The sequence below is a fragment of the Lacerta agilis genome, chromosome 8 (genome assembly GCF_009819535.1).
Source record: "Lacerta agilis isolate rLacAgi1 chromosome 8, rLacAgi1.pri, whole genome shotgun sequence".
NCBI classification, from domain to species: domain Eukaryota; kingdom Metazoa; phylum Chordata; class Lepidosauria; order Squamata; family Lacertidae; genus Lacerta; species Lacerta agilis.
This window is the reverse complement of record NC_046319.1, coordinates 5,591,487-5,661,988: the sequence shown is the minus strand read 5'-3', so window position 1 is coordinate 5,661,988 and position 70,502 is coordinate 5,591,487. Positions and strand designations below refer to the sequence as shown.

At 49.0% G+C, this 70,502-nt stretch overlaps 3 protein-coding genes across 4 annotated transcripts in view; 1 reads left to right on the top strand and 2 right to left on the bottom strand.

Annotated features, from left to right (window-relative positions):
* LOC117052329 (pulmonary surfactant-associated protein C-like) overlaps positions 1 to 2,216 on the top strand; it is a 7,428-nt gene extending 5,212 nt beyond the window's left edge. For both annotated transcript variants that reach the window (XM_033159180.1, XM_033159179.1), the window contains exons 4-5: positions 1,335 to 1,436; positions 2,065 to 2,216. In XM_033159180.1, the coding sequence (XP_033015071.1) occupies positions 1,335 to 1,436; positions 2,065 to 2,172 (210 nt within the window). In that variant the 3' untranslated portion in view covers positions 2,173 to 2,216. The remainder of the gene's footprint in view (positions 1 to 1,334; positions 1,437 to 2,064) is intronic.
* A 7,546-nt stretch (positions 2,217 to 9,762) lies between these two features.
* LOC117052331 (keratin, type II cytoskeletal 1-like) lies at positions 9,763 to 10,304 on the bottom strand. Its single transcript, XM_033159181.1, has one exon. The coding sequence runs from the start codon at positions 10,277 to 10,279 to the stop codon at positions 9,788 to 9,790; it is 492 nt and encodes a 163-aa protein (XP_033015072.1). The 5' UTR covers positions 10,280 to 10,304; the 3' UTR covers positions 9,763 to 9,787.
* Positions 10,305 to 24,453: 14,149 nt separating this feature from the next.
* RASSF2 (Ras association domain family member 2) lies at positions 24,454 to 66,716 on the bottom strand. Its single transcript, XM_033159178.1, has 11 exons — positions 66,608 to 66,716; positions 49,760 to 49,851; positions 48,195 to 48,270; positions 47,146 to 47,297; positions 44,471 to 44,559; positions 33,516 to 33,676; positions 31,472 to 31,573; positions 29,912 to 29,963; positions 28,497 to 28,618; positions 25,149 to 25,246; positions 24,454 to 24,582 (listed from the first exon to the last, which is right to left on the bottom strand). The coding sequence occupies exons 2-11, from the start codon at positions 49,816 to 49,818 to the stop codon at positions 24,513 to 24,515; spliced, it is 981 nt and encodes a 326-aa protein (XP_033015069.1). The 5' UTR covers positions 49,819 to 49,851; positions 66,608 to 66,716; the 3' UTR covers positions 24,454 to 24,512.
* Positions 66,717 to 70,502: the final 3,786 nt, after the last annotated feature.

Here is a 70,502-nt window from a genome sequence, read left to right as displayed (position 1 = left end):
TAACCAACACCTCAGTTTTTACCAAAAAAAGAGCACACCCATTTCCATGCCATCTGTAACCAAACCTGAAAACTGGTATAATAACCTAACACAGGCACCCCCAACCTTCGGCCCTCCAGATGTTTGGGACTACAATTCCCATCATCCCTGACCGCTGGTCCTGTTAGCTAGGGATCATGGGAGTTGTAGACCAAAACATCTGGAGGGCCTGACCTAAGAAGAGGCTGCTGGATCAGGCCAATGGCCCATCTAGTCCAGCATCCACTCCGCCCCCCAATACCGCTTTATATTTTTAATAAAAATCTCAAAGCTGTTTACAGCCTATTAAATCAATCAGTCAATAAAACAATAAAACAATAGCCGAGCGATGTTCCTCCGGCCTCACGAGGAGCCTCTTCAATAGGGCTGGGTGAGTGTGGGCCACAGTGTGTCACAGTGACCAACCGGATGCCCCAAAAGGAAACCCACAAGCAGGATTCAATCACAAGAGCGCTTTCCCCTCCGGTATTCAGAAGCATTGCTGCCTCGGACTGTGGAAGGTTGAGCATAGCCATCCTGGCTAGGAGCCATCGATAGCCCTCTCCTCCTCCATGAATTTGTCTCACCCTCTTTTATAGCCATCCAAGTTGGTGGCCATCCCTGCCTCCTGTGGAAGGGAGTTCCCACAGTTTAACTTTGTGCTAAGGAGGACTTTCTTTTATCTGTCCTGAAACTCCCATCATCCAGTTTCATTGGACGCCCGCAAATTCTAGTGCCATGAGACAGGGAGAAAAACTTTTCTCGTCCACTTCCTTAAAAAAAAAAAAAAATATTTATTAAAATTTTACAAAAAACATACATAAACAACAACAACAAACAATAAAAACCAACTATAACAAATAACAATTAAAAACAAATAAACTACAACTTATTATTTCTAACAAATTTTTCTCACATCTTGGTGGGACTTCCTCCTATCTCCTCCTTCTGTGTCCCTTGTAAATACCTTTCTCGTAACCTCCTAATTTTAACTCCTTATAATCTTTTTTCTATCAATTACAAAATCCTTGATACTTATCTCTTAATTCATAATACCCTTACCTAATTACTTAAATCTATCTCTTATCTTATCTTATCTTATCTTATCTTATCTTATCTTATCTTATCTTATCTTATCTTATCTTATCATCTTATAAAACATACATCTAACTTCTACTCTACAACCTATCTTGTTCTCATTTCTCGTCCACTTCCCCCCTGCCTTGGCATCTGACTGTGTACACACTGCAGAATATCCAAGGTATTACGCTGGGTAATGCAAGATAACCAAAAGCACCTGCTCTGTTTGCTCCCAGTTGCTGATTGGCTACAAACCCTGGCCCGGACAAGCCTGCTATGTCACCAGGATGGACAAAGGGAATATCCAAGGACTGGACACGATCCTCAAGGAATTCCAGGTGAGGGCAGGATACCCTGCTGAAGGCGGAAGTGGTTTGAAGAAGAGCAGCGGCTGCTCCACGAGGGCAACGGGGTCCCTGCCCCACAAAACTCAGCCGGCCCTCACTTGCCTCCCCCCTGCCTAATATACAACCGGGCAAGGGGGTAGACCTGCCTGTCCATTTCCTTTGTCTCATAGAACTCAGCAGGGAAGAGGAGGGGGATGTGGACAGAAGTGGGAGGACTCCGCTTTACCAGTCGTTGGCTCTAGCGCCACCTGCTGCTGGCCTCCCTGCCTTCCGCCCCATTAGTTCCAAGGAGCAGTAGCCACTGCTGGGTTAGGAGCTCTGGGACCTGCTCATCTGAAAGCCTTTGTGGGTTGCGGGTGGCAAATGGGCAGATGATGAGCAGGCAGTGGTGGAGTCACCTCTTCTTCCATGGGACTCTTCTTACGAAGGACGGCAAAGCGGTTGCAATAGTTCGTGTACTGGTGACTTCAAGACTGGACTACTGCAGTACGCTCTAGGTGGGGCTTACCTCAACTTTCTAAGCATCTGGGTGGGCTTGTCTAAACAGGATTTTTTTTAGCAAGCACCAAAAAGGGTACATTTATTCATGAAATACAAAATAACCTCTCCTGTCTTCTAGACTGCTCTGAGGGAGAAGGAGGCATTCCTGACAACTCTGGTTGATCGCTCCATCTTGGGCACAACATTTAACATCCTCTGCAGTCAAGTTCCAGTCTTTCAGACTTAGTGAGGTGAGTGATGAAGAAAGGTGTGGATTCAAGATTTGAGATGTTCAGAAACTGAGGAGTTATAACTTCTAGGGACGCGGGTGGTGCTGTGGTCTAAACCACTGAGCCTAGGGCTGGCTGATCAGAAGGTCGGCGGTTCGAATCCCTGCGACAGGGTGATCTCCTGTTGCTCGGTCCCTGCTCCTGCCCACCTAGCAGTTCGAAAGCACGTCAAAGTGCAAGTAGATAAATAGGTACCACTCCAGTGGGAAGGTAAACGGCATTTCCATGCGCTGCTCTGGTTCACTAAAAGCGGCTTAGTCATGCTGGCCACATGACCTGGAAGCTGTCTGCGGATGAGCGAGATGAGCACCGCAACCCCAGAGTCATCTTACCTTTTAACTTCATGCCCTAACAGCTTCCACCTAGACACACTAGTGCTGCGCTGCAAATTTCCCATTTTTAACCATTTCTCTGTTAACAAGAAAGGAAACTGATCCAAGGGGAGAGAGAAAGTCAGTGAAAATCTCGAGTGAGGGGTGCAGGGTTTGGGGTCAAGCTTCCCTCGTTTCTGTGTCAGCTCAGAAACTGAGAGTGTCCCTTCGGTCGTCCTACAAATGATCCCACCCATGGCCTGTGCTTTATCCACCTCCTTGGCTGCCCTCTTGTGGGCCTCTGTTTTGGATCAGTTAATGTAGGCACCAGGGGAGGCTGAAGCCGGGGGGGAAACTCTCATACTCCCTGAGACCTGCGGTTATAGGATAGTATGCAAATTAATAATAATAATAATAATAATAATAATAATAATAATACTCGGCCCAGTATACCTGAAGGAGCGTCTCCACCCCCATTGTCCCACCCGGACACTGAGGTCCAGCGCCAGGGGCCTTCTGGAGGTTCCCTCCCTGCGAGAAGCCAAGTTACAGGGAACCAGGCAGAGGGCCTTCTCGGTAGTGGCACCTGCCCTGTGGAATGCCCTCCCACCAGATGTCAAAGGAAAAAACAACTACCAGACTTTTAGAAGACACCTGAAGGCAGCCCTGTTTAGGGAAGCTTTTAATGTTTAATAGACTATTGTATTTTAATATTCTGTTGGAAGCCGCCCAGAGTGGCTGGGGAAACCCAGCCAGATGGGCTGGGTATAAATACCGTATTTTCCGGCGTATAAGACGACCCCCAACTTTTCCAGTTAAAATATAGAGTTTGAGATATACTCCAGATTCTCCACCCGGCATATAAAACAATCCCCGACTTTTGAGAAGATTTTCCTGGATTAAAAAGTAGTTTTATATGTAATATACAGTAATAAATTATTATTTACTCCAACTGTGGCAACCTAAGAATCATAGAATTGTAGAGTTGGGTTGCTCCAGCCACTCTGTGCTGCTTTCAGCATATACAAAAACATGGTAAGACATTTAACATAAAAACATCCCTATACAACTGTTACCTTGGTACTCGAATGGCTTGACTCCCGAACACTGCAAGCCCGGAAGTTAGTGTTTTGATTTGTGAACGTTTTTTCGGAAGCCGAACATCCGACACAGCTTTTGCTTGAGTGCAGGAAGTTCCTGCAGCCAATTGGAAGCTGAGCCTTGGTTTTTGAACGTTTTCAGGAGTTGATCGGACTCCTGGAACGGATTAAGTTCGAGAACCAAGGTACCACTGTACAGGCTTGCCTTCAGATGTCTTCTAAAGGTAGTATAATTACTTCTCTCCTTGACATCTGGCGGGAGGGCGTTCCACAGGGCAGGTGCCACTACCGAGAAGGCCCTCTGCCTGGTTCCCTGTAACTTCACTTCTCACAGTGAGGAAACCTCCAGAAGGCCCTCTGAGCTGGACCTCTGTTTCTGGGCTGGATGATGCGGATGGAGACGCTCCTTCCAGTATACTGGGCTGAGTATTATTATTATTATTATTATTATTATTATTATTATTATTATTATAAAATTGTATACTACCCTATAGGCCATTTAGGGCTTTAAAGGTCAGCACCAACACTGACCTTTGTACTCTGATTGTACTCTGAAACATACGTAGAAAATGGAAGCCTCTTTCACAGGGGCTGAAAACTTCCTAGAAATTGGAGGACAGATTTTGGCACAGCACAGAAAACATACACCCCACCGCCTCCATATGCTCACAAGTCTATGAGCCCAGCTAAGCACAAGTACATGTATCAGTTGGGACTTGCCTGTTGCTGGAAACCATAAGAGGACAGAGGGCTCTTGTGTTCGAATCCTGCTTGCGGGCTTCCCATAACGGGCATCTGGTTGGCAGCTGTGAGAACAGGAGGCTATGCTAGATGGGCCATTGGCATGACTCAGCAGGACTGTTTTACTTTCTTATCCCTTGCAGGTGTATGCTGAAAGCGCTTCAACTCTCCCGAGAGAATTGCAAGAATGCTGCTTCCCCTGGGCTCCCCTTGCACAGAGCTCATCCTCAGGTGGCTTTCTGGGTTTTTGCTTCAGGAGGGATCACACAGCTAATTCTGTAAGAGATTTGACCTATGGCGGTTTTGGACATTATTGAGGGGCACAAAGGCAGGAAAGTGGCTTCCTGGGTTTCTGCTGGAGGTGGGGGGAAGAAATCTGGTTCACTCTGCATTTGAATAGGAAACCGGCTCAGTTCACACAGAAACAAAAGCAACCTTTGAAATCTGCACTTCTCTGAAGTTGGCAAGGAAATTATCCAGCCAAGATGTGCGCACAAAAAATGTATCTGTGGCTTAGGAGAAAAAGCGCATTAAAAATGCGCATGTTGGTGCAAATAACATACAAGAATGCATTATATTAGGAGAAATTGCTTGCAATGATGCGTGTGTTGAACAAAATTGCATTTAAATTGTGAGGATATGGGGAAATGCCCATTAAAACGGTGATGAGATTTCATGAGGCCCCTTTTAATTTTTTTTTTTTTAAGACTGCAAACTTAAATGGGGAGAACTGAACTTCAGATTAAATATGGGAAACCAATACTGACAGATTCATCTGTCCTGAGTTCATGCCTATTATTAACACCTCAAGCTGGGACCACAAAGGCAGTCCTGAGCAGGGGAGGGGGCTGAGTCCCCTAGATTGCAGGCTCACTGGTGCAGTTATAAATTTCAGTGGCTATGCCAACATGCCCAGGTGCCTGCTCTCTCTCTCTTTCAGGGCCCAGGGCTCCCCTCCCTCCTCTTCCTCTTATCTGCACAGCAGAAAGCTCAACTTGCTCTCCTGGCATAATGAGCATCCAGGAGAGCATAGGGGAGGGATGTCTCTGCATGTGGGGTAGGAGAGAGAGAGAGAGAGAGAGAGAGAGAGAGAGAGAGAGAGAGAGAGATTGAGAGAGAGAGAGAAGAATTCAGAAAGAAGCTGGCGATTCCCCCCAAGCTCCTCATCTCCCCCCGGGTTATTATCACGTCTGGTTGGACACAAGCAAAAATGGGAAAGCACTTAAATAAATGATAAGTGCCCAATTTACACTAACCCAAAGTGGCAGCTGTGCAATTTCAGGAAGCGGTGAATAATGGATTGTTATGGGTTCTTGCCTCCTTGCAGGCAACAGATCTGAGAAGAGGCAAGATCCAGGAGAAAGAGTTAGCTGTCGCCTGGAAGAGGAGGGCAATTGATGGTGCCATCCTCCTTCTCATGCCTTGGTTGTCCCAGGTCTTCAATCATGGGGAGGTTCGGCCGAGCGCATTTCCCTTTGAACTAGCCTCACTCAAATCCTGGTGCCCTCGAGGTGCCTTGGGACACCCCCCCCCCAGCATCACATGGCCATGGTCCCTGGGGCTGGTGGGAGTTGTAGTCCGAAACATTTGGAGGGCACCAGGTTGGGGAAGGCAGCTCCAGAGGAAAAGGAAAGACGTGGCTAGAAGCAACCCCAATGCTGGCCCTTCAAAGGAGGCACCCGGGATGCTGTTTTCAGCAGAGCTTACCTTAAAGAGCTCAGTGGGCGGCACACACAGGAGCAAACCCCTAAGACGTCTTTCAGGTCTTCCAGTTTGAAGTTGCCACACAGACCCATCGACCAAAGAAGCTGGCATGGTGCAGTGATTTCAGTGTCCGGCGACTGGGATCACCTGGGAGACCGGGGTTCGAATCCCCACTCAACCACTTTGGGGGGCCAGTCACTGCCTCTCTCAGACTAACCTACCCCACAGGGTTGTTGTGGGGACTAAATGAGCGAGGGGAGAGGCGAGGCGCGTAACACCACCTTGAGGGCCTTGGGATGGAAAAGGTGAGATATCAATGTAATAAATAATAGAAAACCAGGACTTCCCAGAATATCCCATTCTGAACTGTACATTCAGTTTGTGTGGGACATGAGCTGGGCACCCTTCTCTTGCTCAGTGCTCAGCTTATGAGAGGAAAGGGTCAGTGGGTCCTCAGTTAAGCCCACAGGCTCCACCCTCCCACCCCTGCTTCTCCCACCAGAGACCTACCTAAGATGTGGGGTGGAAGCCCTCTATGGGCTGTGCTGCCCTTGTGGGACAGGATGAACCTAAACCGCCTTCAGTGACCTTTGCTTAGAATCATAGAATCATAGAGTTGGAAGAGACCACAAGGGCCATCCAGTCCAACCCCCTGCCAAGCAGGAAACACCATCAAAGCATTCCTGACAGATGGCTGCCAAGCCTCCGCTTAAAGACCTCCAAAGAAGGAGACTCCACCACACTCCTTGGCAGCAAATTCCACTGCCGAACAGCTCTCACTGTCAGGAAGTTCTTCCTAATGTTTAGGTGGAATCTTCTTTCTTGTAGTTTGAATCCATTGCCCCGTGTCCGCTTCTCTGGAGCAGCAGAAAACAACCTTTCTCCCTCCTCTATATGCCATCCTTTGATATATTTGAACATGGCTATCATATCACCCCTTAACCTTCTCTTCTCCAGGCTAAACATATCCAGCTCCCTAAGCCTTTCCTCATAAGGCATCGTTTCCAGGCCTTTGACCATTTTGGTTGCCCTCTTCTGGACACGTTCCAGCTTGTCAGTATCCTTCTTGAACTGTGGTGCTCAGAACTGGACACAGTATTCCAGGTGAGGTCTGACCAGAGCAGAATATAGTGGTACTATTACCTCCCTTGATCTAGACGCTATACTCCTATTGATGCAGCCCAGAATTGCATTGGCTTTTTTAGCTGCTGCATCACACTGTTGACTCATGTCCAGTTTGTGGTCTACCAAGACTCCTAGATCCTTTTCACATGTACTGCTCTCAAGCCAGGTGTCTTGCTCGGCCTCATTAATTGGCTGCCCGTTAGCCCTGGCCAGGAAATGCTCTGCAGGGTTTCACAAGGCGAATCATTCCTGCTGCCTTACCTGGAGAGGCTGGGGATTGAACCCTGGGGCTTTCTGCTCTGCCCCTGAGCTACACAGCCCCTCTTATGTCCTTACAAACAGAAGTTCCTTTTCTGTCCAAATTTGCTTGGGGACTTGCTTTGCTCCACCTGCAGAGGGCGCCCTTGTGCATGCGACTCGCTTGCAAAAAAAAAAAAAAAACCAACCTCCACCGCAGATTCTCCTCACCGCTTTTGTAACGTTGCTATTTACATGGAAAGTTCGTGACTTTGCTGCTTTGTTTGGATTGAGAGTTACTTTCAATAAAGAGCATTTACATCTGCTGTCCTGCACAAAGTTGCTTTATTACAATGCGAAGTGGGCAGAGATTAGGGTTGCATTGTCCCAATACACCAGCACCTATAAATAAAAATTAGGTTGTTTCTGTGACTGATCCTGCTGAGGCTGGCAAGGGAAGCAAACAGAAAAAGGGACGTATTTATTTGGAGCAAAAGGAGCCGTTTGATTATTAAATCCAACCATTTATTTCCTTAAAAACAGCAAAAATAAAATGAATTACAGGGGCGCAGATATTTGCAAATATGTAATAATTCTTCTATTAAAATTATGCGGCCACAGGAAACCCAGAAGAGAAATATCCCACCAGGCCCCCAGTCAAACCTTATCTGCACACCTCAGCGGGTTGCAACATAAGCTGCTCCTACCCTTAATAAAAGCACCACCCAGCACCTGAAAGAATAACCCATCAATATCTTCAGCAATGGTGCTGAGCACCTGGTTGGTGCAGACAAGGGGGGCTGAAGTCGGTCATCACCCCCCCCCACATTCCTTGTGAGCAGCATTTAATGCCAAGCAGCAGTTTTCCAAAGCCCAGAAAAAGGGCGGGACTTCTGTTCATGCCTGAGTCCAGCATAGACTCTCTTTTCAAAACTTTGCAGGGGGTTGGGCTGGATGATCCTTCGGGTCCCTTCCAGCTCCACCGTTCTGTGATTATATGAAATTAAACACCACCCTCGATAGCATACGAAGAACATGGGCCGTTATTTTCTGTTTAGAACAGGCAAGGTGTAATCCCCTCCCTGGCGGGTAGGTACTAAGCATGCTCAGCGGATGCCGAATTTTCACTGTTGGTTGGAGGACAGGCAGAAAACCAGGGGAGGATATGTAATGGAATATCCTGGAAAAGGTCATGGCTGGCTGGAGCCTCGAACAGGAACACAACACACTGCAACATTTTGTCCTGGGCTCCGCTCATTTCACACCTTTCCTAACCCAGGGGCAGCCACCCTGTGCCCTGCCCTGATCTTGTTGGTACTACAACCTAGAACAGGCATAGGCCCTCCAGATGTTTTGGGACTACAACTCCCATCATCCCTAGCTAACAAGGGCCAGTGGTAAGGGATGGTGGGAATTGTAGTCCCAAAACATCTGCTTGGGCCAAGTTTGGCCATGCCTGGTTTAGAACATTTGAAAGGAGCAGGGAGGGACCTCTGGCCTGGGGTGACACCACTGTCCCTGCTCCTTAACCTCCTTGGGCGATTTGGCCTGTGCCCTTGAAGCTTGGCCAGGCCTCTTGATCGCCTGCAGAGAGAGATGGGCTTTGGAAAGTCCTCTAATTGTAAGGGCTGCCTTATCCAAGCCTGGTTTAAAGAAGGGAGGGAGAGGAGGTGGAGGCGAGAGGGCCTTGAAGTGGCCCATCCACCATCAGTACTCAACTGAGTGGTCATCCACCAGGCCACTAGAGTGAGGTGTTCTGCAGAGCTTTGCTGCCCGTCCCTCTCTTCCCCTAGAAGCCGGGGAGACCAGCAGCAGAGCTGGGTGGCCCCTTTTGGGGTTCTCCTCAAGGTGCCTGCTTCACCCGGCCTCATGGGAGTGTGGGGTTGGCGCAAGGAAAGGGAGTGTGAGAGGCTTCTCTTGGGCACCCTCCCCTTTGATGCAAGGGATTCTCCACCCGTATTAAAGCTTCTACCTTCCCCAGGGGTGGTCCCTCCCTTCACGCTGCCTGAGGCCAAAGAGAAAGGTCTGCTCTGCTGCCGAAGTCTCCCTGCCCTGCCAAAGCTATGGGCTATGTGGCAGTGCCAGCAAAGCAGGGACAGCATCACCAGGTTCCGGTTAGAACTTGTAAGGTTTTGGCGAGATTTCTCCACTTCTCCACTGGCAGTGGGGCACTGCCTCTTGGGGTTCCGCTGCCTCAGCCCACCTCATGGGCAGGCTGGTCCTGACCTTTGCCGCCGCTGAATCTCGTGCCAGCCTCTTTCTCACTACAAGCTACAACAAATGCCATCCTTCACAGCACAGCACACAATGCTCTCCTTGGGCATGCTCCTCTCTGGGGGCGACAGGGCTCTGCCTCAGCCCTGGAGCAGGAGGCAGGTGACCCCCCACACCACCGGGGAGAAGGTCAGGAGGGTCCCTGCCCGGCGGTCCTTGGGCGCTTGGCTGTAGAGCCCGCCTTCCATCATGGGATCCGACCAGTTGGGGTTCTGGAATCCGGGCTGCGACATATGCTTGCCGGCTGAGGAAGTGCCGTGCCCTCCGCGGGAGAAGCGAGACCTCCCGAGGGAGCTCAGGCCGTATCCCACCGCTGCCCCCACTGCTGCAGCCCCTGCCATCTTCGCGCCGCGGCTGCCGCTGGAGCTTTGCCCGCTGCTGCTGCTGCTGCTGCTGCTGCTGCTGCTGCTCTTTGGCAGAGAGTGGAACCCGCCGCGCGATGACCCTCCGCTTTTGCTGCCCCCGCTGCCGCCGCCTCCTCTCCCTCCTCCCCTGCGGCAAAAGGCAGGCTCGCTGACGAGAGCAACCAGGAGCACCACGGCCCAGTACCAGGCAGCCCAGCTCTTCCTCATGGTGTTGGACCTGAAAGAGAAAGAGAAGGTGGAGGATCCTAGAATTGTAGAGTCGGAAGGGACTTCCAAGGGTCACCCAGTCCAGTAGCAAGGCGGGAATCGCAGCTCTCTGGGTCCCCCTGCAGGCCCTGCAGGATGTTGGGCCTGAAGTCCAGCCCTCGCTGCGCCGCTGCGCTCCATGGGCTGAGGATCCATTTCCCACATTTTTGCATTGCAGCTGGCTATTGGGGCTGCACTGGTCAGCTGGCAACCGGAGCAGGCAGGTGGCTGTGCTGGCTGGGGCTGATAGGGGATATGGGCCAAAGCACCAGGGGAGGGAAGGCAGACCCGGATTGAGGCTTTAGCTGAAAGCCTTAAGTTAGCTAGAGCAGGCATAGGCAAACTCCGGCCCTCCAGATGTTTGGGACTACAATTCCCATCATCCCTGGCCACTGGTCCTGTCAGCTAGGGATGATGGGAATTGTAGTCCCAAACATCTGGAGGGCCGGAGCAGGGCCGTCTTAAGCATATCCGGCGCCGTGGTGCAAAGATCCCTCTGGCGAACACCCCCCCTTTCCCAGAGTTTTCGACCTTTTTTTAAGGGATGGAGGAGGCGGGCAGTGGCTGGAGGCAGTGGCTGGAGGGCGGCTCCTCTGGTGGGGAAGAGGCGGAGGCTGGACGTGGCACCTCCCGGCTCAGCTGGCCGCTTTGTGCTGTGGTGGCCATGGCAGGCAGCACACCTGCAGACTCGGCGTTCCCTGGACTCTCGTCTGGTGCCCTCCAGAACTTGGTGCCCCGGCACCCCACGCCACTAGCCTCTATGGGTAAGACGGGCCTGGGTTGGAGTTTGACTATGCCTGAGCTAGAGGAAACCAAGGGAAGGCTTTTGTAGGCTCTGTAGCTGTCCCAGAGCACAGCAGGCTAATGCAACAATCCTGGCCTTTTCCCTACAGCTTGAATGACTCCCCACAGAAGAGTCTTGGATTCTAACCCTGCCTGCTCCTGAGAGAGTTGCAGCCATTCTGGGATGCCGCAGCCAGGCCTAATGACAGGGCAGAACCTTCTGGGAACAGCAGCACAACAAAGAGGGTGAAATTGCTGAGCCATTATTAGCCCTCCAGGGCTTGCCACTCACGTGACTCATTTGCACAAAAGCCTGAGTCCCAGGAAAGAAAACAATGTTCCAAACACATACAAACCCTTCAGCTGCTGTCACCCACAAGCCAACTTGCCTGAGGCTCCTGGCTCAGCAGTTCTCTGCTGTTGCCCCCAACCCCACCCCACCCCCCAAAAAAACTTTTGCAAGAACTCCAATGGGAAGAAGTTGAAATGACTCACCTGAGTGGCCACTTGGGGGCAATAAACTATGGAACTCCCACTTGCAGGAAGCAGTGGTGGTCACCAGCCTAAAGAAGAAGAAGAGGAGGAGGAGTTTGGATTTGATACCCCGCTTTTCACTACCCGAAGGAGTCTCAAAGCGGCTAACATTCCCCTTCCCCTTCCTCCCCCACAACAAACACTCTGTGAGGTGAGTGGGGCTGAGAGACTTCAGAGAAGTGTGACTAGCCCAAGGTCACCCAGCAGCTGCATGTGGAGGAGCGGAGACGCGAACCCGGTTCCCCAGATTAAGAGTCTACCACTCTTAACCACTACACCACACTGGCTCTCCAGTGTAAAGATAAAGGGACCCCTGACCGTTAGGTCCACTCGTGGATGACTCTGGGGTTGCGGTGCTCATCTTGCGTTACTGGCCGAGGGAGCCAGCGTGTACAGCTTCCGGGTCATGTGGCCAGCATGACTAAGCCGCTTTCTGGCAAACCAGAGCAGCGCACGGAAACGCCGTTTACCTTCCCACCGGAGCGGTACCTATTTATCTACTGGTACTCTGACGTGCTTTCAAACTGCTAGGTGGGCAGGAGCAGGGACCGAGCAACGGGAGCTCACCCCATTGCAGGGATTCGAACCGCCGACCTTCAGTGGTTTAGACCTAGATGGCTTCAAATGAGGATGGTAGACAAATTCATGGATGACGTGCTCTGCCTCTACAGCTGGAGGCAGCATACCAATTGCTGGAAGGCAGCCACAGGAGTGGAGAGTCGCCCTTGTGCTCGAGTCCTGCTTGCAGGTTTGCCTGAGGCATCGGACTAGATGGCCTGATCCTCAGCACAAATTCCAGCTTGTCAATAAACTTCATAAACTCTACTCAAGGTCTGACCAAGGCAGGATGGAGTGGTTCCCTTGATCTAGAATTGCGATAGCTTTTTCTGCTGCTTCATCGCATTGTTGACTCATGTCCTGTTGTCAAGCCAGCTGCCTCCCCACCTCCAAATCTCTGCATCTGGTTATCCATGCCAAAGTGTCCCTATGGAAATTTATTTGAGCCCAGTTTGGGCCAGTAATGTTCCATTAAAGGGCACCCTGGCTGTGCAGGGCCTTGATAGCTTAAATCAGGGGCCCTTTCCCTTAGTGGTGAGAGGGAGCCCCCTAATTTACAGCATAAAGGTTTCCCCCTTGTATAGGTCAGGCCTCTGACTCACGACCTATGCCATGTCATTTGTGCTGAACGTACTGCTGTCCTCTGGGGTTTTGTTTCCAGTGAGAAAAACGTTTTGCAACAAGGGAAATATGAGAGAGCCGATTCCCAATGAGCTTTTGACTTTACGCTCCTTGAGGATTAATAATCCATAAAGCATGTGAAATAATGTTTGTGTGCATGCATCACACTTCTTAAGTGCAAATGTGGAGCAGAATCGGAGCAATTATTGTGAGATTAGACTCAAATTCATTTCCCCGTCCTAACCAGACATGATGCTCATTCAATACCATGTTGCAGCGAATCAAAGCGGATAAGCCTATCGTTGTAGGTTTGGACTGGGCGACGGTCAGTCTGCATGATGCCCCAACTCCCTTCCAATTCTTGGGGTCCAGTTTTTTTTTGGGGGGGGGGAGAGGTAGAAGGTATGAGAGCAAAGTTGACACACCATGGTTGTGGCGGACTAGTCAAGCATCATGATTATCCTAACCAAAGCAGTTGCTCTGTGCCATAGAGCAAGTGGATGGGCCTTACACACAGAGGGGGGGGGGGGAGAGAAGCGAGAGAGACTTGAAAGCATTGGTTTGTGTCCTTCTCTCTGGAGCAGGAAAAGACAAGCTTGCTTCATTTCCCATGTGACAGCCCTTGGTGATCTCTTCTCCAGGCTAAACATACCCAACTCCCTCAACTGTTCCTCATAAGGCTTGCCTTCCAGACCCTTGTTCATTTTGGCTGCCCTCCTCTGCACACATTGCAACTTGTCAATATCCTTCTTAAATTGAGGTGCCCAGAACTGGACACGGGACTCGAGGTGTGGTCTGACCAAGGCAGAATAGAGGAGAAGTATAACTTTCCTCAACGTGGACACTTGACTTCTGTTGATGCCACCTCAAATGGCATCAGATTTTTATTTTTTTATTTTTTGCTGCTGCATCACACTTTTGACTCGTGTGGTCTATTAAGACCCCTAGATCCTTTTTGCATGTAGTACTGGCAAGCTGGATGTCCCAAGTCTTATATTTGTGCAGCTGGTTATCTCTGCCCAAGTGCAGAACCTTACATTTGTCCATATGGAAGCAAGATCTGTCAGGATGCTAATGCTGTGAACCCCTCCATTTTATGCTCAGGTTGTTGTTGTTGTTGTTGTTCAGTCGTTCAGTCGTGTCCGACTCTTCGTGACCCCATGGACCAGAGCACGCCAGGCACGCCTATCCTTCACTGCCTCTCGCAGTTTGGCCAAACTCATGTTAGTAGCTTTGAGAACACTGTCCAACCATCTCATCCTCTGTCGTCCCCTTCTCCTTGTGCCCCCCATCTTTCCCAACATCAGGGTCTTTTCTAGGGAGTCTTCTCTTCTCATGAGGTGGCCAAAGTACTGGAGCCTCAACTTCAGGATCTGTCCTTCTAGTGAGCACTCAGGGCTGATTTCTTTGAGAATGGATAGGTTTGATCTTCTTGCAGTCCATGGGACTCTCAAGAGTCTCCTCCAGCACCATAATTCAAAAGCATCAATTCTTCGGCGATCAGCCTTCTTTATGGTCCAGCTCTCACTTCCGTACATTACTACTGGGAAAACCATAGCTTTAACTATACGGACCTTTGTCGGCAAGGTGATGTCTTTGCTTTTTAAGATGCTATCTAGGTTTGTCATTGCTTTTCTCCCAAGAAGAAGCAGGCGTCTTCTAATTTCGTAACTGCTGTCACCATCTGCAGTGATCATGAAACCCAAGAAAGTGAAATCTCTCACTGCCTCCATTTCTTCCCCTACTATTTGCCAGGAGGTGATGGGACCAGTGGCCATGATCTTAGTTTTTTTGATGTTGAGCTTCAGACCATATTTTGCGCTCTCCTCTTTCACTCTCATTAAAAGGTTCTTTAATTCCTCCTCACTTTCTGCCATCAAGGTTGTATCATCAGCATATCTGAGGTTGTTGATATTTTTTCTGGCAATCTTAATTCCGGTTTGGGATTCATCCAGCCCAGCCCAGGTTGTATATATGTTTAAATACAACTATATATCCTAAAGACACCACAGTCTCTGCTGATCTCCATTCCAATGAAACCAAACCTAGAACCCTTGGAATCTCTCAGCACTCCAAGTTTGGGTTGGTGTGCAACAATATAATAGCAAGTGCAAGGGAACCTATTTGGTCCACCGAACAGGAAAGGATACTGCCTTCCCTCCCTAGCTGGGATCTTAATGGAAATCTGTTGCGTGTGCCCCCCCCCCTCGCCACCCCATGCTGCAATTAATGATAGGAAAAAAGTGGTAGGTTGGAATAAGCACAAACACTCAGGAAGCAATTGTTTGCATTGCAGCTGAAGTGTTTTTTGTTGTTGTTGTTCAGTCGTTCAGTCGTGTCCAACTCTTCCTGACCCCATGGACCAGAGCACGCCAGGCACCCCTATCCTTCACTGCCTCTCGTTTTTTGACCAAGCTCATGCTAGTCGCTTCGAGAACACTGTCCAACCATCTCGTCCTCTGTCGTCCCCTTCTCCTTGTGCCCTCCATCTTTCCCAACATCAGGGTCTTTTCCAGGGAGTCTTCTCTTCTCATGAGGTGGCCAAAGTACTGGAGCCTCAACTTCAGGATCTGTCCTTCTAGTGAGCACTCAGGGCTGATTTCCTTGAGAATGGATAGGTTTGATTTTCTTGCAATCCATGGGACTCTCAAGAGTCTCCTCCAGCACCATAATTCAAAAGCATCAATTCTTCGGCGATCAGCCTTCTTGATGGTCCAGCTCTCTGAAGTGTTAAAACCCCCCAAAGGCAGGCAGAAAACTCACAATCTAAACCGGCTGGTAAGAAAGTCCATTGCACTTACCTTCTCCTAGGAGCAACCACCAGCGGCGGATGAGGACCCTCAGGGGGAAAGGCTCTCTGCTTGTGAAAGGCTGCTGACAGCGTGAATCCTCTGTGAGCTGGCAAGAGAGTTGTTGTCAGAGCACATCAGGGCTCCCCAGAATGGAACAAAAGCTTCCTGCCTCATCGCCACCTGACTGGTCAATGGAGCAAGCTAGGCTCTTTAGATTTGACAGTCATCCTGCACAACTCGTGACCCACCCCTGGTAACCTGTTGGGGAAGTCAGAGTCTCTCTCTCTCTCTGCCACAGGCCAGTGCAACCTGCAAACGGGATCATCTCAAGTTGTACAGGGCTGGTTCACACCCAGTGGATCTCATCAGGAGATGAGGGTTGTGATGGAAAAGTTTGTTTTTGCTGGGCAGCTTAACAGGGTCACCAGGCGTTTTCCCTTTTCCCTGCCAGCAAACTGGCTAACGAACGGCAGCTTCTGATTGGCCTGGGTTCCAGGAGGGGGGGGGGCTGAAAAGGAGAGGATTTTGAGCAGGCTTCCTCCAGATGTTTTGAGACTACAATTCCCATCATCCCTGACCACTGGTCCTGCTAGCTAGGGGATCATGGGAGTTGTAGGCCAAAAACATCTGGAGGGCCGAGGATGAGGAAGCCTGATTTTGAGAGACAGTTTTTTAGGTTGGGATAGAGTTTGGGAGAATAGGTTGGGAGATAGGGAGTGAGAGGAGAGAGAGATGGTTCTGGGTAGAAACATCCACTGAGAAATATATCAAAAGCTAGAGAAAGGAGTCTCTGAGCTTAGTGTGAAGGACAGTGTGTGGTGTCCTGTAAGAGTAATAGGCCAGGAATTAACTGGGAGGCTGAGGCTGAGACAGGAGAAATAGAAGCTGGAAAGATTAGGTCTCATTACGGTCAGGAGGGGAGAGGCTCTTCTACAAAAAGAGAAGACTCCCAAACCAGTTAAGAGGGGTGTGGTGATCCCTTGGGTCTGTTACTTGGAGTACCTCCGGAGTAGGGTTGTCTAAGGGGTGTGTAACTGACAGGAAGTTCCACCTTGTTTAAGAACCAAAGTATTAAGCGGCAACAGCTGTGCAGCAACTGAGAAAGAGCTGAAGTGAAATAACATCATAATCTGAAATATCTTGTGCATTACCCACTTTGTGTCATAAACTTCCTTTGTTTATTAAAATATTTCTTGTTTATTTGATCAAATCCTGCCCGGGACTCCAAATTATTAATTTTCCCCTCACATGTCCCCCAGAAGATAATCTGGGGTAGTTTGTAGGAATTCGTGGAATTGGTATTCTATGAGGTGGGTGCACTATATTTAAGTGATGGGAAAAGTGCCATCGCAAGGGTCCTCAGGACTCTGTCACCTGCTACCGTAAGATGTGCACAAAGGATAGTGAGTGAACATCTTTATTCAGAACAAACTCAAGCTGGCATCATGACAGCTCACCCCTTCAAGGCAATGACTCCACTTTTGCCTGCTACCAGTCACCAGGTACGTAGATCTAGGTAGCTCCCTGGCAATCCCAAATGCCCCAGAGTAAGGGGTTGTGCCAGGGATGCAGCTGGCGCTGTGGTCTAAACCACTGAGCCTAGGGCTTGCCGATTGGAAGGTCGGCAGTTCGAATCCCCGCGACGGGGTGAGCTCCCGTTGCTCGGTCCCTGCTCCTGCCAATCTAGCAGTTGGAAAGCACGTCAAAGTGCAAGTAGATAAATAGGTACCGCTCCAGTGGGAAGGTAAACGGCGTTTCCGTGCGCTGCTCTGGTTCGCCAGAAGCTGCTTAGTCATGCTGGCCACGTGACCCGGAAGCCGTCTGCGGACAAACGCCGGCTCCCTCAGCCTATAGAGCGAGATGAGCACCGCAACCCCAGAGTTGTCCGCAACTGGACTTAACGGTCAGGGGTACCTTTACCTAATAGGTTGTGAGCCCATGGGAGAGCCCAACTTTGCACACAAAGTATTGGGCAAAGACTCCTGCTAACAAGGTAGCTTCCTGTTTCTTAACTGGAACTGGTAACAGCTGTGTGTCAGTGTCCTTACTTGACAGTGCAGTTGGCAGCTTCTCAGGTCATAGTCAGACGACCTGTTTACTGAGCAGGCATCTTGATTTGTTCGTGGGGAGACTACAGGGCATTACTCCACATTTTCTGTGCATTTTCCCAAATCGGGAAAAAGTCAGATCATTTGGGGAAGTGTATTTGTCGTTACACAAGAACTCCAAATCAGCATTAATTGGGACACCTGAATCTCATAGAATCATAGGAGCTGCAGGGGACCCAACCCACAAGGGCCATCTGGTCCAAACCTCTGCAATGCAGGCGTGTGTGATTTGCCAATGTGAGGTTGAATCCGTCCCCCTAATAGTGACAGTCTAGAAGTGCACTGAAACCACCAATATTATTTGCAAGCAGCTTAAAACTTAAAAGCACTAGTGTGACCTCAGCTGATCATTTCTTGCAGAAGCCTGGGCAGAGAGGCAGATCTTAAACAAGGGAAAGTTTATTGAGAAGGACAATGTAGAGTTTCAGGGAGTCGGTCCCTATCCTGCCTACTAAATTAATTCAACTTCTTCCCCACCTAACCCCAGAGCTGTGGGGTCTCAGATCCAAACTGCGCCCTGAATTGTGCCCTCATTTCATTCTTCCCAATTTCCTCCCACAGCAAATGAATAAAACCAGAGGACCACTGTTGCATTTCTATTGACAAAGTGCTTTAATTAAAACAAAATAATCTAGTTGCATGTGCTTCATACTATATAAAGTGGTATTCACAAGGTGGTTTTATGAAATCCATGGTCCAAACCTCTCCCTCCCCCCCCACAGCACAAGCCTTTGAGAAATCCATGGATAAAATAAAGGTTGTTGTGTTTTTGCTTTAAATCCAGCTAAACATAAATTCTGAAGATAGTGCTGCTGCAGATGGAAGATCTGGGACACCAGGTATGATTGCATGTGGATGACAGATCAAGATATTGCTAGCTCTGCTCAGCAGAAACGGCTGCTTTCTCACTAGGGTTGTGGGGAAAATAAAATAAAAATAAAAAAAATTATTTACACCCCGCCCTTCCTGGTTTAAAAACCGGGCTCAGGGTGGCTAACAGCAAATATAAAACATTGATTAAAATGCAACTTAAAAACAGCATAAATGCAATGTAAAATGCAGCATCAGTATCAATAAAATTCAAAAATTCAGGGGTCATTTTTTTTGGGAGGGGGGGGAACCCCCAGTCAGTAGACATCAATTGATCGCCAGGGCTAACTGGCCTAGTTGGTCCTACTAGGGCTAGCAAGGAGATCAGGGTTTCTTCATAGAAAACAAAATAAAAAATAAAAAAAATTCCTTCCAGTAGCACCTTAGAGACCAACTAAGTTTGTTCTTGGTATGAGCTTTCGTGTGTCCAGCAAGGGCTGGAAGCACCAAAAGGCATCTCATGCCCTCCTTGTGACAAAACCCTCCCCTGTTCTGGAGGCTGGGTGTGGTTGCACAGAGCAGTGGTTTTCAACCAGTGTGCCTTGGCGCCCTGGGGTGCCTTGAAAGATGGTCATGGGTGCCGCAGGCAACACTGGCCCCTGTCCCTCTTTCCTTCCCTCCCTCCTCGGATGTCCTCTCGCATCTCTGGCTCCCCAAGGGTTGCACAGCTGTTTGTTGCAGCAGCTCTGGCTACAAGCTCCCCAGGCGAATGGCGCCTCTGGGGCTGGTCAGGGGGTGCTTCCCAGGCTCCTGTGGGGCAGTGGGAGCAGGCACCTATCTTTGAGGCGGAGGAGGAAACTCAGAGAATATAGGCGGCGGCAGCAGTGGCTGCCTGGGGGACTCCCAAGGAGGGGGGGGAGGCTGAGGGAACATTCTACAAGAGGGGGTGTTCAAAAAAGGGTGAGATGCTGCCAGCTCGGCAGGCAAGGAATCATAGAATCCTAGAGTTGGAAGAGACCACCAGGGCCATCCAGTCCAACCCCCTGCCAAGCAGGAAACACCATCAAAGCATTCCTGACAGATGGCTGTCAAGCCTCCGCTTAAAGACCTCCAAAGAAGGAGACTCCACCACACTCCTTGGTAGCAAATTCCACTGCCGAACAGCTCTCACTGTCAGGAAGTTCTTCCTAATGTTTAGGTGGAATCTTCTTTCTTGTAGTTTGAATCCATTGCCCCGTGTCCACTTCTCTGGAGCAGCAGAAAACAACCTTTCACCCTCCTCTATATGACATCCTTTTATATACAGTGGTGCCCCGCTAGACGAAAATAATTCATTCTACGAATTTTTTCGTCTAGCGGTTTTTTCGTCTCGCGAAGCAGCAATGACAGCCGCGCTCCACTAAACAAACAAACAAAAAAAGACGAAATTTTTTCGTCTTGCGAAGCAGCCCCATAGACTTTCTCGTCTTGCGGGGCAGCTTCCGCTAGAGACGAATGCCATTCGTCTAGCGGGGCACCACTGTATTTGAACATGGCTATCATATCACCCCTTAACCTTCTCTTCTCCAGGCTAAACATACCCAGCTCCCTAAGCCGTTCCTCATAAGGCATCGTTTCCAGGCCTTTGACCATTTTGGTTGCCCTCCTCTGGACACGTTCCAGCTTGTCAGTATCCTTCTTGAACTGCGGTGCCCAGAACTGGACACAGTATTCCAGGTGAGGTCTGACCAGAGCAGAATACAGTGGTACTATTACTTCCCTTGAGGTAATAGTGACATAACTGGGCTCCTGAGCCCCACAGGGGTGCTGCAGAAAGAATGCAGTTGGCCAAGGGAGCCGTGGACCCAAAAAGATCGAAAACCTCTGGTATAGGTCATTGGACACAGTAGAGGAATCTGCCCAATAAGACCCCAGAAAAGAACCAGACATAGGCCTATCACAGGCCTGATTAGTACATAGAATCTTAGAATTGTAGAGCTGGAAGGGACTCAAAGGGGTCATCTAGTCCAACCCCCTGCAAAGCAGGAGCCATAGCTAAAGATTCCCTGACCGATGGCCGTCCAACCTCTGCTTAAAAAACCTCTACCATCTGCTGAGGGAGTTTGTCGCACTGTCGAACAGCTCCTACTGTCAGGAAGTTGTAAAGAACGCATGTAAAATAAACAGCAGTTCACCCACGTTTTAGCCAAAAACTTAGCATTTATATCTGCATGTCAAAGCGCTCCACATTCATAACCTCTGCAATCCTTACAACAGCTCTGAAAGATAGATCTGTATTATCACCCCTCCCCTCCATTCTACAAAAGGGGCGTTGAGGCAGAGAAAGGGGTTTGTGTATGGGCACCTAATGAATTCACAGTAGAGGTAAGACTTGAACTGGGGGCCTCTCAGTTCACAGCTTTCAGAGACTACGGTACACTGTCCTTCCCGTCAAGAGTACATTTCTATTACTGCTAAATCTCACACCGGTAACTCCAGTTGCAATCGGAGGTGTGTCGCACATCAACCAAAACAAGGGCACTTTGCTGGGCGGCCCTTGTTTACATTACGAAGTTTAATACGCCAGGGATATTCATGGATTTGGGACCTAGAGGGTCATTTAGTCCAACCCCCTGTGATGCAATTCCTTCAGGATCTCCATTAAAACACAAGGTGGTTGGCAATTCTATGCTGGTCCATCGCTCAGGTACGGCTTCCATAAGCCTGCGAAGGTGTGTCTACTCCAGGCACTAGGTCCTAGCTCAGACATGCACTTTTCACTACTGGTTAGTTGCAAAATCTTGTGTGGGCGGGACCCTCTGCAGATTTTGCATGACCTCAAGACAGTTCACACTTTCAGCTGGCACCATCAAGAGATGGCCACGCCTGTTTGTGTGTGTGAGAGAGAGACCCAACCCTCAGCCAGAGCACTGCAAGTCAGCTTTTGCAATCCTGAGGTGCACTTGCTTGGATCCCAAGAGTTCTTAAAATAACCCCCCCTTCCAAAAAAAAACAACAACACTCGCCCTATTTAAAAAGGTGCCCCACCCTCTAGTTTCCACCAGAGACTGAAACCGTGAACAAGAATGGAACGAAATGTATATTTGGACTAAAGAGTGTACAGCAGTCGTTCCCAAAGTGGGCGGTACCCCCCCCCCCCCGGTGAGGAACAGTGGGGTTACTAGTGGGGGGGTGCTAAGAGGCAAGGAGGTGTCTAGAAGTGTAAATGGCAGATAATAATAACAGTTTTATTATTTTTACCCCACTGAAGAGGGGATCACTGGATCAAGTTAATCAGTTCTGATGAATTAATTAAACTAAATACTTTTAACTGGATTATGGGTAAATGTGCAATTTTTACCGTTTTGAGTTAACTTTTTTAGCAGGTTGTGCAAACTGCTATTCTGGACAATCCTTTTTACAGGGTAGGGGTCATTGGGGTTGAGTTTATGGAACCAGGGGGGGAGGTGGCCCCCCAAAAGTGGGGGAACCACTGGTGTACAGGGCTGGACACAGAGCTACTTAAGAGTTGACCCAATGAAATACTGTACCATCGATTTCAGTGGGACTCCCCAAGTACAGTTAAACGCGGATCCAGCCCACAGGCTACAATCATCGTTGCAAATCTTGTTTTGTGCTGTTCAGCCCACAAAGACCCTTCAGAGCTTGTTTCCAAGCGCATCATAAGCAGGCTGTTTTCATGTGCTGGTTCATTTTAGAATCCTTTCCACACAAAAAAATTATTATTATTATTATTTATATAAATTATTGCTGTTATTTTCCTGTGCTTGTAATATTTGGCATATAGATAATAATAGAAGAATAGAAAAGGCTGGAGCTTAAAAAAAAAAAAAAAACACCCACAATCAATCTAGTGCAATTTTAGAAGTGAAAAGTTGTTGAAGGGTTAGCTAGAAAGAAAGAGGGCGATATATCCAAAGTGGGTTTACCCAGGAGGAAGTTGCACGAAATTTTGGTGGGGCAGTTAAACATGCTCAGGATTTCAGCCCCAACAAGCAACAAAAAACTAGAAAATATTCCTTTTTTGGGGGGTGGTGGTGTGCAGGGGCTAAGTAGGAAAACTTCTGAATTATCATTTCTTTTCTCAAAAAAGTTCCACTGATGCCACTAAGGGCAGGGCTACATATTACACATAAATGCACGTTAATACCTGCTGGCCACTTATGTTAGTGCAAAGCAGCTCAAGGAGGGAGGAGATCATTTTGGAATGCATTAGTTAAGGGGAGGGGAGGGGAAACAGGATGCTTAACCCTTTCCTGACCCACTTCAACTAAGACCTGCCTTCCGAGGGGTTCCAGGAGCATTTCTGCAAGTGTAAGAACGCACCTGGAACCCAACAGGAAGCAAACCAGCTCAGGGATGAAATCTAGAGGCAGAATGCAGTTGGCAGGGAGAGGGTTAAACACCCTTCCCCTTCTTTGCTTCAAACTGCTCCCCCCATAGCTGATTTTTGCCATACGCCTTATGCAAAGGAATTATTCCTCAGCAATTTTAAACACACATCAGAAGGAAGTGGGAAACGTCCAACGTTCCTTTACTGCCCAAGGAGGAGTGTGCTTCTCCTGCAAAACCTCCTGGGCATTTGGCCTCCATATCTGTAGAACTGGGAGAGGTTATTGAAAGTGGCACGTCTACAGTTGCAAGGGGTGGAGGCGAAGGAGAACAAATGCATTTAGAATGTAAGTAGGAGGGCCAAGATCTGCAGCAAGGCCCTACAGGACTCGCTCTTGGGTCTATTTATGGTTGGATGGGAGAGTAAGCCAGGCATTTTTTGAAGCATTTGCAAGGGCTGCTGTACTTGGCACCATTGCTATATAGAGCAAGGCCAACACAGGGTTAACAGCCACCCCCCTTTTTTAAAATGGTTTATCAAAGGGAATTTGCACTGTTGGCCTGCATAGCTGGGCCACAAGCCCATTCAAACAGCTCAGCCAGAGTCTCCAAAAAGTCTACAGTGCCCCCTTGTTTCCAGGGCATCCAAGGGACCCCGAGTCCAGCTGCCCCCCCCCACCTTGGCACCGTACAGGGAAGGTAGATGTGTGCTGAATTCCTCAGCCACAGGTAAACCCAACCCAGTTCTGGGCACTCCTTACCTGGGCCAAGATGAAAACCTGGCCTCCTCCCCCCCATCTCAATGGCCCCGTGGAACCAGGAAGAAGAGGGACTCCTGGAAGGGGCTTTAGCCAGGCCAAGCTGCCACGGGCGACTTTGCTGCCGCAGCAGCAGGGAGAAAGGTGAGCCCCAACACAGGGCAGCCTTGCCTTGGAAGGACAGCGGAGAAAGGAGCAGCCAAGACTGCGATCCAACAGGGTGCGGGCAGAGGAGGCTGCGCCTGAATCCTGTGGGTCTGTGAGAGCCCAGCTTAAAAAACATGGGGGAGATCAAGAGGGAGAGGACACAGAGGACAGAAACGGGTAGCTGGGTGGATGAGAATGGGCAGGTAGGACTCAGACTAGGCCCTCCCAAGGGGGGGGGGGAGAGAAAATATTAATATTTCACTAAATGACCCAAAAAGAAAAAAAGGGAGGAGACTTCCTCCTCCGGCCCTGACTTGCCACCGCAAAGCCAGAATTTGCTTGGAAGGTTAAAGCGGTGTTTTGGGTGGCATGCAAAGGGGATGCCCCCAACAGCAATAGAAAGCTTCGGTCAACAGAAAGGCTCTGTGAGAACCTCAGAATCGCCCGGCTGGAGAGGCAAGAAGGTGCACTGGGTCTAGGGTGGCCAAGAGGGCTTGTTTGTGCCCAGCAAGCAGTGCTCAAAAGGTCTCCTGCCGCTAAAGAGAGGCTCCGCTGAGTTCACCTCCAGGAAAGCTTGGAGGAAAGAAAAGACAGTTGGTCAAAGCGGGTCCTGTGTTCAAGTTCTGCTCCAGAAAGGAAGAGCTGCCTTTGCTCGCCGCAGCATGTTCTTCTCGCAAACAAATCTTCTCCAAGGCGTGGCTCTTCTGGGCCCCCCGGCAGTGGCAGCAAAGTCCGCCCGAGGGCAAAGGCTTCACATGGTGGCCGGCCCTTCGGAGATCTCTTCTAATCGTCGCTCAATCATTACACGCAGGACAGAATACCTGAAAAAATAAGCAGTGTCTTACAGCTTAAAAGGAAAAGGGTGTGCACCCCAGACCTTTGTGGTGAGGATAGAGCAGCTCGACACCAGCCTTCTCCACTGGGGAGTCAGCGCGGTGTAGCGGTTAAAGAGTGCTGGACTAGGACCTGGGAGACCAGGGTTCGAATCCCCCCCTTGGTCACTGCCTCTCAGCCTAACCTACCTCGCAGGAATGTTGCGAGGATAACATGAAGGAGGAGGGAGAAGTGCAGCCTTGAGCTCCTTGGAGAAAATGTGGGGTACAAATGTAATAATAAAGAAAACTGGCGTCCTTCAGATGTTTGGGCTACAACAGCGCAGCTGGGTGGAGATGCTGGGGCTGCTAGGAGCTGTAGTCCAACTTGGTTGGAGGGCACCAGGTTGGCCAAGGCTGCTCTGCATCTTAAGCATCAATTTCAAGCAATTCCCACAGAAACATCCCCAGACTGGGCCCTTAAATATATATATATATATATATATATTCAAAAAGAACTGTGCTTTGAGGACTGGAATCCCCAGTTGCTGCGTCCCAGGGAAGGAAGGGCTTACTTCTGTTTTAGTTTCTTGACTTCACGATCTTCTTCCTCTTTGAGTTTCTGAATGAAGCTTTTCAGGACAGGCATTTCAAACTTGATGTATTGAGCAACCTGCCCAGGCAAAAAGAAAACAGAAAGGTGATGGGACACGCCACCCCTGCGAGGCTTGCACAGAGAAGAGCTTGAGAAACACACATCTCCCGGCTTGAGGCTGGGACCGGCCCTGCTCAGCTACCCACGACGGTGTATGCAAAGACCTCAGCACCCTCTTCTAGCGCAAAGGGAAACAGGATTGCTGTGGGTGAAGCCCGGAAACTTTCTATTTGCGTGCATTTCTTAAGGACAAACAGAAGCATAGCTATCAACTTCTCCCTTTCCTTGTGAGGAATCCTATTCGGAATAAGGGAATTTCCCTTTAAAAAAGGGAAAAGTTGACAGCTATGAACAGCAGTCGACAGTTCTCCTGTTTAACACCAGGGCAGGAGGAGAATCAGGATCAGGACTGAGGTGTGTGAGGAGGGAAAGTTAACCCTTTCCCTCATTCCTATTAAAAGAATCACTTTCTAACCGCTTGCAACACACTTCCAAATATCCCACCAGGCATAGCTGTCAACCTTCCCTTTTTTTTGCGGGAAATATAATACTGATAGGGGAATTTCACACAAAAAAAGGAAGGTTGACAGCTATGCCACCAGGACCAAATGACACTTGGGGAGAAACTGAGGGTGGGAGAGATTTTGCCGAGACCCCAATAGAGGAAAGACAGTGGAAGCATGAAATCTCCTCTCCCCAGAACCTGCAGCCCCAACCCCGACTCCCTCCCCTATTCTCAGCTGTTATTCAAAACAGACAAGTTAAATGCAACATGTATGGCCCAGGTTTCGGCCCCCATGCCACCCAGTTAACAGAGAACAGCTGATCTGCTTGCAACGGGTTCAACATGACCACTGGGTGGAAGCAGAGAGGTGCGTCTGATCTCATCCAGGAGCTGCACCCAGGGCCATAATCGGCTAAAAATAAGTCCATAAATATGTCTATAAATAAAAATACTGATCATTGTATCATAAGAAAAGGTTTTTACCGTATTTTTTGCTCCATAGGGTGCACTGGACCATAGGGTGCACCTCGTTTTTAGAGGAGGAAACAAGAAAAAAAATATTTTTCTGGTTTTCCTCCTCTAAAAGCCCTGTTTTTTTTGAGGATCAGCTAAAAGTTTTGCTTTTATAGGGTTCAACTCACATTTCTGCAGCTTCTAAGGGAAAGGGAGCCTTTTCTACAGTTTCCAGACAGATAATCTAATCAGCCAGTCACATGTAGCTGGGGAAACAAACAACCTCCCTCTGCAGCACATTCAACAATGGAGGGCGGGGCTGAAAGGCAGGCGGGGCTGAAAGGCAGCCGGGGTCTCTTATCTCTCTCCCGATCTCTTACTGATCAGCTGCTGAGCGGGGTCCTTTCAACACCCCCTTTTCTCTTTGTAACATAAAAAGCATGATCCTCTTTTGGCCCCTGGGCAATTCAGCTCCAGGGACCACCATTCGCTCCATAAGACGCACAGATATTCCCCCTTACTTTTCAGGAGGGAAAAGTGCGTCTTATGGAGCGAAAAATACGGTAAATAGAGGGTGGATTGAATGGGAGGAGGGGGCGGGTTGGAGGATAGGTGGAAAGAAGAGTTAATTTGTCCATGGCTAGGGGGCGCGATCTGGACGTTTTTGCCAGGGGTGCAAGATCGCCTAGCTACGGCTCTGGCTGCACCCAACGCAAAGGGCAGACCCACCTTCCTTTTGCATCTCGCTCACAGAACAGACCTCTGCAAATGCTGCAGGGAAGGTCTGTTGGCTCAAAGGGCGTTTGACCACATTGGGGAGGGAGGAGGACACCCGAACAGCAGTCCTTCCTTCTCCCACACAAACACCGTCATCTTTCACTTCCTCCCTTTCCTGTGCCGGAATCTGGTTTGCAAAAGGTAAGTCACAGCAGAGGCTGAGGGCTCCAGGTGCAGACGCCAAGGGTTCATTGAGGGGGGGGGCGGCGGCAGCAGAGGGGAAGCGCAGCAGCACGGCTCTGGTTGGGTCCAGGCCCCAATGTAGTAGCGCCATTTTGTGGTGGCCTTGTGGGAAATTAAGAGATCCAGCTGCCCACATCTCTGGTGACAGGACTGGGTAAGCACGAGAAACTGCTCTGGGACGCTGACGCTGGGCTGGCACACAGCGAACCAAGAAAACCAGAGCCTGCTGGATCAGGCCAACAGACCCCCCCCCCCCCGAGTCCAGCATCCTGTTCTCACAAAGGCCAACCAGATGCCCCCTTGGGAAGCAGGACCTGAGCGCACCAGAACCCTGCCCACCTGTGGTTTCCAGCAACGGGCATATCCATGGCATGGTGCCTCTGAACGTGGCAGCAGACCATAGCCATCCTGGCTAGGAGTCATTGGTAGCCCTTTCCTCCATGAATTTGTCTACCCTTCTTTTAAAGCCATCTAGGATGGTGGCCATCACTGCCTCCTGGGGCATGGAAAAATCCCTTCTTTTATCTCTCCTGAACCAACAATCAGCTTGAATCATAGAATCATAGAGCTGATATATGATGTCTTAAGCACTGGGGGGGGGGTAGGGAAGGGACTCCTGTTTGCAGGATGAGCACCTCTCCTCTCATCTGCTGGGTAGGAAGATCATAATAGGCCTTCCCCTTCCCACATACTCATCAAAGACCCCCTCCTCTGTTACATATATACCACACGGATTCTTTTGCTACTTGCAGGACTCTCTGGCCAAAGGGCCTGTACATACAGTGGGGATGACTGTGAAACTATTCATAGAATCATAGAATCACAGAGTTGGAAGAGACCACAAGGGCCATCCAGTCCAACCCCCTGCCAAGCAGGAAACACCATCAAAGCATTCCTGACATATGGCTGCCAAGCCTCCGCTTAAAGACCTCCAAAGAAGGAGACTCCACCACACTCCTTGGCAGCAAATTCCACTGTCAAACAGATCTTACTGTCAGGAAGTTCTTCCTAATGTTTAGGTGGAATCTTCTTTCTTGTAGTTTGAATCCATTGCCCCGTGTCCGTTTCTCTGGAGCAGCAGAAAACAACCATTCTCCCTCCTCTATATGACATCCTTTTATACATTTGAACATGGCTATCCTATCACCCCTGAGTGGCAGCCTGGCAGTTCTAGCATTAGAGGCAGAAAAACCTGCCAACTTCTACCAGGTCACCTCTTCCTCGGCTTTTCCCCCAGCCCCAAACGCTGCCCCCTTTCCCCACAGGGAAGCTGCTCCACCAAACCCCTTGATCATTTCACCTGCCCTTCTCTGAACTGAAATGGGATTCCACTGCAAAGCAGCAACTCACATCGTAAGTGACTTCCTCCACCTGGTCCTTTTCCATCAAGAACACCTTGGAAACTTGTTCGCAGGGTCCCTGCAGAATCCGAGCGATCAGTGGGTAATCTGTCACCTTTAACTTCTGCTTTTCTGCGTGAAACAGGGAGTGTGGATAAGGCACTGAAGAGGACAACGCAGGGACCCCTAAATTCACCCTGTTGCCCCAGACACAGAGGGGGGGGGGAACAGCAGCAGCGGCAAGCTCAACCAAGCAAGAACTTTTTGAGAAGCATCCAAGCAGGAGGTGGGGGCCGTTTTATGACCCAAGGGCCACATTGATCCATAGTCCATTCCTCCTGGGGCCTTATGTCAAGAGTGGCTGTGGCCAAGTGTACAAATGGGTGGGCGGGAACTGTAGCTCTCAAGGCTACCTGTGAAAAGATTTTCCCACCAGCTACTTCACACCGTTTTCAATTATTTTTATCATCCATCTGCAGGAGCGTCGTTGGCCGTTCCCTGAGTTGGTGAGGCTCGTTTAACAACAACAAGAAACCGAACCTTTAGTGTCATTGGCCCAGTCCTGTGGAACGCCCTGCCACTAGAGATTCAGCAGGCACCTTCTGTGCCAACTTTTAAATGCCTGCTGAAAACATGTCTATTCCACCAGGCCTATGCAGGCAAGTAAGAATACATCATTCCACAATGGTTAATTGATGTCTGTTTTTAACTTTAAAAATTTTTCCCAGTGGTTTTCTTGTATGCTTTTAGGTTGCTTTTAGGGCACAAGGAGAAGGGGACGACAGAGGATGAGATGGTTGGACAGTGTTCTCGAAGTGACTGGCATGAGTTTGGCCAAACTGCGGGAGGCAGTGAAGGATAGGCATGCCTGGCGTGCTCTGGTCCATGGGGTCACGAAGAGTCGGACACGACTGAACGACTGAACAACAACAACAAGGTTGCTGCTGTTGTAAACCACTTTGGTATTTTATGATATAGCGGTATACAAATAAATAAAATATTTTTAAAAATCCATTTTAAAACATGTTTTAAATGCACAAATGGGGGGGGGATTTGAGGCAGGCGAAGTTAACAGCTGGGGTGGGCTTAACTCATCCCCCCCCCCACACTGTGGCATCATAATTAGGCAGGTGACCCATGGCTTAAATCCATAACTGCTTAGCTGCACCATAGCCCTATCGAAACCAGCACACAATACACCATGGACAATATGGAGAGATGCAAAATATGGATTATGAAATAACATGCAGTTGAAAATGTTGACAATAAGATCCATGGAGGGGATAGTGGGAAGTCTGGAGATTCAGAAAAATCTCTAAATATGGTTATGTAATTGGTATTGCTATAACTTTATGCTTGTAAAATCAAATAAAAAATATTATTTTTTAAATAAAAGAAACCAGCGAACAATAACAGCCTGCTCACCTCCACTGGTGTGAACAATGTACAAGGCGAACTCCTCTGCTGAGTTCTCAATCTGAACACAGAAAAAATAAAACACGGAAACGATAAAACTCTCTCTCTCTCTCTCTCTCTCTCTCTCTCTCACCCACACACTCACACACCACAAGGTTTTCAGGTTGACCAAGATAACCAAGGGTCTGGAAACCAAGCCTTATGAGGAACGGTTGATGGAGCTGGGCATGTTTAGCCTGGTAAATGGAAGACTGAGAGGAGATATCATGGCCATATTCAAATACGCTGGAGGGCAGCCACAGCAGAGACAGAGCCAGCCTGTTTTCTGCTGCTCCGAAAGGGAGGACCCAAACCAATGGATTCAAATGACAAGAAAGGAGATTCCAATTAAACACCAGGAAGAATTTTCTGGCGGTACGAGATGTTCCAACAGTGGAATGGACTATCTCAGAAGGTGGTGGACTCTCCTTCATGGGAGGCTGGATGGCCATCTGTCAGCGGTTCTTTAGCTGTGATTCCTGTAATTCAGCGGGCTGGGCTAGATCAGGGTTTCCCAAACTTGGGTCTCCAGCTGTTTTTGGACTACAATTCCAATCACCCCTGACTACTGGTCCTGTTAGCTAGGGATGATTGGAGTTGTAGTCCAAAAACAGCTAGAGATCTGAGTTTGGGAAACTCTGGGCTAGATGACCTTGGGAGTCCCTTCCAACTGTAAAATTCTATGATTCTATAAGGGGAGGCAAGATGGTGCCCAGGCTGATGTCCAGCTCCTGTCAGCCCTAGAGATGAAGTCCTGCAACCTCTGAAGTGCACCATGACCTAGATTGTCTAAGCACTTCTTCCTCTTTCAGGCTTGGTGGGCCTGAGGCTGCCCTTTGGGGCTGTTCATGTTATTTTATTCCACCCCTAGTGAAGCATATCAGCCTCCAGACCAGGGGTAGGCAACCTAAGGCCCATGGGCCACAAGCGGCCCACGTGGGTCATTTAACTGGCCCATGAACCGCCCCCGAACTGAGCTGCCCACTTGGCGAGTCCCCGTGCACTGCGCTAAACAGTCACAGCACAGTGTGGGGACTTGCTTCCGTGGCGCCGGAAATCGCGTCTGTGCAGATGCAGACACCAGAAATCACGGGCGGGCGATCCGGCCCACGGAGGCGAGGTAAACGTTGCCGACCCCTGCTCCAGACCCAGTCCAAGAGTAGGCAGCTGTGACAGCAGGCAGCTCACTGGTGCCATCAAGAGTGGGAGACACAGGTATACAACCTATGGCCACCTTCACCAACCTGGGGGCTCTCCATGGTACGACTCCCATCAGCCCCAGGCAGCACGACTATTTTGGACTACAACTCCCATCAGTCCCAACCAGCACTGTCATATGAAGCTGAGTCGGATGGGAGTTGTAGTCCAAAATAGATGGAGGTCCCGAGGCTGGGGACTGCAATCCTACTCCACAAGCCCCATGGAAATGGACCAGAGTTGGATAGGGGCCCAGAAGGAGAGGACCGACCGCTGGGAGACTTTTCCAGCTCAGACTGGACAGCCAGTCCAAAACGTTGCAGCAAAACGTGCCTTGAACTTGTTAAGCAGAAGCTTGAGAACTTGAGGCGTCGTCATGGTGCTGTTGATGCGGACATTCGTGATGGAGCCGTAGGCAGGCGTGAAAACCGATGTCTGCGGAGAGGAGCAGAAAGGCATCAGAAGGACGGAGGACAAGGCCGTCTAGACAAGCGGAAACACTGGAGGCCCACAGAAACACAGAGGAAAGGTGTGAGCCATGTATTGGGGGAGGAGGCGGAGCTAACTCCATGCCAGATTAGAAACTATGGAAGATCTTATTGAGCTCATCGTTTGGATTGATTTGTTGCAGTCGTTGGCTTTATTAAAAGACTACTGTGCTTGATATTATAGGGATTGCCAGTGTTTCTTGATTCGTAATACTGCCATGATCCTTGTGAACTGCTCAGAGCTCAACATTTGTCGCTGGAAACGCAGAATGCAAAGGTTAAATCAAATCAAAATCAAATCAAGAAAGAGGAGTTGGGGGACATGGTGGAGGGAAAAGAACAACTGCTGGCAAGAGGACTGACTACAGGCATCAAAGAACTTCAAAAATTAACTGGGAAATGGTCATACATTCCAGAGCAAATATTATGGAGCTTTTGAATTCTCACATTGCCAGCGTTCTGTAGTTTTATACATATCGTATTTTTCCGTGTATAACACGCCCCTGTGTATATTTTCGGGGACTCAAAATTAAGAAAATGGGGGGAAATTGCCCAGAGTTGTTGAGATTTTGGGGGGGGGGGTTGCCCAGAGTTGTTGAGCTTTTTGGGCGCCAAAATTCACTCACCCGCCAGACCGACTGTGGCTATCGCGTGCGAACCAACCTATCATCTGCCCACTCACTGACAGCAGCCACCCCAATTGTACACCCAATTACTACAGTAGCAGCCTATCGGCAGCAGCCTTTGCCACGGCCACCAATCATGCCCAATCACTCCTGACAAGCTCCTGTTCGTGTCAGCAACCAATCCCCCGTCCCAACAATGCGCTGACCGTGTAGACGAGCATCAATTCTGGACATTGTTTTAGCAGGAAAAAACCTCGTCTTATATACGAAAAAGTATGGTACATGGCCACCAAACTCTGCTAAGTGAAAGCCAGAATGTGGTGTAGTGAAAATCGCTGAAACGAGGGGGAATGGACTTTAATGATTATGTAAAAAGTAAGGCTAAGCGCATGAAGTGAATACAGGAAAAAAAACTAAAGAACTATACAAGACCTTAACGGGATGCCGGCTACAAACCTCGTTTCACTGAACTATTCAGTTTCCTCAGAAGGAAATAAAGATATTTAAATGACTAAGGTTCAAACGCAAAAAGTAGCAGTAATAAAGGTTTGAAAACACGACTGTAAAAGTTCTAGTACTGCATTTACCAAGAAGGTTTGAAAACCTAACTGGTTAAGGCCTCAAGAGTAAAGATTCTGATACTGTATTTACAAAAAAGGTTAGAAAACCTAGATTGCACAAATTCAAAACGAGCTGTTTTAGTTTCTTTCTTAAGGTGTCCGTGTTTGCCTCTTGAGTCTTATGTTTGTAAATGACAAACCATCTGAAATCCGTTGCCTTATGTTTAGCGTCTAAAAAGAGAGATGTAAGAGGTGCTTCTATAATCTTATTCAGAATGTGATTCTTATGCTCTAGTATCCTGATTTTAACTGTTCTAGTAGTACTGCCCACGTACCATAGGCCGCAAGTACACTGAATCACATATACTACCCCACAGGAATTGCAGTTTGTAAATGCTTCAAGTTTGATGGTGCTGTCATTGCCTCTCAGCCTAACCTACCTCACAAGGTTGTTGTGGGGATTAAATGGGGTGGGGGGTGGGGAGAAGAACCACGTATTCCCCCTTGAACTCCTTGGAGCAAAATGCCAGAGATACATGATAAAGCAAATAATAAATAGATGCTAGCTTCCCTTTAAAACAAAACAAAAGAAGCCTGCCTCAACAATTCACTGGTAGGCCCCAAGAGCTACATTCTCCACCTGGATCCGTCCCTAAATCAAGATGCTCCGGCGCCTGAGGGAGACCCTCCATGGGAGACTCACTTTGTGGTTGTAGAAATGCCCGTTGATGGAGAAGCGGTGCCGCCTGATCCTCCGCTGCTCACTCGGGGTGCGGAGAGTCCCCCTGCGGCGCATGCCCACATCGCTCCGTGTCCGCATCAGCTGTGGCGCTTCTTCTTGCTGGGCTTTGAGATCGTTGTCATCTGAAACGGAGGACAAAGGAGAGGTGCGTCAAGAGAAGCTGACCTCCTCCAAAGAAATCCCAAACACCTGTATCTTAAAAGTTTTCAAAAAGAGAGGCCAGACTTCATCCTCTTGACACAGCCAGGGGTCTGAACTGCAGGTAAAGGACCAGGAATCAGCAATGCTCTTGAATACCAGGTGCTGGAAACTGCAGGAAGAGAGAGGTCGGTCTCTTATGAGAAACAGGCAAGCAGGATATGAGCACAACGGTGTGGCGGTTCGCTCAACCTGCACAGGCCCCCCAGACGTTTAACGGTCCGTTGATACCTGCGCTCACCACTTTGTTAATCAACCGCTGCCACCAACCAGTCTGCCTGGTATTTACTTCACTCAGTTCAGTCAAGGAGAATATTGGAACAAAACTGTTTTATTTGAAGTTTAGTACATAAGCACGTGGTTTCTGAATAAACAGTTCTTTCTTGGTTGTGTTCTTGTTAACAACAGTGCCCAACGATTTCTCCCACCCCTGTTCCTACTCCTTCCCTTGCCACCCTCCTTCCAACCTCTCAATACCCACAACAAGCCCCAAGACAAAGACCAAGACCCTGAGAAAAGCCCAGCCCAAAGACCCCCTTCCTTCCCTGGGAGGGGTTTATATAGCCCACATAACTCCGCCCCCTAAAGGTTCTTACTGGTTATTCCTTTTAACTCCTTCTATGCCATTCCTAAGTTTGGGTGATCGCCACAAACGGGCACCTGGTTGGCCACTGTAAGAACAGGATGGTGGATTAGGTGGGGCATTGGCCTGATCCAGCAGGCTCTTCTCATGTTCTTACATGACCTTCTCCTGGGATTCCCTCCTTCCCTCTCTGGCATGATAAGGACTCTGCAGGATCAGACCCAAGCCACATGTGCCCAACCAGGTGCTTCTGGGAAGCCCACAAACAAGATGTTCAGAATCAGGGTACAAATAGGTCACCTTGCCTTCTTTTTCCAATAAGAGAAGCACGTTAGCATGGGGCGTGCTAACAGCTCACAATTTTTACGGACTCTTCCTACTGTGGGGTACTCAGTTTGCAACAAGCAGAACTTGCATGATGCATACAAAGTAGCCCGGTGTTCTACTCACGTGTAAAGGCAATGCGAAAGCGTGCAAAGCTCCATCCGCCTTGCTGCCTTTCACAAGCTGGAGGGCAAACAACTGAAGCACAAAACCTCCTTTATGTGTCGAGCATCTCTTCACAACAGAGAATTGGGGAATATGAGGAAGCGTTTGCCCTCCAGCTTGTGAAAGGGTGAAACTCAGCAGGCTTGTCCTTCTTTATGTGAGGGATGTGGGTGGTGCTGTGGGTTAAACCACAGAGCCTAGGGCTTGTTGATCAGGTTGGCAGTTCGAATCCCCGCGACGGGGTGAGCTCCCGTTGCTTGGTCCCTGCTCCTGCCAACCTAGCAGTTCGAAAGCACGTCAAAGTGCAAGTAGATAAATAGGTACCACTCCAGCGGGAAGGTAAATGGTGTTTCCATGCGCTGCTCTGGTTCACCAGAAGCGGATTAGTCATGCTGGCCACATGACCTGGAAGCTGTACGCCGGCTCCCTCGGCCAGTAAAGCGAGATGAGCGCCGCAACCCCAGAGTTGTCCGCGACTGGACCTAATGGTCAAGGGTCCCTTTACCTTTACCTTTAGGACTCTCAAAGAGGATATGGGAAGCAGGTGCTTTCGGTGAAGGCAGACACTGGAGACATGGAATGCTGCTGTAAGTTTTAAATGAAGGTGTCTGTGAAAGGTTAGGGTTATGGAAGTTCAGCAGCAAGCAGAGAAAACAAGGGAGGGGCGAATACTGAAAATTGTTTCCTGGAAACGCTCCTAGATCCAGCTGCAATTCTGCCAGCACAGCAAATGTTCCTAGTTGCTACAGAAGCCAACAAGTTCCCCTACGTTTTCAAAGAATCGTAGAGTTGGAAGGGAGCCCCAGGGGTCATCAAGCCCAACCCTCTGCAATGCCTGCTGTGAGTTGGAGTGGTGCCACTATCCGGAGATAAAATCCATAGCCAGTGTTTTTACTGTTAGAAGAAGTCAACAATGTGCTATTCACAGACTCCTTTCCTAATCAGGGTGTCTTCGGTTACATTTGTAACGCGTTCCAACCTTCTAGGCCAAGGTCATTTGGATGTCAGCTCCCTAACAGTGTGTATCTGAAGCTTGGGAGAGCACATCTCTGTTTGACACTGTCCTGCCGTGTTGATGCCCCAAATCTTCCTGACGCAGCGCATGTGGAAGGCATTGAGGCGTCGCTCCTGATGGTTGTAAGTTGCCCATGACTCACTGAAGAAGTGTGCATGCACACGATAGCTCATACCAGGAACAAACTCAGTTGGTCTCTAAGGTGCTACTAGAAAGAATTTTCGATTTTGTTTTAATTGTGATCTAACGTGCATTGCAATTTGGCCTCCTGTCTTGCAAACTCTAGGCAGCATCTTAAAAAACAGAGACATCACCTTGCCGACAAAGGTCCGTATAGTTAAAGCTATGGTTTTCCCAGTAGTAATGTATGGAAGTGAGAGCTGGACCATAAAGAAGGCTGATCGCCGTAGAATTGATGCTTTTAATTATGGTGCTGGAGGAGACTCTTGAGAGTCCCATGGACTGCAAAAAGATCAAACTTATCCATTCTGAAGGAAATCAGCCCTGAGTGCTCACTGGAAGGACAGATCCTGAAGTTGAGGCTCCAAGACTTTGGCCACTTCATGAGAAGAGAAGACTCCCTGGAAAAGACCCTGATGTTGGGAAAGATGGAGGGCACAAGGAGAAGGGGACGACAGAGGACGAGATGGTTGGACAGTGTTCTCGAAGCTACTAACATGAGTTTGGCCAAACTGCGGGAGGCAGTGGAAGACAGAAGTGCCTGGCGTGCTCTGGTCCATGGGGTCACGAAGAGTCGGACACAACTAAATGACTAAACAACCTGCAAACTCTGAACATGAAGAACAGAAGAAGAGCCTGGCTGTTGGATCGGGCCTGTGGAGCCCCCTCTGCTTCAGTATCCTGTACTCACAGTTGCCCACCGGATGATTCAGGTGGGGGGACGATGACCCACAGAGAGGATCCGAGCACGAGGGAAACTCTCCCCTCCTGTGATTTCCAGCAACTGGTATCCAGAAGCACTACTGCCTCCAACTGTAGAGGCAGAACACAGTTATCATGGCTAATAGCCATTGATAGCCCTTTCCTCCAAAAAACTGCCCCACCCTGTTTTATTAATACCATCACTGCCTCCTGCAGCAGAGAGTTCCATATGTTAAAGGAAGTTTAAGTCCTGCAGTGTGAAGGACTTTCCTCTGCAGTGGCTGTGAAGGATAATAAGGGGGTCATTGACCCCTGAGCACCCTGTTTTCCATGCCCATATACCATCATTAAAATTATATGGCTAGAAAGAATGTAGTCTTGGACCTGTAAAAGGGTAAAAGGGTATTGGGAAATACTTTATAATGAATTGAAAAAAATGTTTTAAAGCACTTAAAAAAACAACACCAGAGTCTTTTCTGTTGGGGATACCGTATTTTTCGCTCCATAGGACGCACCGGACCATAGGGCGCACCTCATTTTTAGAGGAGGAAACAAGAAAAGTTTTGTTTTGTTTTTGGGGTTTTTTTTAGGATCAGCTAAAGGTTTTGCAGCTTTTTTTGCAAAGGGAAAAGCCCTGGGTGTTTTTTTTAGGATCAGCTAAAGGTTTTGCAGCTTTTTTTTGCAAAGGGAAAAGCCCTGGGTTTTTTTTTTTAGGATCAGATAAAGGTTTTGCAGCTTTTTTTGCAAAGGGGGGAAAGCAAAGCTCCTTTTGCAAAGGGGGAAAAGCAAAGAGGAAAAGCCCCATTTTTATGGGGTTTAACTCACATTTCTGAAAAAATCTTAAGGAAAGGGAGCCATTTCTACTGTTTGTAGACAGATAATCTAATCAGCCAGTCACATGTCCTGGGGAAACAAACAACCTCCCTCTGCAGCACATTCAACAATGGAGGGCGGGGCTGAAAGGGAGCAGGGACTCTTATCTCTCTCCCGATCTCTTGCTGATCAGCTGCTGAGCAGGGTCCTTTCAACACTCCCTTTTCTCTTTGTAAAATAAAAAGCACTATCTGCTTTTGGCCCCTGGGCAATTCAGCTCCAGGGACCACCATTCGCTCCATAAGACGCACAGGTATTTCCCCTTACTTTTTAGGAGGAAAAAAGTGCGTCTTATGGAGCGAAAAATGCGGTAATTCAAATGAAAATTCTCAAGTGTCAAAAAAGGTTATTTATGTATGCCACTTCTGCGGCCCGTGTTTTGTTAGCCCAAAAATGGAAAACGAGCGAGGTCCCAACTAACATACAGAATAAGAGAACAAGAAGAACATAGGTTTAAAGAAGATTGGGAAATGTTTATTGAATATATGGGGGGAAATTGTGTATACTTGAAAACGTTGGCAGCATTAAGATAAATTCAACAGTGTAAACAAGTTTTGATGCTTGTAATAATGGAATACCGAATGGTTTTGTTTATATAAAATATGCAGGGATTTATGTTATGCAAAATGAACCATGGAAAGAGAAGAAGGGAAGTTTTTTGATATTTTAAGGTTGTTCAAATGAATATTCTAAATATAACGACTAGATGTTGGTGCCACCTGGACTTCTCTTGCCTCGCTGAAATGGTCTAACTCAGGTGTCGGCAAAGTTTTTTGAGGCCGGTCTGGTCCACTCCCCGGCAAATCTCTCGGTGGGCTGGAGCATCCGCACCTGCGCTCAAGCTATTTCCGGAGCTCTTCCATCCAGGAAGTGCGCCGGAAATAGCGTGTATGCACGCGTACGGGCGTTCCTCCAGGTGAGCACATGCTATTTCCGGCACTCTTCCAACCCGGAAGTTGGTCCCTGCGGCAAGAAAAAAAAACGATGCCGAGGGGGAAAAAACGGAATCCCCACTCCAATCCACAGAACAGCCGTGGGCCGGTTCCAGGAAGCTCATGGGCCGGAACAGGCCCATGGGCTTAGGTTGCCGACCTCTTGTCTAACTGGCCGCATTTACTCTTTCGCCTGCTAGAAAAAGGGTGAGAGCTCTAGTTCAAGAGCTTCCTCTGAGTGGCTGCTCCTTGAGATGAGAATGTGATGTGGCAGGGAAAGCAGACCCTTGAGCGTTCCTCTAAGATTCCTGGCGTGGACCCAGAACATAATGAAATCCCTCTTAATCCATTTTTAATGGGCTCCTTAAACTCACATTTCAATTTTGGATGTCTCAACCCACCCAAGCCTGCTCCTGTTTCAGATCGGCAACAAGCTGGGTGGCATTGAACAACAAAACCAAAAAAACAGAAACACATCTTAAACATTTGACATAAGACCACCCTGCTGGATCAGGCCAAAGGGGGCCCATCCTGTCCTTACAGTGGCCAACCAGATGCCCCAATGGGAAACCTGCAAGCAGGATTTGAGCACAAGAGCTGCACTCCCATCTCCTATGGCTTCCAGCAACTGGCATTCTGTTTCCGTCTCCTCCATGAGTTTGCCTAAAAATCTTTTGAAGCCATTTAGGTGGGTGACCTCACCGCCTCCTGTGGGAGTGAGTTCCACAGTTTAACAGTCCTCCTGCAAGGGCTTCTCAGCGGATATGCCGACATGTGCAGGGTGTGGCCTGCAACCAATAGACGGGCTCCTCCTCTCCTCACTTTAGGACACTGCTCAGATAAGAGAGATTGGTCAAGAGCACTTTGTTGTTGTTCAGTCGTTCAGTCGTGTCCGACTCTTCGTGACCCCATGGACCAGAGCACACCAGGCACGCCTATCCTTCACTGCCTCTCGCAGTTTGGCCAAACTCATGTTGGTAGCTTCGAGAACACTGCCCAACCATCTCATCCTCTGTCGTCCCCTTCTCCTTGTGCCCTCCATCTTTCCCAACATCAGGGTCTTTTCCAGGGAGTCTTCTCTTCTCATGAGGTGGCCAAAGTACTGGAGCCTCAACTTCAGGATCTGTCCTTCTAGTGAGCACTCAGGCTGATTTCTTTAAGAATGGATAGGTTTGATCTTCTTGCAGTCCATGGGACTCTCAAGAGTCTCCTCCAGCATCAATTCTTCGGCGATCAGCCTTCTTTATGGTCCAGCTCTCACTTCCGTACATTACTACTGGGAAAACCATAGCTTTAACTATACGGACCTTTGTCGGCAAGGTGATGTCTCTGCTTTTTAAGATGCTGTCTAGGTTTGTCAAGAGCACTACTACCAGTCATGGAGGCAAAGCAGAGCCATCATGTGGCACATTATGAAATGAGTCCTGGATGGATCTATTTGGGTGTGGTTGTGTGTCTCTTTCCCCATCAGCCTCAGGAACCCAGGGCTGACAACCCCCCACCCCATTGCCAGCAAGGCAGTACAAAGAGGAAGAGAATTGCATGCCCATGTGTGCCTCTGATGTGCTCAACCGCTTGGATGGCGCACCTAACTTCCTGCCACAGCCTTAGCTGTGTTCTCTGGGAGGGGTGAGCAACACTCCTTTCATCTGGGCATCCCTTCTGAGCTGTTGCACAGAGGTTACAACTTCCTCAAACTTCAGATTTGGAAGGCCACGCTTAAAAAAATAAAATAATGGGCCTGCTGATCTTTGACTGATAAAACTAAGTTTGGATTGGTGCTGGTTTTCATCTCCCAAGTACGGATTGCTAGGCTGCACATCAGTTAATCGTGACGGTATTACTCTGAATGGGTTCCTGAAAACTTGGCGGGGTGTGTGTGGATTTTGCAGCAGAGAAAACTGATAACACTGACAATGCCCTGCTCTTGGCTATGGGGAAGGCAAAACGAGGCAGGCGGGGGACATAATAATAATAATAATAATAATAATAATAATAATAATAATTTATTTATTTATTTATACCCCGCCCATCTGGCTGGGTTTCCCCAGCCACTCTGGGCGGCTTCCAACAGAATGTTAAAATACAATAATCTATTAAACATTAAAAGCTTCCCTAAACAGGGCTGCTTTCAGATGTCTCCTAAAAGTCTGGTAGTTGGTTTTCTCTTTGACATCTGGTGGGAGGGTGTTCCACAGGGCGGGTGCCACTACCGAGAAGGCCCTCAATCACCCACAAGCATCCTCTCTTGCACCATGGAGCCCAAGGGGCTCACTCGTATTCTGGAGTGCTGACAGCAACTGCTTGTGGAGGGCAGCTGGCCAGATAGACAAGAGGGGTACCCTGGCAGCTTCCAACTGGCCCAGGGCTTCCAAACTGACACAGCAAAACATATTCAACCACTGACTGTTGCACATGGAAGAAGAGGGAGACCTCAGCTAGGTAGGGTGGTTTAGTTTTTTGCTTTGCACAAATGTTTCTGAGCAGCAATTTCCATCAGCTATTTTACCTTAAACCCACTAGTCTTCCAAGCAGCGAGTGGGATTAAAATCCTTACTGTAGAAATGCCCAACAGTGGCCCTGCGGCTACAGCAACATGGGGCATTGCCCCTCCCACATTTCCTTCCTGAAGACCCGGACTACTGAAGCGTCCTGTGTGACTCAAAAGCTTGCACCTGGTGTATCAAACACCTGCGACTCCAAATAAATTGGTTGCTTTGCACTTCTTGTCCTGGGGCAACCCGTGCAGATGCTGAGACTTTGATCTATCTAAGCAGGGGTTGCCTGGCTTGCTTTGGTTTTTTAAGGGAAGGGAAAAGAAGAGGAGAGAGGAGGGGTGAGAACGACACAGCCACTTTCTGTTTTGTTAAACAGGAAGGCCAATCTCTGATCAGAGAGCAATGGGTGGTGTGGAGAGCGGGAGAGAGCGCTTCTCCTGTAAATGTTTATTTCTCCATGGCAACTCTGCTTAACAATGACTCCTGTTATTCCCTTTCTAAAGAGAGGAGGGCTGTGTTGCCAAGGAAAAGGGGAACAAAGCTCATTTTCCCACACCACTCAGTGTGTGTGTGTGTGTGTGTGTGTGTGTGTTTCACACTGGTCTCATGAACTCGAGGCTCCTGGGTGCCCCTCGAGGCCAGCATTCTCCTGCCTTCCACAGGGGCCAAACAGACGCCTCTGGCAAAGTCCACAAGCAGGACTTGAGTGCACCCACTCTCTCTGCTTCTGGCCATGGAGGAAGGTAAATGGTACAGGACCCCTGGGCAGTTAAGTCCAGTCAAAGGCAACTATGGGGTTGCAGCGCTCATCTCGCTTTCAGGCCGAGAGAGCCGCCGTTTGTCCACAGACCGCTTTCCAGGTCTAAACCGCGACTAAACTGCTTCTGGCGCAACGGAACACCATGATGGAAGCAAGAGCACACAGAAACACCTTTTACCTTCCCGCCGGAGCTGTGCCTATTTTTCTACTTTCACTGGTGTGCTTTTGGACTGCTAGGTTGGCAGGAGCTGGGACAGAGCAACAGGAGCTCACTCTGTCGCGGGGAATCGAACCGCTGACCTTCCAGGAGGCTCAGTGGTTTAGACCACAGTGCCACCCGCGTCCCTCACATGCCGATCAGCCTTGGCCTCCACAAATCTGTCTCACTTTTTTAAAGCTACCCGGGCCAGAGGCTGTGACTGCATCTGGAAGAGGCAAGTTTAACTCTGAACTGTACGGAGAAGCCATTCCTTTTAAGAAAATAAAGAGAGTTTGCTGGATCAGGCCAAAGGCATCTCACAGTGGCCAGATACCCCAATGGGAAGCCTGCAAGCAGGACCCGAGCGCAAGAGCCCTTTCTCCCCTCCTGTGCTTCCCAGCAACCGGTATTTAGAAGCAATGCCTGCCTCCAACCACGGAGGCAGCCCAAAGCCATCGTGGCTAGTGGGCATCTTTGGTGGCCTGTCCTGAATCTCCCACCTCCGTTCCACGTCATTGACTCCAACTGGTTCCAGTATTAGGAGATAGATTAATGAAATGGTAGAGGGACTCCCAAGGGTCGTCTAGTCCAACCCCCTGTAATCACAGCTGAAGAATCTCCGACAGATGGCTATCCCTATAGCCACTCAGAGGGCGAGAAGGAAGAAAACAAAGGCCCTTAAGTTCTGCCACGCAAAGAAATTGCCGCATGCTCAAAAGCCACAGGTGTGGGCAGTGACCACGACATGTAGCCCTCCCACCTGTCCTGGAAAAATCCACCTTTTTTCCATTAAACGTGGCGTTTTACTTTTTCACTCATAGAGGTGATGGGTTGCTTTCGCCCACAGAAGTTCAGGGATACTCAGAGGCGCACAAGGAACACGACTGGGGTGTTCCTGGTCAACCCAATGTCTGTCCTCAGGCTTTGCCCCCTCCCTCCCCCCAGAAAGTGTCCATAAGTGCAGCCCATTAACTATGTCCCAAATAGCCCAACAGGGACCTTTTAGGCAGCTCCTATTTGCCCCACAGTCCTGTTATGCCTGGCATGTAGAATGTGATCAGTGATGTCCCCCACCCCCACCCCACCCCCCCGCTTTCATAACCCTAGAACAGGGGGCGGCAAGGTTTTCTGGTCATGAGCGGGATCATTCCCACGGAGATCGTCCCTGGGCCGGACATGCACATGTCCGCGGCGCCAGAAATCACTTCTGCGCATGCCCAGACACTGAAAACCATGCCTGCGCAGAAGCTATTTTTGGTGTCTGTGCGTGCACAGATGCCATTTCTGGCACCACTCGGCAAGTCCCCGCGCCGCGCTGCACCACTTTAACGCAGCGCGGGGGGACTTGCCGAGCGGGTGGCTTGGTGAGCAGGCGGCTCGTGGGCCAGTAAAACGGTCTTTATGGGCCACTTCCGGCCCATGGGCCGGAGGTTGCCGACCTCTGCCCTAGAACTAATGAACACCCAGTGAAGTTGAACACTGGAAGAGTCAGGACAGATAAAAGAGAAGACTTCTGCATGCAGTACATTGTTAAACTATGGAACTCCCTCCCCCAGGAGGCAGTGATAGCCCCCAACCTGGGACGCTTTAAAAGAGGATTGGACAAGCTCATGGAGGAGGAGGAGACTCTTGATGGCTAATGGCCACAATGGTTCTGAACAAGAGTTGCTGGAAAGCAGAAGAGGGGAGAGGGCTCTTGTGCTTGGACCCTGCTTGCTGGTTTCTCAGAGGCACCTGGTTGGTCAGTAAGAGAAGTGGACGCTGGACTAGAAGGACCATTGGCCTGATCCAGCAAAGGCTCTTCTAATGTTTGTTGATGCACCACCATCCACATCACAAGAAAACTCTGAAATGTATATTTAGACCAGAGACACGGATTGATTGCTCTGTTCCTTTTAGACACATAATTATGGCACTCCTAGCACAGCGGGTGGCGCTGTGGTCTAAACCACTGAGCCTAGGGCTTGGCAATCGGAAGGTCGGCGGTTCGAATCCCCGCGACGGGGTAAGCTCCCGTTGCTCGGTCCCAGCTCCTGCCAACCTAGCAGTTTGAAAGCACGTCAAGGTGCAAGTAGATAAATAGGTACCACTCCGGCGGGGAGGTAAATGGCGTTTCTGTGCACTACTCTGGTTTCGCCAGAAGCGGCTTAGTCATGCTGGCCACATGACCCGGAAAAACTGTCTGCGGACAAACGCCGGCTCCCTCGGCCAGTAAAGCGAGATGAGCGCCGCAACCCCAGAGTCGTCCACGACTGGACTTAACTGTCAGGGGTCCTTTACCACAGGGTAAGCTCCCAAAAACACAGCTGCACCTTTCAGAAATCGATTTACTACACTTCACAGTGAGTTATTGTCATAGATAAGGATTATGCTCTATTATTGCATTATTTTCAGAAGATGGAGGTCCCCAACTCAGGTGGAGACCCCCCCCCCCAATTCCTTAGCACTGGTAAGAACCCCCAGCATCCTTTACTTCCCCTGCCTTACCAATTCCCCCGTCAATTCCGTCCCCATCTGACGAGGGCTCGGCCTCCGTGACCTGAATGTCTGGTAAGGTTGACGGCTTTATGACTGACCTAAGCAGGGAAGAGACAAAAGAAGAGAATTCGGGACTTAGAAAATACCATGCAAGATTTCCCCAAGTGTTCTAAAAACACAGATTGATGCAAGCAAATTATTGTTTTGTCTGCTCATGTGAACAGTAAACACAGCACAAAATCACAGTGGCAAGTTATGTGAGCATGATGATTCTGTTGTTGTTGTTGTTGTTGTTGTTGCAAGATGCATTTGTTAGCTGTGATTCCTGCACTGCCGGGGGGTTGGACTAGATGACACCTGGGTTCCCTTCCAACTCAACAATTCTATGATTCACCACAGAAGTAGCCAGCATGATCCTCTGCACCCCACTTCAGACACTAATAGATACACGGACACCACAGAGGAAAACACTTTCAAAACATGGTGTCAGAATTGCCCCGAGTCGGACGTTAGGCAGGAAGCAGGGATAAAATTATATGTGAGGCTTAAATATTTTTGAATGCTTTGCTTAGTAAAACAGCTCCCTGCATGCTAAATCTTTTGACCGAGGTGTGCTTATTTTTTACATGCAGGGAAAATTCAAAACTGCAACTGTCCCTGGAGTCTGAAGCTCCACCCTCCAGTCCAGAATCCTACCACCTCCTTCTGTGTAATGTGTAGAATGGATCTGTGCCATGTTAGCGACAGACTCTGGTCACTGCAGATATTACTGAGCATTTCCCAAAGCGTTAAAAACAAAAACAGCAACCAAGAGGCTCTGTTGCCATCCTGACTATAATTTCTACTTACAAAAGCTCTTTATTTATCTGCAACTTGTGATCATGTAGATTACAGTGTTCCACAAGCAGAAATAATCGAGGCCATGGTGCCACTTGTATAGTCTGGGCTGCATATTCTGCAGTTCCCAAGTTGGTTTGTTCATGGGGATCCTAGATGCAGACAGACTAGCCTTGTACTTGTCCACATCTTATCTTCTACCCAAAGAGTACGGGCAGAGAGCAGTGTGAGCCCAGCAGGGGTAGGACTCGAACTCACTCCCCTAAAGCCCAAGTCTACTTCTCCAGTGTTCAGGAAAGTCAATGATATTTTTTCCCATTACAAAAAAAAAAAGTTTATAATTTCCTCAGTTTGTTTCTGGCCCCAATCCACTCCCAGCCTTGTTTCCACACATCAAGGTGCCGCTTTCCTTACCGATATTACACGAGTTCACACCCTCCCTTAAGTCCCTGATCACAGAAAAAGTTAAACCAAAATGGTCACAGTGATAGAATCATACGAGTTGGAATGGACCCCAAAGGGTTATCTAATCCCACCCCCTGAAGGGCAGGCACCCAGGGGCATAGCAAGGTAAATTGGTACCCGGGGGCAAAAAATTGTTTTTGTCACCCCCCCCCCCCCGAGGCATGGGAAGGTCAGGTGGTACTTGGTGCAGAAAATTTCTTGTCAACCCCCCCATTGATTCTCCCCCCCCCCCCGCAAAAATGATTTTACGTTATTTCATATTTTCTTACAAAGGAATAATAACAAGTAATTAAAAAAAACTTTTATTTCTATCCCGCCCTCCCCGGCCAAAGTCGGGCTCAGGGTGGCTAACACCAGATACATAACATTGGTATAAAATCAAACAATAATTAAATTACCTCCTTAAAAACATCTCAAAATCAAATTAAAATCTAATTGGATGGCTTTCCACAGGGTTAGGGTTGGGAACAGTAAAGTGTTCTCTGAACTGAAATTTCAGCCTTCGCGACATAGGAAAACAGCCAAGTGAACAGCTATTTTGGTGGAGGAGGGTCAAGATATTAACCGATACGCATGAAATTTCATATATAGCTATATAATCCCTAGTATAGTAAGATAAGACCTTCGGAGCAGGCATTAAAAAAAATTTTAAAAAATAAATCAAATTTTTTTCCAAAAAAAATTGTTCCTTGATAATTTGTCGCCCCCTCCATTATGGAACCCGGGGTGGCCCACCCCCCGCCCCCCTTGCTACGCCCCTGCAGGCACCACAGCTACAGCATTCCTGGCACAGGGCCACCCACCTCTGCATAAAAACCTCTAATGAAGGAGAGTCCAGCGCCAAACACCTCTTACCATCAGAAAGTTCTTCCTAATGTTTAGTCAGAATCTCCATCTTTGACATTTGAATACATTGGTTCGGGTCTTTGGAGCAGCAGAAAACAAGCTTTCTCCATCTTCTTTGTGACAGCCCTTCAGATATTTGAAGGAGGCCATGATATCTCCTCTCATTCTCCTCTTCTCCGGGTTAAACATACCCAGCTCCTTCAACCGTTCCTCATCAGGCTTGGTTTCCAGACCCTTGATCATCTCGCTCGCCCTCCTCTGCACACGTTCTAGTTTGTCAACCTCCTTCTTATATTGTTGTGTCCAGAACTGGACAAAGGACTCCAGGCGGGGTCTGATCTGACCAAGGCAGAAGAGAGCGGGGCTATGACTTCCCTCGATGGGGACACTCGACTTCTGTTGATGCAGCCTCAAATATCATCAGCTTTCTTTTTTTGCTGTTGCATCACACTTGACCCAAGATTGTGGTCTGCTAAGACCCCTCGATATTTCTCTCACACGCACACACACACTCATGCCCTGCATTGTGTACTGACCCGTGTGCTCCCAGGTTGCAGCCGGAATGCCAGGAGGACGAAGAAGGAGGGGGCCGGATGCGCTGGTTGTCGTCCTGCATCTGCAAGCGGATGGGCCTGCGCAGCCCCCAGGAGATGTTCAGCAAGCCCTCCACGATGAACTCCCCTTCTTCCTAGAGGGCACACGGGAGAAGTGACTGAGGGATGGCCCAGAAGCTGGCCTGCTCCAAGGATGCTGCAGAAAGCTGCCCCAAGGATTCTGGTTCTACCTCCAGAACTGGACTACAGCTCTAACGGAAATGTTGTAGTTGGGGCTGTTTTGGGGAGGGGGGGAGGGGAACACTGTACTTGATTGCTTGTATTTGATTATATGTTGTTCTTATATTCAACAAATAAAATATTTAATAAAAAAATAAATAGAGAAAAGTAATAGGTACTGGTGAGTTGTTCCAATCTAAAGTATTACTTCGGGGTACTATGACCCTGTTTGATACGTTTTGATTTTGAATACCGTATTTTTTGCTCCATAGGGCGCACCTTGTTTTTAGAGGAGGAAACAAGAAAAAAAATATTTTTCTGGTTTTCCTCCTCTAAAAGCCCTGTTTTTTTGAGGATCAGCTAAAAGTTTTGCAGCTTTTTTTTGCAAAGGGGGAAAAGCAAAGCTCCTTTTGCAAAGGGGGAAAAGCAAAGAGGAAAAGCCCCGTTTTTATGGGGTTCAACTCACATTTTTGCAGCTTCTAAAGGAAAGGGAGCCTTTTCTACAGTTTCCAGACAGATAATCAGAATCTCAGAAGCTGGGGAAAGGGGGAGGCCAAAGGAAAATCCCAGAGTCTGGGGGGTGTAAGAGTTTCTGGGCCTTGCACAGCCCAAAAAAATAGTAAAACCGGAATTAAAACTGAAGAGTAAACTCTGCACTGCAATAATTTAAAAAGCATGCACATATGAGCCTTTAGGAGCAGGGTTCTGGTGACGTGGGCGCAGAGTTTCATTTTTGGAATCATGCCCAGGTCACACACCCCTGGTCATAACATTCTCCCCTAACTTGTCTCTGTGTAGAAAGGTCCTCTCACCTCTCGATGCCGGAGCTGCAAGTTCTGGCCTTCGTAGTAGAGGTTGTAGGTCTTCAAGTGCAACAACAGTTCATTTCTGGAAGATGTAAAGTGGAACAAGAGCTGTCAGAAGAGCAAATGGAGGAGTTGTCCGGCTCACTTTGCCACATGCGGCGGCTTTGTCCAAAAGTTGCTGCTTTTTGCTATAAAATGTTTAAGGAAATTGGAGCTGACCCCTGACCCCAAACTTGCTCTACTTTCAGGGCTCTCCTGAGAAGCTTCCAAGGAAAGCCCAAGGTTCCACGGAACATGCTTCTCCAGCCACACATTTCATTGTCCAATCAGAAAATCCCACGCACTTTCTGAGAGTCCTCTCAGAGTCCTTTCTGTTGGGGAGAATTCAGAATGAAATCCCCAGGTGTCAGAAAAGGTTATTTGTGTATGGAACAACTGCGGCCCATGTTTTGTTAGACCCCAAATGGAAAACGAGCGACGTCCCAACCAAAGAAGAACGGCAATTTAAGTTGATAGAAGAACATATGTTTAAAGAAGACTGGAAAACGTTTATTGAATATATGAAATATAATTGCGTACAGCTGAAAATGCTGGCAGCATTAAGATAAATTCAACAGGGTAAATAAGTTTCGATGGACGCAATAATCATGGAATACGGATTGGTATAGTTTTTGTAAAATATGCAGGGTTTTAAGATATGTAAAAGGAACCACAGAAAGAGAAGAAGCGATGTCATTGATATCTCAAGGATGCAAAACAAGTATTTGAAATTGTAAAGCAGAATATATATACACACACACACACACACACACACACACACACACACATATATATATATATATATATATATATATATATATATATGCACTCAGTGCCCATCTTCCTGTAGGGAGTTCTTTAGACTAGAAATGAATGGTTGGTTGTAACTGCCCTCATTTCACCTGTGCCCACAGCTTCATGACATACAGGCAACTCACAGCTCATGCAGCAGTTCGGTTCTGGCTGTCAGTGTGTAAACACAAAATCACGTGAAGCCAGGAGCCCCTGGAACTGCCCCCAACCCACAAGGGGGAGGACTCTTTATCTTGCTCTGGGAAGGTTGCAGGAGGGCCCAGGGAGCCCACTGAGTGAGGCAACGCCTTCTTTCCAGCCTCCAGAACTGTCCCAGAGCCCTTGTGCCTCTTTCCTAGAGGCCGGTGAAGAAGGCAGCCCCTTGCTTACTGGGTTTTGGGAAGGCGGTGCGAGGGCTCTCAGAGCATCCTTGAGTCCTCATGCCTCCTTCCCAAAGCCTGGAAAGGGAGGAGACCCTCTGGGTGTGCGGAGAACATAAATAAACGGAGAGCAAGGATTGGTGGGTTTCTCATACTCTCCCATTTATTCACCCTGCCACTCCAATTGCGTAAATATGATTAGTGTAAGATGCAAGTTGCCGGTACCCAGGTCTCTCCTCCCTTCCTTGCATGTGTGCATGCAGTCATAACACAGACACCAACACACCAGACCCCAGGGATTGGTGCCAGCTGCAAAGGACCTAAGGTCTGCCCAGGACATGCAGCCAGCCTCTGACTTACTTCGAAATGTACTTGTCGTGCCCACAAGGGACCGGGAAGTTCTCGCTTATGTAGTCCATCCTTGGAAAGTGTCTTTCATCAGGAACAGAGGCCTGCGGTGAAAGGGGAGGCGGAGAACCGCTTTAAAGCACACAACGATCTCCTTTCTGAGATAAAAGAAAAGAACATCCTAATCGTTTGTTCAATTCAATGGCGATTTTGCAGACCTCTAATACAGCGGTCCTCAACCCCCGGGCCACGGACCGGTACCGGTCCATTGCTCAAATGGTACCGGGCCGCCCAAGGAACATTAAATAATTTCCATTTTATTTACTGTGGTGTATTTCTCTCGGGTTTGTGCGACATTCCATGGGCGAGAGGTTAACCGGGTGTATTTTATTTTGAAGGCATGTTTAAATACAATTAAATTAAAATTATTAAATCAAAACAATCTAAAATATAAACAATCAACATTCCCCCCCCCCTCAGCGGGCTGCGGTAAAATTATCAAACGTTGACCGGTCCGCGGTGATGAAAAGGTTGGAGAGCACTGCTCTAATGGGTTTCCAATCCATGGACGGGAGGGATGGGGTGTCCAAAAGATGCAGGGAGGTGATAGCCCTGATTGTTTTCCTAGAAGGAGAAACAGGAGGTGGGATGGACTCGCCAGCACCTCAGGCCTTATTGCAATTACTGTGTTTTATTTCTATCCCGTATTTTGCCTGGACGGAGACTTGAGGTGGGTTACACAAATCAAAACAACACAAAGCAAATAACAATTGAAAAGTAATTAAACTAAAAACAATATTAAAAAACACATCTATTGAAATACAACAGCATCCTCCCCTCCGTGGTTTCCAGAAACTGGCATTCGGGAGCCACCAATAGCCCTCTCCTCCATGAATTAGCTTTTCTTTTGCACAATGTATTCTGCCTACTTAGAATCACAGAGTTGGAGGAGACCACCAGGGCCATCCAGTCCAACCCCCTGCCAAGCAGGAAACACCACCAAAGCATTCCTGACAGATGGCTGTCAAGCCTCCGCTTAAAGACCTCCAAAGAAGGAGACTCCACCACACTCCTTGGCAGCTCTTACTGTCAGGAAGTTCTTCCTAATGTTTAGTTGGAATCTTCTTTCTTGTAGTTTGAATCCATTGCCCCGTGTCCGCTTCTCTGGAGCAGCAGAAAAACAACCTTTCTCCCTCCTCTATATGACATCCTTTTATATATTAAACTATGCTATGCAATTTGGACTGAACCTGTACATCGCTAAGTGACACAAAAGGGCTTTGTAGAGCACTGAAGCCCTCCAGCTGACCACACATTAGGCCACCCCATCCAAATTCTGAAATTTTCACAGGCATCACACATACCGGTATCTTTGAAGCCATAAGGACTAGATACTTAACAGGGAAAGAAAAAGCTCTCCAGTGCTGAATCTGACTCCTGTGCCGAATGCCACCCTGAACCCCTTCTTCTTTCCCCTTGCTCTCTGGGATTGCATCTCATGCCACCTCTAGGCATAGTCTCTCGTTTTGGCTGCTGTAGCCTAACAGGTGTCCACAAATCTTGCTTTGTATCTGCTCGAAGGCGCAAAGCAGGAAGCCCAGAAGTCTTAACATCGCTGCTGCATCCGCCAAGCATTGTTCTTGGGTTGGGGGGGGGGGGCAGCAAAACAGAAGCACTAAGAATATCACCACCTCCCAGCAGAGCGGCTGACGAAATTCTCAATTTCCTGCCTCCTCTGAGCTGCTTTCCTAACCACCCTGACAGCTGTCTGTTTCATGGCCTTTCCTTCTGCAACAGCTTCTAGGGCTGTTCAGCAAGGAAAGCTCAAGACTTGCACAAAGCAAAGGAGAAAATGCTATCTCCATCCCCCACCCTATTTCCAAACTACTGTGCCGTTGTCTCTCCAAGACTGGCAGTGGTGGATGGGAGTGCCTTTTTTCAGCTCTGGCTGGTTTGCTGGACTGGATCATTGCAACATGCTCTGTGTGGGGCTGCCCTTGAAGATGACTCAGAAACTTTGGTCGGTCCAAAACACAGGAGCTGGCTGGCTGGCTGGCTGGCTGAGGTTCCATTTTGTTGTTGTTCAGTCGTTCAGTGTCCGACTCTTCGTGACCCCATGGACCAGAGCACGCCAGGCACGCCTATCCTTCACTGCCTCTCGCAGTTTGGCCAAACTCATGTTAGTAGCTTCGAGAACACTGTCCAACCATCTCATCCTCTGTTGTCCCCTTCTCCTTGTGCCCTCCATCTTCCCCAACATCAGGGTCTTTTCCAGGGAGTCTTCTCTTCTCATGAGGTGGCCAAAGTACTGGAGCCTCAACTTCAGGATCTGTCCTTCCAGTGAGCACTCAGGGCCCATTTCCTTGAGAATGGATAGGTTTGATCTTCTTGCAGTCCATGGGACTCTTAAGAGTCTCCTCCAGCACCATAGGTTCCATTTAGATCTCATATAACCCATTTTGAAACAGCTGCACTGGTTGCCAGTGTGTTTCTGGATCCAATTAAGTGCTAACATTGGCGTTTAACGGTGCTATTTTTGCTAGAAAAAGAGGTGCCGGAACTCAACATGAACGCCTCCCTTGTTCTCTTAGTATGGCAATAGTACCAGAGGTGCCAGAACTGAGTTCCGGCTGGGGGAAAAAAGCCCTGGTGTTTAAAGCCCTAAATTTCTCAGGCTCCAAATACCTGAGAGGCCGCCTCCTTTCCTACAGACCTCAAGTGCTGAGATCGGCAGAGGGGGAACCCTCCACTCTTGGAGGCTTGGCATGGCGATGGCCCATGGGAAGAGAGCCTTCTCTGTGGTGGCCTCTTAGCTGTGAAACTCCCTCCCTGCAAAAGTGTGCCTGGCACCTGCATTGTACGGCTTTTGGAGGATGCTGAAGATGTACAATAGCTTTTGACACCTGAGGCATTTTTTTAAAGGAATCAAGTTTCTTTTATGGTTCTAAGTTGTTATTAATATTGTGCTTTAATGCTGTTAAAGGTAAAGGAACCCCTGACCATTGGGTCCAGTCATGTCCGAATCTGGGATTGTGGCGCTCATCTCGCTTTACTGGCCAAGGGAACTGGCGTACAGCTTCCGGGTCATGTGGCCAGCATGACTAAGCCGCTTCTGGCAAACCAGAGCAGCGCACGGAAACGCCGTTTACCTTCCCGCTGGAGCGGTACCTATTTATCTACTTGCACTTTGACGTGCTTTCGGACTGCTAGGTGGGCAGGAGCAGGGACCGAGCAACGGGAGCTCACCCCATCGTGGGGATTCGAACCGCCGACCTTCTGATCAGCAAGCCCTAGGCTCAGTGGTTTAACCCACAGCGCCACCCACATGCTGTTACCCATGCTCAAACCTTAGGGTGAAGGGCAGGTAATAAACAAAAACAAACAAACAAACAATTTGCCCTCCCCAGCAACCAAGGGCCACAAGCTAGCCAAGGGACACTTGGGTAGGCCACCGGGCCACCAACACCTCCCTGTCACCTCTCCCACAGTGCTACACCTGACGTTTGCTGCCTTAAACAAATGCAGGGGGGGCACAACCAATGCACACCCCTTTAGCAGTGCATGCAAGACACCCCCCCTGGAAGCACAGAGCCAGGGCTGGCTACCTCTCTGTCTGCTTTCTCAGCCAAGGATCTTTGCCAAAGGCACTGCCCAGATCATGCTGGGCGATGGGGACTCAGCAGGCAAGACAGAAAGCCGTCCTAACCAGGCCAAGAACAGCAAAACCATCTCCACCAGTGCACTGGCTCAGGTGTATGGGAATGGGGCGGGGGGAGGATTTGCCTCCCCCTGCAGGGGCAACTTCCAGAGTTTTAACTACTGGTATGTGTTGTGTGAATAAGTCCTTTCTTTCTTTCATCTGTCCTGAATCTACCAATGTTCAGCTTCATTGGATGTCCAAAAGTTCTAGTGTTACGAGAGAGTAAAAGCTTGTCTCTATCCACTTTCTCCATGCCAGGCATCATCTTAAAAACTCCTTCCATGTCTTACCCGCCTTTTCTCTACACTAGAAAGTCACAAATGCTGCGTCTTAGATCTCCCACATCCTGCCTGGTTTGGCCCCAAGCTTAGAAACAGATGGGGTTTCCTGTGTGCATTTGGGGCGGGTGGGGGCAGGGGGCAGAGGACAACAGCTCAGCTGGACTGAAAAGCAGAGAGTTTACTAGGAATCCAAAGACTCCCACCAAACGCACTGCAGGATTTGTTCTTCTCCACTCTTGACACCCGGGACCAGAGTGGGGCTTCCGCAGACCACTGTCAAGTCATTCACCAAGTCAGGAAACCCCAGCCCTCCATTCTGCATCCTGGAGAACAAGGAGAGGTTCAGCGCTGGCAAAAGCAGCATTGAGGTCCTAGGGAAAGAACTTCCCCTCCCCCCTCCACAACCCTTAAAAATACAACTCACACACAGGGGCGTAGCAAGGGAGGGGTGGGGGGCCCTGGGCAGCGCCCCTGCTGGGGGTGACACATCGGGGGGCAGCCCCGCCTCCTGGGCTTTTTTTTTTTACTTAATTTTTTAAAAAAAAAACAAATTTCTTTTTAGGCTATGTTCGGCACTGCCGAGGTGGAGCCGCAGGGGCGGCCAGCGAGGAGGGGTGCCCCCCCCGCTGGCCACCCCTGCGGCTCTGCCCCGGCAGCACCGAAAATAGCCCCCCCTTCCAGCGGCGGAGCTCGGCGTGGAGGCAAGGGGCAGGCCAGCGAGGTGCGGTGCCACCCCCTCCTCGCTGGCCCACCCCTTGCCTCTTTGCCGAGCTCCGCTGCTGGCTGGCTTGCGGAGCCGGGGCATGGAGAAGGGCTGGCCAGCGAGGAGGGACACCCCTCCTCACTGGCCCGTCCCTCTCCCTGCCCCGACTTGCGCTCCACCAAGGGAGCCCGGGCGGCGGATTCGGGAGTCTTTGCAGCCCGCAAAGACTGCCGAATCCGCCGCCTGGCACCCCCGGGGTCGGGGCGTCGCGTGCGTCATGACGCACGGACCGCGATGCCCCGCCCCCCAGGGGTGCCTCTTGGCTTCCTGCCCCTGGCAGCCAAGGGGCTAAGAACGCCCCTGCTCACACATCCTGCTCAAAAGGACCCCTTGAAGATAAGGCTTCGGGGCTTCTGTGATTCTCAGACACACTTTCCAGCAGAAGCAGCTGAGTTCCTGCCTCTTTCCAGATGTTCTGGTGCGGGAGCTTAATTCTACTTGGCAAGCCAAACTCTCGAGTATCCACTGCACCGGTTAGGAGGAAGGAGCAGAGCCAGCTGTGCAAGGAAGCATCTCACCCTCGAGAGAGGAGATTTTGGAAGCAGCTGCACTAAAGAGAAGCAAACAGCGGCAGAAGAAGGCGCTAGTTCAAAACACGGGCCCATTTCCAAGTAGGAAAAGAGGAGCAGAGTGGTCCCAAATGGGTGTAGCTAAAGGAGGAGGAGGGCTGGAGCTACAAGGCAAACAGAACTTCTTCTTTTTTAACTGGTATGTGTGTGGACACAAGAAGAGCCTGCAGGATCAGGCCACTGGGGGCCTATCTAGTATAGCAGGGCCCTCTCCCCTCCTGCAGCTTCCAGCAACTGGTATTCAGAAACATCGCTACCTCCAACTGCAGAGGCAGAGTGCAGCTGTCATGGCTAGTAGCCACCGGCAGCCCTCTCCTCCATGAATCTGTCCATCTTTTTTTAAAGCCACCCAAGCTGAAGGCCACGACTGCTTCCTGTGGGAGGGAGTTCCACGGTTTAACTACGTACCGCGTGAAGCAAGACTTCTTTGTATCTGTGCATGTCGGTTTCCTGCTATTGTGAGGCCTCAATTTCTAGTCATAGAATCATATAGTTGGAAGAGACCACAAGGGCCATCCAGTCCAACCCCCTGCCAAGTAATAAAAACATAAACTAGTCAACTAGTTTATGTTTTTATTACGGCTTTCATTCTTGTGAGCTGCTCTGGCTTTTTTGGGAGCGTCGACGGAATCGAAATACCTGCAAGAGATGTTTTAAATTTTGAATTCTTTGCACTGCCTGCCCACTTTGAAATGACTCAGCCATGAAGCTGGGTGTCACCCAGCATTGCAAGCCCACTGCCAGCACCTGGAACAGTTGGGCAAAACCCAGTGCCCACTGTTTACTCACCAGGGCTGATTTTGCATCTGCTTTGTGTGCACATGCATTTAAAAAAAAAAATGGAGGGCCACGGTTACACCCCCCCCCCCAAGTTATGGGGATAAAATGCTGCTGGGGAGACAACATATGCTGCCTCCTGCCTAAGCTTCTTTGAGGGAGCTTTAAAAAACCACACAATTAATGTGGGGGCCTTTGTGTGCAGTGCAAACACTGGTTTGTTGTGAGGATGCAAAGCTTTGCAATAATCCAACCTAGGGTGACATTGGCCTTTGGAGCAGCTGTTACGCCTGCCATCCATTCTTCCTGCAGCAGAACCACTGGGTCTCCCCTCCCTGCCTCCTCAGCCACCCTCCTCCATCTCGGTCTGCTCTTGAAGGCAGCCCTTCCCATCTGGCCTTACTGAAAGTCGCTCCATTTGTGAGCCTCTCTCCTGTTAACGGAGACACAGAACCATCCATCTGCCTGATGGCAGCAGCGCTCCCAGCTGCCCAGGGATGAGCGATGGAGGAAGGAGCAGAGGAAAGAGAAGGGGAGGAGAGAGGCCAACCACACCAGGTGTGGAACAACCAGACCTGCAACGTGCAGAAGCACAAAAATATACTCAGCAGCACACTGCGCTACCCTGATTAAAAGAGATTATTCTGCACACACCATAACCCTGTTCAGGCGTGTGGTAGCCATTTAAAGGTAAAGGTAACGGGACCCCGGACAGTTAAGTGCAGTCGTGAATGACACTGGGGTTGCGGCGCTCATCTCACTTTACAGGCCGAGGGAGCTGGCGTTTGTCCACTCTGCAGACAGTTTTTCCGGGTCACGTGGCCAGCATGACTAAGCCACTTTCAGCGCAACAGAACACCGAAACCAGAGTAGCGCACGGAAATGTCGTTTACCTTAAGTAAAGGTAAAGGGACCCCTGACTATCAGGTCCAGTTGTGTCTGACTCTGGGGTTGCAGCGCTCATCTCGCTCCATAGGCCGAGGGAGCCGGCGTTTGTCTGCAGACAGCTTCTGGGTCATGTGGCCAGCATGACAAAGCCGCTTCTGGCGAACCAGAGCAGCGCACGGAAATGCCGTTTACCTTCCCACTGGAGCGGTCCCAATTTATCTACTTGCACTTTGACGTGCTTTCGAACTGCTAGGTGGGCGGGAGCTGGGACCGAGCAACGGGAGCGCACCCCTTCGCGGGGATTTGAACCGCCAACCTTCAGATCAGCAAGCCCTAGGTTCTGTGGTTTGTTGTTGTTCAGTCGTTCAGTCCTGTCCGACTCACCCCGTGGCAGGAATTCGAACTGCCGACCTTCTGATCAGCAAGCCCTAGACTCTGTGGTTTAACCCACAGAGCCACCTGGGTCCCTACGCCGTTTACCTTACCCTTCCCTATTTATCTACTTGCACTTTTTAGCATGCTTTCGAACTGCTAGGTTGGCAGGAGCTGGGACCGAGCAACGGGAGCTCACCCCATTGCGGGGCTCCGAACCGCCGACCTTTTGATCGGAAAGCCCAAGGCTCAGTGGTTTAGACCACAGTGCCACCCGCGTCCCTTCTGGTACCCATTTACTTCTTGCATTTTTTCAAGGTGGCGTACATGGTTTCCCCATTTATCATGTAACCCCAACAACCCTGTGAGGTACATTAGGCTGAGAGAAGGCAGTGACTGGTTAAAGGTCACCCGGTGAGCTTCATGTCCAGGTGGGGAATCAAACCCTCGTCTCCATGGTCCCTGGCTTCCATGGCCAGTAAGTGCTACCCATGGACTCTGAATGCACAGAGATGTCTTCAAGAATACACACTGGAAACCGCTACTTCCAGTGCCAGCCGTGGCTCAGTCTGAAGCAGGGTGTGTTTGCTTCCAACACGGGGACAGGAACCCTGAGAGATGGAGGTTCCTTCTGTTGGAAATGGAAATGGAGTGCTTGGTGTGGGGCTGTCGATGGGAGTGGGCTGACCCCACACTTTCCTGCAAGCTATTTGACATGATGGGAACCAGACAGCTGAACAGGGCCTCGGACAGTCCCATGGCTGAACCGAGGAAACCAGACCCACCAGCAGCGGTGGAGCAAGGGGGCAGGGGGCGGTCCACCTTGGGTACTGCCCTGGGGGGTGACACTCTGGGGGCGGGCCCCACCCCCGCGATCGACACCGGTGGCGCGACAACTTTTAAAAGGCTGCAAAGCGCGAACAGCAGCACAGCGTCTGTCGGAAGGGGCGCTGGCCGACCGTGCCCGCCATCTTGGGTGGACTGTGCATGTCCCCACATGCACAGTCCACCCAGGAGGCTGCGCACGCGTCGTGACAGGCGGCAAAGCGGCTTGCTACGCCGCTGCCCACCAGCATTTCATAAATTAATCCAGGGGTGCCCTGGTCACCTCCCTCTTCCCACCCCAAGGCCCAGCGCCTTCCTCCCACCCTGACCCACTGCCAAAGGCACAACTCAACACCGGGCAGTTGTGTAATGATGAGCGCCAACTGGAACTTTTCCAGTGTTTTATTACTGTAGATCATGGCATCAGTACAGCTGGCATAAACTTGATTTAAAATATACCCCTCAATGGACTTTCCTGACCCTGATAAGAGTCCTTATCCTGAAGGTGTCCTGGAAAGCTTCCTGATCTCTCAAGACTTTATGTAAATATCAGCACAGTAATCTGTTGTTAGCAAAAGTGAATTCACATCTCCTCTAAAAAGAATGGGCTCCACATAGAAGACAGGAAACAAAGATAAACCAGTTAGTCATTTCTCACTAGGATTATATTATTTCATCTACAAACTACCGGTAAATCAGGTAAGCAGAATACCTAGCAGACAGGAACTTGTAAGAAATGAATAATGAAACAGAGGAATCAAGGTGTTCTTACCGAATTACTCATCTAAAAGACCTCTTCCCTTCTTCATACCCTAACATTCACCCCAAGCAGTACTTACACTCAGGACTGGTGCGTCCATTAAGGCGAACTAGGCAATTGCCTAGGGCGCCAAAATGGAGGGGGCGCTGGCCAGGCTTGGGCGGGGGTGCGGGGCTAGCAGCAGCTTCTCCACTGTAGCGGAGAGGTGCTGCTTGCCCCCTACACCACCCCCGGCTCCCGCTAAAGCAAACTTTGGCGGGGTGTGGGACGGGTGAGCAGCAGCTTATCCACTACAGCGGAGAAACTGCTGCTTGCCTCTCCACCACCCCCACCTCCCGCTAAAGCAGGCTTTGGCGGGGGGCCGGCGGCGGGGGGCACCAGAAGGTGGTCTCGCCTAGGGCACAAGAAACCCTAGCACCGGTCCTGCTTACACTTTAGATTTTCAATGGCTGGCCAGCTCTTAACAGCTCCGACATGCACCCCCTTTCACTCTGTGCTCTGAAGGACCAGCCTGAGAGTTTTGCTTCAGGTATCCGCTCCCCTCTCCCCTTCTTGCTGTACTTTTAGCGTGAGTCTGTGTCAAATGCCACACATTCTCTCTTTAGGCTTTTGACAAGGAACCTCCTAGTCCTCTTTAGAGCAAGCTGCGTCTGTAGTGTGCGAGTTGCTGCCTGCTTCTACTGTAGCTTTGCCCTCTGAAGCAGCATGTACAGGGTGAGTCCTTTAATACAGTGTTTTTCAACCACTGTTCCGTGGCACACTAGTGTGCCGCGAGATGTTGCCTGGTGTGCCGTGGGAAAAATTTGTTTATTTGATTCCTATTCAAGAGAATTACTTTATATATAGTCAATATAGGCAAAGAGTTAATTTTTTTAACATTTTCTAATGGTGGTGTGCCTCGTGATTTTTTTCATGAAACAAGTGTGCCTTTGCCCAAAAAAGGTTGAAAAACACTGCTTTAATAGAGCACACATGTTCCACGGGGCCTCTTTTAAAAGACTCACCCTGTATATACACCGTCAATTTCATGGCGTTCAGTAGAGTACCATTTGCAACACTTTTTGTGTTATTGGACTATGCTAGGATATTATCATCAGTCACAGTATTATGCCATCAGTTTATTATGCGCTTTATAGTATCTACAGGCTTGGGATTTGCACACTGCACCTTATTCTGTTCATTTTAATATGTTTGATTGAGTAAATCGCTCCCATTATTTATTAGCCAATTTGGTGTTTTGGTTTTGTTTGATCACAATTATTACAACACCTGACACTTTTTTTGTACAACTCCTTTAGAAGCCAAGAGGTCATTTGATCCTTAGGTTAAAGATATACTACCAACATCTACCTACCAATCTACTACCACACAATTGCTCTCATTTCACACGCTAGCAAGGTACTTTGGCCACCTCATGAGAAGAGAAGACTCCCTAGAAAAGACCCTGATGTTGGGAAAGATGGAGGGCACAAGGAGAAGGGGACGACAGCGGATGAGATGGTTGGACAGTGTTCTCGAAGCTACTAACATGAGTTTGGCCAAACTGCGAGAGGCAGTGAAGGATAGGCGTGCCTGGCGTGCTCTGGTCCATGGGGTCACGAAGAGTCGGACACGACTGAACAACTGAACAACAACCAACATCTATTCATCCTGCAGTAGGTGACTAGCTGCCCAAGAGGCAGCTCAGCAGCTGAAGTGTGGGCACAACGACAGAGTGAGCATTGATTGGCATCTTAAGTGCTCAGCCGCATGCACAACATGGGGCTCCACCAACCTGGCACCTTCGGGAAGTTTTGAGTGGCAACTGCCATAAGATCCAGACAGCACAACTGTAAGATGTTGGGGCTGATGGGAGCATGTTGATGCTGACTTCAGACGGATGGCAGCTGTAGGCCGGGTAATACACTATACCAGGCATAGGCAAACTCGCCCTCCAGATGTTTTGAGACTACAATTCCCATCATCCCTGACCACTGGTCCTGTTAGCTAGCGATGATGGGAGTTGTAGTCCCAAAACAAATGGAGGGCCGAGTTTGCCTGTGCCTGCAATATACCAGGGGTCAGCAAACTTTTTCAGCAGGGGGCCGGGCCACTGTCCCTCAGACCTTGTGGGGGGAGCGGGGGCGGACTATATTTTGAAAAAAAATATATGAACGAATTCCTATGCCCCACAAATAACCCAGAGATGCATTTTAAATAAAAGCACACATTCTACTCATGTAAAAACACCAGGAAGGCCCCACAAATACCCCAGAGATGCATTTTAAATAAAAGGGCACATTCTACTCATGCAAAAACACCAGGCAGGCCCCACAAATAACCCAGAGATGAATTTTAAATAAAAGCACACATTCTACTCATGCAAAAACACCAGGCAGGCCCCACAAATACCCCAGAGATGCATTTTAAATAAAAGGACACATTCTACTCATGTAAAAACACGCTGATTCCCGGACCATCTGTGTGCCGGATTTAGAAGGCGATTGTGCCGCATCCGGCCCCCGGGACTTAGTTTGGGGACCCCTGCACTATAACTGTAAAGCACAATTGGAGCACATCCTCTCGCTCAAACAATTCTGGGCACTGCAGTTGCGAAGTTACAGTTCCCAGCAATCCGTAACAAACTCCAGCGCCCAGAATTCTTTGATGGGGGAGATGTGCTTTGAATGTTCTTCAGAGGTACAGCATGTCTGCAACCCCAGCTTGAAACATCTGGTGGGCACCTGGCTGTAGGAAGCTGCAAGCCAGAGAAGTGTACCAGAGATGCAATTTGCTGGCCAACTCGGAGCTCCAGCAGGGAGACGCCTGAAAACCGACACACAGCACCAAATCTAGCAGCATTTTTACAAGGTTTTTTTGTTGTTGCTAAGAGTAAAAACAAAAACAAAACCAGGACAGTGATCTAGCAGCGATCAGAAAACAGGCACAGCTGGAGGGGTTACAAGACTCCTGGCCTTAGGGAGAGACTTTCTGCTCCTTGCGATTCCCAGAGCCTACAGCAAGAAATGCCAAGGGCCGACACACCGAGGCATGCCATGCGGTGGCACCTTTGACCACATGAAGAGAAGTCTCTTGGGAGGGCTGGGCTGCCTCCCCCAGGGAGCCTGCAGGCCCATCCTCTGAAGTGCCAGCTCTCATTTTAAAAAAGGAGTCCCCAGCCTGCTTTCTCACAAGAGAAAAAGGCTTCTTTTCGTATCACTTTCCCAACTTATAGAATCATAGAACCTAAATGGCAGGATCTGATCAGCCACAATACGTTTTGCTTCCATTTCACATACATAAACACTCTTGGTGGCCAAACTGACACCCCCCCCCCCCCCGCAAAAGCCATAATCCAAACTAAAAATAACTTTAAAACTATTCTCTTGATCCCGGCAAGGACATCTGCTCTGCAAACCAGCAGCTGCTACCCAGGTGAAACAGCAGCGAAATTGCCCCCTAATCTAAAGTCTGGCTGCCAGACCCTTCATGAGAGAGCAGTGGTGCTCAGCTTCCCTGGGCAGCACCAGGGCAAAGGATCAAGAGGGAGGTGAAATGGTTAGTCTGTTTGCTGAGACTAACTTTCAATCATTGAATCCTGTACATTCAACAGTTTTACCATCTTGGCTTCCACAGACACACACTCTCTCTCTTCCTATATAATATTTCTTATTTCTTACATTGGAAGCACACCTTTCTTTCCTCCACGGAGCCCAAGGTGGCACACATAGTTCTCTCCCTCCCCATTTTATTCTCCAACAACCCTGGCCCAAGATCACCCAGCAAGCTTCCTGGCAGAGTAGGAATTTGAACCCTGGTTCCACAGGTCCTAATCTGACACTCTTAACACTACATGTCAGAAGATCCCTACATCGAGCCCAATCAATCCTGAGCAGAGGTGTGAATTGAACCCTATTCTCCATCCTGCATATGCTTCACACACACACACATGTCTCTGTTTCCTGACACCTGATGGTAGCAGCTGAATGTGACAGAAGTTCTATCTGTGCTGCTACATCTGATCACAGAAAGGAAGCAGGTTCCTGGGTGATCTGGACTGGTATCCATCATCTTTGCTTGCCTGGGAGCTGCAGCTTCTTTCAGATAAGCGAAGCCCTGAGGTGAGCCCACCCCCCACATGCCTCCCCCAACTTTTTGCTGCTTCTGACTGGGAGGTCTGTGGCAATCTGCAGCAGCAAGGGCTTAAATCCAGCCCAGATGCAACTCAGCAAGTCAGTCTCTCTGACACACTGTTAACGAAGCAGCAGCATGTCCATGCTGGAAGACCCCAGCAGAGGATCTGGCTTAAAATTCAAGGGTTCGTTCTGAAAGAGCAAGCAAGAACATAAGAACAGTCCTTCTGCTGGATCAGGCCAATGGTCCATCTAGTCCAGCATCCCCTTCTCCCAGTGGCCAACCAGATAACCCAAGGGGAAACCAGCAAGCTGGATCTGAGCACAAGAGCCCTCTCTCCACCTGTGGCTTTCTGCAGCTTGGGCAAATTATGCAGATCAGTCATGCACACATTTCCCCCTATTTTGCATGGTGATTTTTATTTAATTGTTTTAATTGAATCCAGTGGGTTCCAGGGCAGCGTACAACAATAAAAATACGACGTAATTTTAGGAAACCCCAATACAGTAATATTCTTCAAACAGGGATAGGAAACGTCCGATTCAACAATGCAGGCACTCGGGCGCGGACTTGGCATAAAATTAATGGGAACCGAATATACTCTGGCTTGGCCAGATTTCCCCATGGTTTCCCCATGGCTCTTAAAAGTTGTTTTTAGCCAAATTTAAGCACACAACAACACACTGCCACCCTTCAAGGAAGGATACGGTTTCTGCCCTGGTGGCTTAATTTCCCCCAGGGCTCTTTGCTTAAAGGCAGAAGTTCTGCAGCCTCACAATTCTGGAAATAGCCCCCTTTGGCTCTTCTTCTGGACTTTCCTCCGCAAGCAATGCCTTCCCTCTTGCCAGCTGCAGTTCGCTGCACCCTTCTGCCAAGAATCCCAAATCCTTGGCTTAGAAACCCACCCTGCACTCTCCCACTGATTTTTCTTCCTTCTGTCTCAATTAACCCATCCATTAGGTCTCTATGGCTGCATGCACCAAGGTCCACTTGGACCCCCTCTCTTCTAACAGTTCCCTTGTTCTCCGTAGTTCTGTAGCTCTCCACAGCCTTAAAAAGCGAATCCAGACTTTTGGCTGCATCAGGGCCGGCTGGCCCATAAGGCAGACTGAAGTGGCTGCATCAGGCTGCAGAATCCCATGGGGTGACACCCCCGTTGCCACTGCTGGGGTCATGCGACTGCGGCTTCCGCTGGGAGCTCACAAGCTCTCACCAGAAGCCACTGCACCATCCAGGTGCGCCTATGCAAATAAATTCCACCTGTCCAAGTGGAATTCATAGCCAACAAAACTTATTATTAGTCTGCTTGCTCAAATATACATATATTGTAATTTCTGGGCACTTTTAATAGCACGGGAGGCAAAGGCAAACCTTTTCTAATTTATAAACAAATAGTTTCCTTCCCTGGTTGCCTGAATCTAGTTTTCACTTGTGTTAGGCAAATGGGCAAATCTACTACTCAGAGCCCTCTGGCACACTAATAAAGAAATTAATCAGCTTGAGCATTTTGGTTTTTGTATCTCCCCTTCCAAAGAGTTAGGAAACGAGCCCAGCTTGGAACAAAAAATGCTTCTCTCTGCTTAACGCAGCATGTTCATTTAAGCCTCATTAAAGTTTCCCAGACACTGTTTAACTCTTCTGAAATCTCTTTGCCTAGATTCTCAGCATTTAGCAAGAATTCATTTTGTAGCACAATTTAGTTTAGCATCAATTCCTTGCTTATTCCACTACATTTCTATCCCACCTTCCATGGAATTCAAGAGCAGCAAAGCCATGAAAGGGTACGAAGCGGGTCCCCAGATGTGGATCAGAGTACATTGAACCCAAGTGTGTTTCCAGGGTTCATGAGTCCTCCTCTGGGGGTGGGGGTGGGGCTTTTTAAAGAAAGCAGGGCTCTCCGGTCTGTTTAGGTTTTGGCCTACTGGAGCTGCTGGGGACTGAACCTGGGACCTTTTGCATGCAAAGTTTGTGTTCTACCACTGAATGCCATCTTCTCTGACTCAACTGCTTAGTGACAAGATGAAAACCCGAGAGGGTCTGAGTCTTAATGGCAGAGCCATCAAGATTGTTATGGTCCTTTTAGAACACAAACAAGCTGAAGCTAGGAATGCATATGTTTAATAGTCCTAAAACAACCTGATCACTAGAAAAATTAAATGTTGTTCATGCTGCTCACCAAAACTGAGCACAGAAGGACTGTTGGAGCAAAAAGTGCGGTTTGCAGAGTCAGTTCAGTACCAGAACAAACCACATATGAACTATCAGGGAAGAATGTAGCGCTCCGCCCCTCTTTCACACAATCCTGGTGCCGGAGGAAGAAATGAAGAAGGGCCAGCCAGCAACTGATTCTTCTGCACTTGGAAGCCAGAGATTCCAGAGCTGGATGTTAATAATTTTGAATGTTACCCACCCTCAGCCTTCAATTCAGGAACAGAGCAGATTAAGAAATATGCAGATGTGGTGCTCCAGAAGAGATCTTGCTAAACATTAAACATTATACTGGAGGTTACTTGCTAGAGCCGGAGGAAGAGGATGGGAGAGTCTCAAAGGCAGGCAGAAGAGAAGCAAAGGAAAAGTTTGTAGACGGAAATTAAGTGAATTGCAAGTGAAGAATCTTTTGGCACTAACAAAAAATTTGGTAGAGGTTTATTGAGACTTCATCAGATGCATTGGGACTTAATATCTCAAAGTGCGCGGAGGGGGGGGGAGCCTGAACACACCCATTCTGGGGTACAACCTACAAGCTAATGGTTAACAGGAATAGACACTCACCCCTATGCGTAGCGCAGCACTTTGCAAAACTCACAAGCCCCACTTTCTTCCTCTTTCAGCCGCCCCTCCCCCTCCCCCACCCAACCCACTTCCTCATCCTCTGTGAAGCAGAGAATCTGAGTCCCAGTGGCAGATAACAAATTACCGGGGTGGGGTGGGGGGAGGGGGGCAGAGATGGTACAGCCAGCCACAAAGGCAGCGACAGCCCATCACGGGGAGGGATGAATAGAGAGACAAAGCGATGGGGAGGGAGGGAGGAGTCACCCACTTAAAGTAAGGGAATCCCCTCCCCACATTCCCAGTCCCTGGGGGGGCCTTCCTTAATTAATATCCTCTTCCTTCACTCCACTCCAGTGCCTCCAGGGCTTCAAGAGGACCCAGGAGTCCTGGCCTGTCCCAACAGCAGCACGAACTGTTTACTCTTAACCACTACACTCTCCTCCCAGAGAGTGTCAGAAAGTCGTCCTGGGCCCAATCCTGCCTGCACAAGCACCCACTGCAATGAATGGGAGAGCCACAAAGGGCCCGCTCCTCCCCTCAGTTCCCATTCATTCATTCATTCATTCATCTGAACAGCTGCTTGCGCAAGAGACCCTCCTCTTCTCCGCGCCCCGCTCCGGGAAGGATAGGCTCCAGATCACTAGGTCGCTTCTCCAGATGGGTTTACTCGGAAGCAAGACGGTTGGGGCTGAGCGGATAGGTCAGGGATAAGCGATGGGGAGGGGGGTTCCGCCGGGCATCCACCCCCCCCGCCAGTCCCGCCCAACTCCAAGAAGGGCGCAGAGAGAACAGCCGCCTTCTCCGAGTTGGGCGCCCACGAATCAAAGGGGCTTCTTCCGGGGTGGGGGGTCCCTTACAAACTGGGCCGATTCTCCCCAGGCAGCACCCCGCCCCGCCCGCACCATCCATCCCGTGGGTCTCTTTTCCTGTTCGGTGGTCGAAAGAAGAGAAGTCTTTTGGCCCCCGGGGGGTGTGCGTGTGTGTCTTCGTTGCGCCCCCTCCCTCCACCACCCCGCAGGCGAGGTCCGGCTGCAACTTACCGGGAGCGCCCTTCCCCGGGCCCCGATCCCGCGGCTGGGCGTCCTCCTCGCAGGCAGCAGACGACGGCGGCCGCCGCCCGGATCCCCTCCTCGCAGCTGCCGGGGGAGGATCCCCCGCCCCCGCCGGCCGGCCTCTCTCTAGGGCGCCCCCTCCCCGCCGGCGCCCAGCCAATCGCCGCGCCGCCACCGCCCGCCCCCCCCCGCTCCTTGGAGGCTCCTCCCGCTGCTGGGGGGGGGGGGGGAATGAGCCCGGCCGGCCGGTCAGACAATGCTAAAGCTGCTTCTGTCGGCGGGCTGGAGGGGTGCTGGGGGTCCCGGTCTCGCGCCCCCGCCCCTCCAGGGATGGCAGGGTTTTGCTAGCCTCGGACCTCCGAAACCTGCTGCCCCTTTTGGTGCATGAGAAGCCAGGGCAGCCAAATGGACCGTAGCGTTGGTTAGGGACCACCCAAGGGTCATCTAGTCCACCCCTCCCTGCAATGCAGCTCCAGAATCCCCGAGCAATGACGCATCTGCTTTGAAAACTACAACGAAGGAGAGCCCGCCACATGGATGACCCTCGGGGTCCCTTCCAAACTACGATTCTATGATTCCACAGAAAGTTTTGACTAATGTTGAGATACAATCTCCTTTCTTGCCGTTGGAGTCCAATTGGCCATTTGTCGTTTGAGAAGACTGAGAGGACCCAAACCAATGGATTCAAATGACAAGGAAGGAGATTTCCCCTAAAGATTAGGAAAAACTTTCTGACGCTAAGAGCCGTTCAACAGTGGAGGAGACTCCCTCAGAAGGTGGAGCGCTCTCTGTCACTGGAGGTTTTTAAACAGAGGTTGGATTCTTTAGCTGTGATTCCTGCATTGCAGGGGGTTGGATGAGCTTTGCGCAGGGGTAGGCAACCTAAGGCCCGTGGGCCGGATGCAGCCCAATCGCCTTCTCAATCCTGCTCCGGACGGTCTGGGAATCAGCATGAGTAGAATGTGTCCTTTTATTTAAAATGCATCTCTGGGTTATTTGTGGGACATAGGAATTCGTTCATTTTTTCCTTCAAACTATAGTCCGGCCCACCACATGGTCTGAGGGACGGTGGATCGGCCTACGGCTGAAAAAGGTTGCTGACCCCTGGCTTTGCGGTCCTCCCGACTCTACAATTCTGATTGCCTTCCTTTGTTACCTGCCCTCCAGTGCCCAGGTGGTTGTGGAGGAGCGCAGTCGCTCCATGGATGAACCATGGATTCACAACTTTAATTAAAAGGGGAGCGGGTTAACAAAACAACAGCCAGATCTATGAACCTGGGGAAGTACATGCATCTTAATCTGAAGCTGAACACAGACAGTGAAGGGGACAACTGGAGCTCTAATGCGCTGGTGGAGAGAGAGGAGTTCCACACCTGAGGAGCCACAAGGAAAATGCTGCTTCTCATAATCACAGCAGGAGCTACAGATGTTGGCAGAGCCTCTCCCACTAATGGACTTCAACATGCAAAACACCCTCTCCTATTGTCCTTTAGTGAACCTTTTTAAAACCACTGCTAGTCTTCCACAGAATGAACTACAGGAAACCCAAGTTAGAAAAACAAGGTTTCCCAAGGTTACGCTTGCTTTTCCACCTATAAAAGAGGTGCATTGACATTAATTCTGCAAACTTTTGAAGCTCCTGCATGGTGCCTCTCAGCTGAAATAATTCGCGGTGTTCACAATCATTCATGTGTGTGCTGATTGCCCTCCGTATCAAGTATCTAATTGCAAGGAAGTAAAACCCTCCGTTTATTTTCCTCCACAAAGGGCTGTTTTCTTATTGCCATTAGTTTGGCCTTCTTTTCTACAGTGTCACATTAAACATTCATTAGAACTCAATTTGGGCAAGTCTCATCCAGTATTGTTGCCCAAAATATTAACAAAAGAGCCAACTATTTCCTCTGGGAATAGCTAAATTATTGTGGCTCTTGAAAACTGATCCTAAACACACACACACACACACACACACACACACACACACACACACAGTTAATTATTGCATAAGTTGGGGCCTTGGTGGCAAAGAGTGAAGTGAAATGACTAACTGGAATGGATAAGAAACTGTTAAGTCAGCTGTCTTTATAAACTGTGAACTATTTCTAGAGAGCCAGCTCACTCAGGAGACAGCCCTGAGAGGGAGGCTGGTAATATTTCACACACGGCATGTGCCTGGACTAAGAACAGGGGTTTTTTTTTTGTGGGGAGTGGGAGTAACTCCCACTTGGAATGAGAAAGCCAAATGGAAGAGAGCATTATCAGATAGGCTTTGTTTCAGAAAAAGCTATTCGAGGCCTGTTCCAGCATCCTGCAAACACATCACTCTTAAAATATCGGTTTTTATTCCATCTTTATTGCCCTTTGAAATTCAGGGCAGGAACTTGCCCTCTTGAACCCTGTAAAACATCACACACACTGGTGGTGCTATATAAAGAATAGCATTTGCCATTGTATATATCTGTTCAAAAATAGTGGTACAAGACCAAGGTGAGCTACTGTTTTACTCTGCAAGGCATTCGATATAGGATGAAGAAGGGGGTTCAATTTCTGGATTTATTTTTTTCTGGAGGCTTGCAGGAACGACAACCTCTGACTTTGTGTTTTAATTATTTTGCTACATATTTTGTTCAGCACTTAATAACCTTAAGGCTAATGGCATCTTCATTCTGTAGGAGCCCATGGTTGAAATCCTAAGTGCATGGGCTGCAAGAATCAATTGCATTAATCAAATTGATATGCACCATGCTGGGGGAAAAACTTAAGTTAAAAAGCTCCAGGTTATTACTCAAAAGAGGACCGAAGGGTTACAGAGAGGCAAACCCAGTTTCCGGCTTTCCCTGATGTAGCTGTCCAAGGTACTGCAGTCTACAATACCTGTAAAGAGGAAAACCTGTTGAGTTTGCTAGTGTAGCGCAGAGACAGAAAGAGCTCTCTGTCTCTGGGCTCTAACATCAACTACATCTTATTAAATAAGCATTTGGAGTGAGCTGGCCATCTATTCATCTTAATGTTGGTTCTTCTGTCTCAGAAGAATGACCACGACAGTCCAGTTGCAAAGTTGCATCTAGGTCAACTTTTATTTATACTGAACAGCTTTTAAAAATACAGAATAAAATAGCATTTATCTACTATTATTCACAACATCTGGTCCAAATATTACATATTTCTTAAATATTTCAACGTTTAATAAAGCAATGTTAGAAAAAAAAAAATCCCAACAAAACACAACAAAATTCATAAAAATCTCAATAAAAGAATTACACATCTCAGAGAAAAAACCCAACTTGGTTTGTAACATGAGATTGTGCAGTCAAAAGTCATTCACACAAAAAAAAAAACCTCATGGAAAAAAAATATTATTATTTATCCCCACTGTCTAAAAAACAGTCAAAGAGTTTGTTACATCAAAAGTTGTTATTATGAACAGACCAAAGAGGAGAAAAAGAAGATGCACTCAAGTTTGGACTGACAGCAAGATGGTTCACTTGGAAAGATGTCAGGCAATGCACAAGGGAATTCTCTGCTATCGAATATGTACTGATGACTAATCACAGCCACAAGCAAATTATAACCAGACAGGAATGTTTTTGATGACACTCAAGGTGAATTCTCAATACTTAAAGCAGCCCAGCACTATAACGGTTATAGAGACTAATGGGCAGAAGCTAAATACTGGTGAGCACATGGCCGCCTCACAGCACAGATGAGAAAGGATCTACCACTAGAAAATGGGAAGCCCCAGCAGCCTGCTCTCCTCTGTCCAGGCAGTTTAAGAAACTGTTTGAGTGAGAAACTCTAGATACGCACCATGCAAAAGAAAACAATACAAAATACAAATGGTGAGTGTATTTTGCTCCCAACGCCGCCTTCTTCTGGTGGTGAGTGG

Bases quoted from the DNA above. Each gene is read 5' to 3' on its own strand.
- RASSF2 (XM_033159178.1), bottom strand. From the start codon at position 49,818: ATGGACTACATAAGCGAGAACTTCCCGGTCCCTTGTGGGCACGACAAG. The intron at 44,560-47,145 runs GTCAGTACACAA...TTCCCTGCTTAG, and splicing joins TGCAACCTGGGAGCACACGG to GTCAGTCATAAAGCCGTCAA. The intron at 31,574-33,515 runs GTGAGTCTCCCA...TCCTCTCCGCAG, and splicing joins GGCATTTCTACAACCACAAA to ACATCGGTTTTCACGCCTGC.
- LOC117052331 (XM_033159181.1), bottom strand. From the start codon at position 10,279: ATGAGGAAGAGCTGGGCTGCCTGGTACTGGGCCGTGGTGCTCCTGGTT.